This window comes from Mytilus edulis, chromosome 6 (genome assembly GCF_963676685.1).
Source record: "Mytilus edulis chromosome 6, xbMytEdul2.2, whole genome shotgun sequence".
Taxonomy (NCBI): domain Eukaryota; kingdom Metazoa; phylum Mollusca; class Bivalvia; order Mytilida; family Mytilidae; genus Mytilus; species Mytilus edulis.
In genome coordinates, this window is record NC_092349.1 from 88067913 (window position 1) to 88140001 (window position 72089).

Genomic DNA, 72089 nt, shown 5'->3' on the forward strand with positions numbered 1-72089 from the left:
AAAAGGCTTGTACACAGGTAAAAAAAGAGGTGAAAATATGATAGGTGAACGTAAAGTGATAGTAATTGTCTTATATGCATTGAAATGTTATGTGAAACGTTGTCTATAGTACTGGACTGGATTACATTGTATGCATGTCATGTATTTCTTTATTTAAATCAAAGATTTATTCTGAAAAGTGCAAATTTATTAAAACCTAATAGGGGAAATCAATGTTGGTATTTTTGTCCTCTTCGAATTCGTACTTTATTTGGCTTTTTTAACATTTTTTTATTCGAGCGTCAATGATGAGTCTTGCGTTGTCGAAACGCGCGTCTGGTGGAAATATGAAATTTCAATCCTGGTATCAATGATGAGTTCAGTTACACCTTTACAACCATGGCCAAACCTGTGATCATGCAGTATTGCTAAATAAAAACAGTAGTAATTTAAAAAAAATGGTTCGATAATATATATTGTCTCCCTTTTGAGAATAAATTTCTAAGGTTGTAAGTTTGTGAGTTTTCTATGAAGCGTTTTTTGTCATTTCTATGTTTATTGCAATGGCACATTTCATCACAAAAGTTACAAAAAATGACCCAAGACGTCGTCACCTATACATGCTATACATTCATTTGTTGTAATAGAAATAGTGATTTAAAGAAAAATGCTGAAAATGATATTATTGTTTTGATAAAAAAGACATTAATTCAAAATAAAATTAAAACTGTTTTATTGATTAATAGTTGCTACAAAATTTTCATATCATAATCATAATCACAATTTGCTACTTATATAAAGTATAAAATACAAAGTATGATTAAGTACCTATTTCTCTTATCATTAAAGATTTGAGATAGACGTACATACATGAAGACCACTTTGCACGTGTTAATGACTTTAATTATTTTTTGTCTTTTTCATATCCAGAAACAGTTTTCATTTACTGGTTATGCAGTTGATATGCATATCTAGCAAGCAAATCGGAATAAAGGTATTCCGTCAACTGATACAACCTGAGTAGTCGGGTAGAATTTATTTAATTTTCAATGATTGTTTGTTTGCATTAATCTTGGCCTATAAACATGTCTTTTCTTTTTTCATTCGCGTATTTCTTGTATTGAATGGTGATATGACGAGTGTTGATTTTTATTTATATACTTTCTACCAGTTGAGGAATACTCGCTCGTATAAGGAGTATATTTGTATGGCAGTTATATTTGATGAATGTATATATCCAGCTGCGTTCATGCATGACATAAACGTATTTCAGGCAAATGTTCGTGGGATAATAGATGGTGTTGGCCAGGGACGTGTGAGGAGGATCTTGCATCAGGTTGCACTTGTAGAAATGGATTCCGAACAGATAAGGATTTAACTTCAGCAAGATGTCAACGTAAGATGACTTTTATATGAGAAATCTTATTTTGTGTTAAAGAATAAAATATAAAGTTTTGAATTGTTAGGTTACAATTATTATTTATGAGAATTATCAAATCAACAAAAAAAATAAAAAAAAGTACATGAATGTGAAAAAATAGTCTGAGTATTTAGTACCTGTTAATTTTGTTAGCAAATAATTTTCGAATATTTCAATACGCATACAATATGGACAAGACCAGAGGAACATCCATATTCATGAGGTTGAAATGAACGACAACGCAAAGTACGATTTATCTCTCCTTCCAAATTTGCAATTCTTAAAATGTATGTATCATCATGTGTATGTAATTTTGTCATTATGAAATTCCAAAGTTGAAATACTTGATTTTTAACATAGCAACTCAACAGTTAACCCGTTTTTGTTTAATAATTGCAACTCAAACTATGCAACTATGCCATTCAAATTTTAAATCAGAATTTTGTATGAAATAGTTGAAGAAGTCGCGTTCAACTGCCGAATTACACTGTTACAAATTATGAGAGTCTATGTTGAAATTTCAAATCGTTAATTCTAGAATTGCAATTGAAATATTTGGCTCAAAGTAATTTAAAAAATAATCGAACTTCAATATTCTTAAAGAGTTGTAATACTAGGCATCTGTCTATTTGAGCTTTTGTTTTTTGCCAATTGATGCGGGACTTTTCGTTTTGAATTTTTCTCGGAGTTCAGTATTTTTGTGATTTTACTTATTTCCTATGAAATTAAATTTTTAACGTTTTCTCGTAGCTAAAAGATTACCATCAATAGAAAGCTGTCTCACCACAGCAATAACATCTGACAATACGAAAGTAGTATCAAATATGGGTACGTCAAAATGCTCTGAACAAAACAATTTATATGGCAGAAACCAAGTCCAGCAATTCATCGTAGACTTGGACATGGAATTCAAAATCGGGGATAATGATTTACAGAGTCCGGCATTTATTAAAACTTATCTCTTTGGAATAACGGATGTGGAAATAGGGTTAGAAAAGGTCACAGTTACAGGTAATGCTTAACTTTAAAAGATAAATGTAACAAGAAGCCAGAAGAAATATGAAAATTATCGATAGAATGATCTTTGTTTTCGATTAGTATCCATTTTCTTAGATTGTTTCATGTTGGCATAAGGGTTTGAAGTATCAATTTCTTGCAAGTAAAGGGTTTGAAAAGTTTATGTGTTTTAGATAATCTTTAATAACTGTTATTTCGCATTCGAATAAAAATATATTTTTAGTATTAATTTTTTAGGAAAGAATCATTCATTTGGTACAACACACATTAAAAATGGCACTGCATCAATCCCAAAACCGGATTATCAGTCAAAAAATATAGAAATACCAGTGCTAATTAATTTGACGCAAGGAGAAAGGTAAAGAGCAAATAGTTAAATTAATTATTTCAAACCAAAGTTATTTCAAATAAACTAAGGTGCAAACAACAAACAGCAACTAAAAACAAACCCCGATATTCTCTCTCTCTCATGTTGATAATAAAATATCTTCAGCTCGAGGTAAAAAAATTGAAAAAAGATTGTCTTACCGATAACTGACCTAACAACATGCAATGGCGTTATACTTACTGTATGGGTATTGTTTTAGGTCTATTAGGGTATTAACAGTTGAACATTTATTCATGACTATTTTATGTATTGATTTATATCTAGATTTTAAGTCGTTTGTTTTCCTATTATTCATGTTTTTACATAAATTCTGTCAATGCTGTTTTTGTATATAATACTTTCAGGACTTATTTTGTAGCTTATGTCTGACATATCGCGCTAAAGGTGGAGGATATCTTGTATCAAAGAAAGAGAATGAATTAAAACACGTACCATATGAAAAAACTGAAAAATCTAGGCAGCTTTGTTACATTTACGATAGGGAACCACCAGTGTTTCGTCCTGGCAATGATATACATCGAACTGAACCACTGAAACTTTCAGAAAGGTTAACTAATTCAAGTTTCATAAAAGTGTCTTTCGGTGGTTGGTCTGATCCATATCCTTCTCTTGGAACGTCTTCGCTTGCTTCTGGGATAGAATCTTATGAATTAAGTGTTTACGAGGTAATAGAAGCAACAACTGGAACATTAATGAGAGATACACATGCTGTTGCGTTTTACAACTATTCAAAAGACATAACAGAAGTTGAAATACAATTACCAGAGAAAAATCCAATGTTGTATGCCATTGTTTTAGAAGTGAAAGATAAGGCGGATAATGTGAGGCAGGCTAGGAGATTTGTTTTGCACGACAACTCGTCATACGTAGTGAAGAATGATGATATTCCTTTCAGTGTAGTTTCAGCATCAAACAAAACAAACAATACATGGCAGGTACATTATAGTAGTATCTGTTATTCATGGAAAAATAGATTTTTTAACAACAAATACAAAATAAATAACCCTTTTCGTAAAATTAAGACGGATAACATAATAGAAGGCATTTACGATCAATTATCTGGTGTTTTACCTGTAAAAGGCATGGACAATATCAACGGATTGAATGAATTTTTCTATACATTATTACGCAACGAACATTTTTTTGTAGTTTCTGGAAAGGTTATGAATTTTACGTCACAGTCTATTTGTCTCAATCCTAGTATGAACGATGGTGACACATTCATGCTCCGTCTCCAAGCCAGAGACATCATGAACCATACACTCAATGATAGCATACAAGTTCATATCGACCGATCTGTACCGGAAATAGCTGATATATGGTTAATTCGAAACGGAAAGAAACAATTGTTTGTTCATCATAGTTCAGACTTATCTGCCATTTATTTAGAGTTTAAGGCATTCGATTTACACAGTGGAGTACGGGAAATTAAATGGGCTTTTGGTCTCCAAGAAAATAAAACCGTCTTGATAGAAAAAGCATTAGCTGTGGAAGAAGCAAACAACTCAGTAAGTTATTGTTTTGATCATGAAGCTTTAAAAATTATTAAAATAGTATACATAAGAAATTTATTACATTATATATTTGTTATTTCATATTTAAAGTTAAATTGATTCATAGTTTCATAGTTTATCAAAGAAGACTGCGTATCAGGAGCATATTATACACAATATTATTAACAACATAGTTCATAATACAAACAGTCTACATTTTTAAATTATACGTCTTCAGAAATAAGTCTGTGTTTATTACAGTTCTAAATTAGACAAGCATCTTTTCTACCTTTTGAATAAAAGTTGAGAAACTAGACAGCACATTGCTATAACAGTATTTAAGCATGCCAAATACTTTTTTTTCATTTGGATATTTTAAATAATAAGAGGTATGAACTTCTTCCTTAAATCCGTAACTTCAAAATTGGTACATTAACATATAGTGTATACATCCCCACGAACAGCTTTACAAAGAGGACAAATTCTCTCATTTCGTGGTACATTTCTCCATCTTGCTGTCTCGATGGGAAACTTTGTATTACATACCCTTAATTTACATATATTTACTCTATGACCTAACCTTAATTTTAACAGATATCCCCCCCTTTTGATGAGTTGTTTTTATCAGAGAACCATTTTTTGATAAACTGGTCCTGGTGACGCTGCCTGACATTAATTTTTATATAATTAAAATCAACTTGCTTCGGAATATTATATAGTTCACAAAAGCCACAGTCGTTAAACACAGATTTTACATAGTTAAACAACTTGAAATTATAACCTTCATGCTCATGCATGTACCAAAGTAACTTATACAGTTTACCCGATAGTTTTTTTTATCATCTGTTGCTAGCTTGTGCAAAAGACACATTTTTCAACTTGATCTGCAGCTCAAATAGAAATCTTCCAAGTTCCCCATACACCATAGAGTTTGGCATAGATGATCGCACTCCCAAACTGCGCTTACAAAACTGATGTAATTTTTCAGTATTATTTTTATTTTCAAACCCCCATATTTCCCATATGAATCTTTAGTTTCAATAATTTCATTACATAGTTAAAAAGTAACATTCTTATTAAACTTTCTCTTTGAAAAAATTACAATCTTTGTTTTTGATACATTAACAGTGAGTTTCCACTCAAAACAATATAGCTAAAAAACATCCAGATCCCTTTATAACTCTTCTGCCGACGCCGCAAAAATAAATTGTGTCATCGGTATACAGAAGAATGAATAACTTGATATACAAATCAAGATTCTCTGTAAATTTTTCATTAATAACTTTAAGACCATCAACATAGTTTTCATCCAGATACTCCTCCAAGTCATTCATGTATAAGGCAAAGAGAAAAGGTGACAGTTTTTTCTCCCTATCTTACACCTACCTCACACGGGAAAAAAAATGTTTTTTTAGTCCTCCATTTTTAACACAAGACTTAATATACATGCTCATAAGCCTGTTATCTTTCATTAATCAGTGTTAAAAGAAATAAACATCCAAACTTGATTTTTTTACTGCTTCTTTAACGATCGCCCTGAATTTCTTCCCTGATGATATCAATAATAGACGTGAACCCCCCTAAAAAAAAACAGACACAAATTATTAAATTGATGAATTTCTATAAATCATATTGTGTCCATATTTAAACTGCTACAATTCTTGAAAGGTTGTAAACACATGAAACAGTGATTATCAAAAATGTGCAATAAACACCAAAGCAGATACTAGTACGGTCTCTCTTTTTTATAATGAATATACTGAATAACATCCTTTAGATCATTTAAAGAGCTGAGTCGCTCATACACCACTGATCAGAATGATTTAATATTGTTGTTCGGCTTCAAAATTCGTGCTGTTAACAAACACTGCAAAAACTTCAAAGATGGCGTATGTTTGAAAGCTTGTCATTATTAAGTTGATAAAAACTACTCCATGAACACAACTGATATAATAAAAGTTCGACATCGATGGCGGAATATCTGCATGATATGTACGGGGTCCTTACGATTCTCTACAACAGTTTACGTGAAATCTAAAATTTATAGCATAGAAAGGCCGCGGATAAAATTTAGAACAGTTATGTTTCATACGATTTTTTTTTTTGTGTAAATTGTAGATAAAATTAATAATTCTGTTGATATATTTACGTTTTCAAATATACCTTTTTAATGAAAAATATTCCATCGTATGAGAAAAGCCCATAACACAGTGGTGTACAGTTGTACCGGACTATAAAACATGATTGAATATTGAGATAACAAAAATTAATTAATGAATTTTCCAAAAATATAATATCACAACAGAAAAAAAAATTAAATTCACGTAATATTTACTTCTTGATTGGATGTTACAGTAAAGTTATGAAAATATTTTTTACAATAGAATTTGTGCACCAATACAACGACTTGTTACTGTCCGATGATTGGCGAGTGTACATCAACAACGTATGTGGCAGAACTTAAAAAGTTGAAAACACTTAATAAACATAACGGAAACCATAACAGGAGATATTTCTTCACCGTGACAGCAACAAACAACGCCTTTCTTGTCGCTTACGACCATATAGACATATTAGTTGATGAGTCTCCTCCGGAAGTAGGCGTGGTTTTGGAAGGTCCTGTAGGCAGTCCTGATATAGACTATACAAGTATAAATAAATTCACTGTACACTGGCACGGATTTATTGACCACGAGAGTGGTATCAAGTTGTATAGAGTAGGCATAGGTAGAAACTGTATCAACAATTTGAATAACAGAGAAGCCGGTAAAATGAACGGTTCTTTTGTACTGGAAACCACACATGAATCTATCAAATTAGCGTTTCCAGATGGTCAAGGCAAATATCACGTGACTGTTATAGCGTTTAATCACGCAATGAGTCCTTCAAAGATTGCTTGTTCAGACGGAATAACATTCGATGAAAGTGTTCCTGAAATAGTAAACGTTAGCATTAAACATGCAAAAACTGTAAAAACAATCGGTTGTTATGACGGTGTTCCATGGCTTGTAAAACAAAATTTGTCAAGAAATAAGTTATTTGGTGATGAATGCAGTAAATTATGCACAAACAAGAGTAATGACGACATGTTAAGTTTACTTCCTATAATACAGGAAAATACAGGCGAAGGTACAGCAGTATCATCTTTTATGTGCCGCACTATTAGTTGTTATAAACAAAACTTAATCTATACCCCGACGGATCTTTTTCAAATGACATGGGATATCAGTGAAGATTATAGCCAGATATCTAATGCCTTTGTAGGATTTGGGACAGATGCATCTGTAATTGACAGTCCTAACTTAATGGCTTATACTAAAACACATCACATCACAAGTTATGTCCAACATCATCCAGGTTTTATCGGAGAAAAAACTATATTCATATTTATCAAAGTGCAAAACAGAGCTGGACTAGAGCAGAAGATTTGGTTTGGACCAATATTAGCTGATGAAACACCACCCGTCTGTCAGGCAATTCCAACGCCAGTTGTTGATAATGGATTTGTTATTGCTCAATGGGATAAGAAAACATTTTACGACACAGAACAGACAGAAGAAATTGGATCAGTAATGTTTCGTGTTGGTAAGTCAAGAGTATATCTAAGTTAATAAAAACAAACATATAAATATAATAAAAAAAAGAAGAGAGACCTTAATGGAACAGAATTGAACAAACAAACAAAATAACATCAGTAACATTTCGTATAGGCAAGTTGGGAACGAACTACGTCATAAAATAAACAAGCTAAATAAGATCACTAAAGCGTCTAGTACATGTAGTAGTTATGTTGGAAAAGTGAAAATGGTTAAGGGAACAGGACAAAAACCTACACAATCTATTGTCTCATGTTTCGGGAGGTATGGCACACAAAAACATCTTTCGCTACTCTAGATTCTGTTTTATCTGTCTAAAGACAAGATCATGTAATTGAGGGAGTGTCTATTGTTACAGTATATAACATTAGTTTTTTGCATCGTTTATTATTTGGTACATAATGCAGGTAGTTATCTTTCTCGTTTTGAATTATTTTACAATTTTCATGTCGAAAACGTTAATGGCTTGCAATGTGGTAGGACTTTTGATAATCGATAACGTTGTTTTTTTTACATTTTGTTTACAACGAAATGGTAAGGACCATCTTAGGGTCAAAACTATGTAGAAAATTTAAAGCGTATAGTCCATGTAGTGTTTTGTAAACCATTGTGGTCGATGATTTTAATTGTTGCAATGAAAATGTCAATATAAAAAAGAAGATGTGGTATGATAGCCAATGAGACAAATATCCACAAGAAACCGAATGACACAGAAATTGCCAATACCCCATAGTCAGCTATAAAAGGCCCCGAAATGACAATATAAAACAATTCAAACGAGAAATCTTACGGCCTAATTTATGTACCAAAATTGAACGAAAACATACATTTAACACATTAAACAAAAGACAACTACTGAATTACAGACTCCTGACGTTAGACCGGCACATACATAACGGCACATACATACCGGATATGGCTGGGTAAAACATGTTATCGGGATCCCTACCCCCCCCCCCCCCCCCTCAGTTTGTCTTTAACTTTTAGTTTAAGTATCGTTTTAGTATCTTCCGTCTCTCTCGTTTAAAATATTATCCATTAAAACGCATACTCTACGAGTGCAGTTAGGGCTTCAATCAAAATCTTCCCGGAAACTCAGAAACACATTTTGATTATTTGTACGAATTCTTTGTTAATAACAGTTAAATTGCTGAATCGAAATAATTCAGCAGAAATTTATATTCAGCATACAGTTTTACTAGGGCATTTGTGTTTTGCTTAAATATTTTTAATGAATTATTCAAAAAGAAATATACTTCAAATTGATGTTTTGTTAAGTACGCCAATTAAGAAACCAGAAAGTAGTTATTTTAGTTTTCTGTGGAAAGGAAGTGCAAGGCTATTTAGACGCAACAACATTTATTAAAACGAATGACAGTCAATATTTGATCGTTTTATCCGTTAAAAGATATAATGAGCCTGGAGGCTCATTTATGATATATCATGACAGTTCAATTACCATGATTACCAAAATGTAACATGGATTAAACATAGCGCGCGCTTCAACCATTAAATGTGATACATATGATGACCTAGGACATATTGTAGTGACACTTTCTACGTTTAAAGAGAACACAGCACGTAAATAAGTGTTTGTTTTGTTGTAACTTTGTTTATTCTTATCGTTACTTTTTTTACAAGTTTACATTTGAAAGAGTTAAACTTATTTATGTTATTAATATCATTGCAGCCGTCGACAATAAGTATGTAACATCATATCTAGAGTGGGACATCAAAGCACACGGTGGTCAGTGTGGTCTGCATCACCAGTGCATCAAATACCCTGTAAACAAGTTACAAATGTATGATTCAGAGAAAAACTTTTACTTCTATATTCAAATGCACGTGTATAACTATGCTGGACATTTTTGCAGTATCAATACACCTTCTTTCAAATTACCACAAATTCCACCTAGACACGGATTAGTTTTAGATGTTGACCCTGAAGGGTTTTATCAAGATTTGGATGTTATATATGACGCTAAAGTTTACTGTTTTGTAATGAAAGGTTTTACAAATGAGGAGATTGAATTGAAGTAGGTGTCGGTACTGTTAAAAAATCTGATGATGCATTAGTTTTTCACGTGTTTAACACAACCTACGAAGAAAGAGTGTGCGAATCTATAGGCCAACTTAAAACAGAGAAAAAGTATTATGTGACTGTCAAGGCATCTTATACAAATCAGGAAGTTTACAGATTATCATCAGATGGGTTTGTGATTTTAAACAGTACCACTGTAACGGCATCTATGATGATTTATCATGGTATTCCATGTGGAGTACAAAACTTATTAAACAAATGGATTATCGCATCATCGCATAATGTACTTCAACTTTTTAAACCTATTCAATATGGCGTCACTCATTCGTTGCTAACGGATTATACAAACGCATCAGTTAGAATATTAAACACTAATGTACTTGTCATATCACGAAGACAAATTTTGAATCAGATGATTGTAACATTTATTCCTTTAGTTTCCGTCTTTAATATTTCCATCGATGTAGACAGCAATAATTCGAATAAATCTTCAAACATTACATTTTTTCTTCATCAGTGTGATCCAGACATGGAATTGCAATCTTCGACTACATTCCTACCTGTTTACTGGTCAATTGGCGAGGAATATAAGCAGTATGTATCACATTATGAAGTAGCACTATGCCAAATGACAAATGATACTACTTGTGAAGGCAGACTTTTGTATGAATCGATTGGAACGGATCGATATAAATATTTTCATGGAAATTTTAAAGAATCAGTTTATAAGGTATTTGTTAAGACGTGTTTTGGATTGAAATGTCTTAAGCCTTCCATTTCTAGTGACATTGTAGTTGAAATAGTAGCACCCAAGAACATAAAAGTTCAGGCTTCGCTTCATTTGGCGAATAATTGCATCAACACAACTGTAAGATGGCAGAAATCACCTTGCACCGTATTGTATAAGGAAACCATTCCAGCTGGTTACAGATGGTCATTATTCAAAGAGAGAGGCAATACAATGCTTACAGACTGGCAGGTTTATATAGGAAAAGAAACTGATGAAAACAAAGAAATTTTTACGGTAAATTATATAGTGATCACTTACTAAATTTTGATTGGTTTTGAAAGTATTCTAATTAAAAGAATATCAGTTTTCGAATCCGTACAATCTGTACTCTTCTGCTTATTTATAATCAGAATTGTAAAACAGGTTTACTTTACACTATCACTGCATCTTAGAACCATACATAACGCAAACACCTGAAGACTATATATCTAGCGTTACATGCAGGATGGTTTTAAGTTCGTCAGTCACAATAAAAAATCTTTTTGTTTTGTTATCTAGCTTTTGAATTATAATTGTATTTATACATCTTTTGACGGCTTAATAAACCTTACTTAAAATGACGCGTTTGGTCTCGTTAAAGATAAGCCATGTTTACTTTTCTATCCCAAATGCATGTATTTAGTTTCGATGTTATATTTGTTATTCTCATCGGATTTTGTCTAATGCTTAGTTCGTTTCTGTGTGTGTTACATTGTAATGTTGTGTCGTTGTTCTCTTATATTTAATGCGTTTCCCTCAGTTTTAGTTTGTAAGCCGGATTTGTTTTTTTTTTCTATCGATTTATGAGTTTTGAACAGCGGTATACTACTGTTGCATTTATTTGTTTATGCCTCTTGTGTTTTAAGTCGGGGTAATATTGCTCAATCAATTTTACGTTTTATATGTAGCTTTTTGTAGGCTGGTGTTTTTACCAGTGTTTCATTCGACATACTGTTGGTTTTTAAAGGGACACTAGCTACGAGATATAAAGAAAATTAAGATCATGAATCGTTAATGAAAATGAAATAGTGAAATAATAATTGGCTTAGTTTTTTCAACCACTATTGTTCAATTTTGTCAGAATAAGCTAAGGAACATCAATAATGCAAGTGAATAATTGGATCTCATTGAATCATTATTCATGTAACCTTCATTTCAACACCCTAGCTAGTAATTGAATACGCAGGAATTATGCGTGTGTTCACTTATTAAAAGAAAACGAATTTTATCATTGAAAGTGGAAAAGGGTAAATCATTTGATTGACTAATTTGATCCACAAAAATCATTGTTATAAAGGTAGAAGCGATTGATTGATTGATTGTTGGTTGCTTATCGTCCAGTGGCAAATATTTCATGCAATTTCAGGACGAGAACATGTTAACAATAAATACAATAGGTAGTTCGTGTAAAAATAGAAGCCATTTGGGATGATAGTCGGAGAAATTTGGACTGCCAGTGGAAAATGAGGGTATATTTGATAGGGACAGAAATTTTGCCTTGCAACAGGCCACCTACGCACCCCTCAAAGAGTTGTTGCAAGGGTTCTTAACGTGCACAAAAGCGTGGCACTCTCTTTACACGAGGCATCGGATTTAACGTCCCCGTTCTGACCGGACGTGACTCCGAACTTGAGACATCCCGCACAGCCAAACGAACGCCCAACTTCGGCAAGCGTTTTACTGCCGGTCGGAAGAAGACCAAGTGACCCTATTTCGTTTCCCTAGTCACACTTGGGGATAGGTACAAACGATGATTAACATGTATTCATATTTGTATCTTATCATATGAAATTAAACAGACCTAGAAAAATCCAATTGCACGCGTTCACTATCTATTTACATCTTTAGATATGTTAATATCGCATATATGACCGTCAGAAGTCTTCAAAGGTCAACTAGATAGTTAATTAGATGGCATCTAGACTAAAATACATACGAAATATTGATACATGTTATCGAGCCATTGCCTTGTAAATTGTCTATTTTAGACTTTTGATCATTTAGATATACATTTCAGCACGTTATGAATCAAATCTGCGAATTTCAGTCAAATAAGTTAACAGGTATTTGACAACTAATGGCCCTTTAACTTCGTCCACGGTATTTTCTAATTTTGTCAGTTGCGCATGTTAAACAAAGCTGTTTTAGAAATTTTACAACACTTTCCTTTTGCCATTGTTACAGTCCTATTATCTTATTTCCGATTTTTTCTTAATCGCAGATTGAACCTATCACCTGTTTTCTTCTTTATATATGTAACTCTTGTAGTAAGCAATTAGTACTTTATTGATTGAAGAAATTTTCTTTTGCCGATATTATTGACTGTCTACGGTAGAGTAAACAAACGTAAGTTTTAGATGAAGTAATGGTTTTGTTTCTGCCTTTTTTTATATGAAAATATTTTCATGATGATGTTATACATTACAGGATTCTGACTGTCTTGGGATTCCAGTTTATCTTCATCATGAACTATACGTTTGTATAGAAGCATTCTGTCCATCAGGCGATTTCAAACGTGACTGCAGCAGAGCCACTGTGATAGACGATCCGAACATCTATGACAAAAATATTATTTACGATCTGAATCTGAATAATCCAGTCATTAAGCGCATAGCAGAATTAAAACACAGTTCTAACATTGGAAAATATTTGACAGTTCTTCACGACAATGAGATGGATTTTGCCGAACAGAATGTAAAAATCTCCGGATTTTTACTAGGAGTATTTGAAGTTCCAGTTAAATGGTTTCTTATGAAACATCAAGTAATTCCGTCTGTAGATTGCTCTCTTGACTTGTCATGCTTGTTTTCAACGGATACAACGAACGGTTTCGTTAATTTTGATAATCCATATTTAAAGGAAAACGGATTATTGTATATATGCGCCGTAACAGATTCGTTTCATGGTTGTAGTGATGGATTCCTCGTTGATGATGAAATACTGAAGGGTGGGAAAGTTTCTATACCGTCAAGAAATGGTTATGTAATTGAAGGTTCATCAATTAGTATTCATTGGTCAGGGTTTAGAGGGAATTCAAAAGTAATAGACATGGGATATCCAAATGCAGTTGCATCTTACCAATACGCAGTAGGTAAGAGCAATTATATATGATTATTAAATGTAAATGTTTCTTAACGAAGGACGTAATTTAGTACTTTTTGAACCTAGAAAACAGTTTCTGCCTCGAAAACCAAAGTATATAAGTTGTAAGAATAAAACGAAATGTGTAAAATTGAACTAGATAATTACATAAAAAAATTAAATTATAATGATAGGTATGGTTATATAGAGATATCTAAGATTAATGCTTACTTACAGGTACCAGTATCGGAGGAACTGATGTTGTACACTTTACAACAGCTGGTCTGGCAGACTTTGTTGTAGTTACAGACTTGCGCTTACAACCTGGGCAAATATATTATGCTACTATTCGAGGTAACAATTACACCATAAATGTCTTTAGATTACGAATTATTAGCTTAATTTACACAGCTGATTGAGGTACAACATCAGTGTCTAATAGGCAACAAACAAATATTACAATTCACTGTAATAAATTATCAGACATAAACCGATTGGTCAGTGCATAAACAGGGTGTATTTGATATAATTGAAGTGAAAGTCGATTTGACCATAAGAAGACGTGGTATGAATGACCATGATACAATTGGCCAACAGATTATAAATTTCGTTCATGCGAAGAACTAAAAGTCACGGTACGGCATTCATCAATGGACAACAACCAGAATGCAAAACAAATACCGTTAAAATAAAATCAAAATTACCATTTTAAACAAAACAAACACCAACCAAACGGATTGTTATTAATACAACATGAACCAAATATGATAGAAAGAAATGAATAACTTCAACTTATGTAAGTGTTCCTCACTGGGGTACGATGTTACTAAATGTAATGTATAACAATTCTAAGGCTTTTTGAAATGAGTCTCAATGTTTGATTTTCAATTTATAATTACAATGCTTCAGAAAAATGATAAGATATGATTTGACTTTATGAAATATATCTTTAATACGTTAAGTATTCAACTTTAAAGCAAACATGATACAGTTTGTTCAGCATACAAACAGCTATCTTTGGGGTGTTAACTTTAAAACGCAAAAATTCACCTGATTCATATCTTAGTAAAAATTTATTTTCAGCTTGTGATCATTTGAATCGGTCGGTTGAAAGACATTCAGAAGGCGTTATTTACGACACCACTCCACCTGTATCTGGAACAACACAAGTTGAAAGAGGAATTAGATATTTTGTCAAAACTCATCGAATTTCGGTACAGTGGTTTGGGTTTGAGGATAAAGAAAGTGGAATAGTACAATTCGAAATAGGAATAGGCTCTACAAACAACTCTGCTGATATTGTGCCTTTCCATGAGACTAACATGTTTGCAGAAATTAACGAAGACAGTCGATTGATTGATGGACATCAGTATTATGCTATCGTCAAGGTAAATCACCTATAAAAGTCAAAAGTATACGTTAAATTATTATTATATATTACTAATTTTGTAGTAATTTTTAATAATAATAAGAATGATTATACTACTACTACTACTACTACTACTACTACTACTACTACTACTACTACTACTATTACTACTACTAATAATAATAATAATGATCTATACTATTAAACAAGAAGACCTCATTTTGTGTGTCGCTTCTCTTCCTTCCACGATAAATTAATCATCATGCCTCTGTGTTCTATATGTAAAATGCATAGTCGCATTTGTCATCCATTCTTATGATTATTCAGATTGTGTTATTTTTGGAGAAAAACGAAAAAAAAGGAGTCCGAATATTGATTCCGTCATCAGACTGACTTTTAGTCATTGATAAACTTCCGGTTTGAAAGACGCACAAGTACAACCAATCGTATGATAGATAACAAAGATGAAAAAATAAATAAGCCAATCAGAGCGTTCTCCAAATCGTGGTGTTTAGATCTCCAGAACCACAACTATAATACCTCCTTAGACAGGACAATTATTTTTCGCGTTTATCTACATGTAAACTACGATTATAATACTTTAATATATAGAGACTCTCTGTATTCTGTCTGCAGTTTTCTTTGAATTATATTACTATTTAAGGGGTCGTACCAGTTGAATATATATTAAAATAAGTAAAACATGTGGAAACAAGAATGTGTCCATAGTACACGGATGCAACATCGGCACTATATTTACTAAGTTTCGAGTTGATTGGACTTCACATCATCAAAAACCTCCTCGACCAAAAACTTTAACCTGAAGCGGGATAGACGGACGGACGAACCGACGAACGAACGGATGCACAGACTAGAAAACATAATGCCCATAAATGGGTCATAAAAATTTATTGTTGGAAATGAAAGTAGGGCAGAGATTAGAGGGAGGCAGGACCTTTTTCGGGACGTCGAGGTCGTGTGTTTTTAAGCCCGGGATTTGGGGATTGTTCCTTACGGGATCCTGGAATATATTTTTCGATTTCGGGATATGAATTTCTTTAAATTCTGCATCTCGGGATTTCATGTTTTAAGCCCGGGATTTCGGGATCAGGACCCTTTCGACCACCCTCAAATTGGCCTTAGTCGGTCTTAGTCATTTATACAAGATTCATATCCTACCATTGGCTATTAATAAGGCTCTCAAAAGAAAAAAAACACATATGGATTGTTCTAGAGGCATATTTTATTAGACTAATAATGGTCTATATATAAGCAGTTATATTTATTTCATGTTTGAAGCGGTGCAAATTTTTAATTTAATTTGACTTTTACCAAAAGATGCATTGTTGCAAAGGAGAAGAATAATTGTGGTCTAAGGCACGAAACACGAAAATAATTGAATTTAACAGAAAGGAAACAAATATCGGACTTTGGAAAAATGGGAGAGGGCTTTTGATACCTTTTATGAAATTCTCCATATATAATATCTTTTACAAAAAATCACCCTACAGCAGTTCACAAGCTGTATATGCCCGCGATTCGCGGGTGTGTTCTAGTAATAATAAAAACAGGAAGAAGTTTAATTTCATGAAATCTTGATTTGTGTTAATGGTTATACATATTTATTATACTATTGCACTGTAAATTAGAATAGTGTATTCTTTTGACAGATATTTTTTAAAGATGTTTATTTCATTCAATATTTATTTTAAACAACATTTTTTATAACCTACAATATACTTACGAAAATATTCATTCGAAGATGCATGAATTATATTATGTTTTACTTGATACATGTATGTAAAAAATAACAGAATCTGATTTAAGATATAATAATAACATTATTGGTAAAGTTTTACAGCACCGAGAGCATGGAGAGCACATTTCGACAAATGATATTTCCTTAGTGATGCTGGTAGCAAAAATATCTGAAAGTCAAACCCAAATACACACTTCGAATAGCTGATAAAAAGTCGATTCAGTTTCTGATTTATTCAGTGTTTTATTTTAGAATGACTTTTAACTCATAAAACTCCATAATACTTGCACATTGTACGATATATTTGTCGATTTTGCTATGATGCAAATGATGTGATGCTTATTTTACACCTTTCCCTTTTTACTACAGGTAATACAATCTATCATTTCAAAAATCTATAAATAAGTGTATCCCCATGCATTTATTCATTTATTTAGTTATTCTCAGAGTTCATATCAAAAACTGTTACCATTTATGACAGTAAGAGTATTTCGATAACATTGTACAGTTTAAAACATTTTTTGACAAAAAATAGATAGAAACTTTTCTATGTTTACATCAACGCAATCTTTAAATCATTTTCGCTGAGTGTATTTTTGAACAATAAATAAAATGTGCATACGCAAATTCCTACTTTTTTTTTTACCTTTATTTGTTTTTCGAGTGAGTGGCACCGATGAGCTTTTTGTAGAAGAAACGCGCTTCTGGTGTAAAAAAAATGGTTTCTATAAAAACAAATTATTTAATTACTTTGATTTATTTTAGGCAATAAACGGAGCTAGTCTTTCCTCATTTTCTGTATCGACGCCGTTTGTTATTGATAGTACAGCTCCAGTAATTGGCCACGTCATGGATATTTCTCTTCCAGACAATCAAGGCGAAACAGATGCAGTGAGTACACATATCATTAAAATGCTTGATTTCCTGAATGAGAACATATTTGTTACGTTCGGAGGACGTGTTTTTCAACAGACTGTCGACATTCCAATGGGAAACAATTGTGTCCCTCTTCTTGTCGACTTGTTTCTTCTTTTAATAAGGCGGACTTCATACAGAAATTTCTTAGGAAGAAAGATAAGACGTTAGCAATATCCTTCAACTTCACTCTCCGCTATATAGATGATGTTCTCTAACCAAATAATTTAAAATTTGGTGACTTTGTTGAACGCATCTATCCCATCATAGTAACTAGAAAATAAAGGATACAACAGATACCGTTAAGTCGGACTCATAACATACATCTGTAAATGAGGGTCGGTTGAAAAAAAAACTTTACGACATAAGAGATGATTTAAGCATTCCAATAGTGAACTTTCCATCTCTAAGTAGCAACATTTCAGCAGCACCTGCATACGGGGTCTATATATCCCAATTGATACATTATTCCCGTGCTTGTATTTCCTATCATGATTTTCTTGATAGAGGGTTGCTCCTCGCAAGGAAGCTACTAATCCAACGGTTCCAAATGGTAAAGTTAAAATCATCCCACCGTAAATTTAACGGACGCTATCACGAGTTGTTCGATCGTTATGGAATAACCGTTTCACATATGTTCCTTACGTCGTAACTACAATCCCCCTCCCTTTCATAAATGTGACATACCGAATTAGAATATTTACCGGATTTGTTATTACATGAGCAACACGACGGTTGCCACATGTTGAGCAGCATCTGCTTACCCTTCCGGAGCACATGAGATCACCCGTAGTTTTTGGTGGGGTTCATGTTGCTTAATTATTCTTTAGTTTTCTATGTTGTGTCATGTGTACTATTGTTTTCTGTTCATCTTTTTCATTTTTAGCCATGGCGTTGTCAGTTTATTTTCGATTTATGAGTTTGACTGTCCCTCTGGTATCTTTCGTCCCTCTTTTAAAACAAGTCTTTCGGAAACAGCCTTAATAGAATACTCTCGATATCAACATTGTAGAAGTCATATGCAAAACATAAATGAAAACATCTGTTCCACGTGGACATCATACGATAATCCAAATTAGTGTAAAGACTCTCTCTCATGAGAAGTTTCCTCCTTATCTGGTATATTACATTTACCATTCCGGGTTAAAGCTTAAACAATAGATAAATTTGAGAATTGAAATGGGGTATATATCAAAGAGACAAAATTCCGACAAAAGAGCAGACAACAGCCGAAATACACTATTGGGTCTCTAACGCATCCAGTATCCGACATCCGGAGGTGGTCATCAGCTGGTCCCTTATTAAATTGTAAAGAAATGAGTTTGTGTGGTTTACATTAGAGGAATAGAAATGTTACCGAGATATAAAAAAATCAATCAAAAATGAGTGTTCACATACAAAGTCTTCTCAATAATAATTGTAGATCCTTTGGAGAATTTGACTCTTTTAGATGAAACCTAAGAATTGTGTTTAGTAACACACAATGATCAACGTTTTTGATTTTTAAGAGTGTAAGTGGGCTATTTGATTTGTAATCTATTGTAATTTAAAAATAATTAAATATATAAATTGTAGAAGGATATAGACTACCAGAGGAATACGACAAGTATATCTTGTAAATGGAGAGGATTTCATGATCCACATTCACAGATTGATAGATACTATGTTGGACTTGGTTTGACAGCTGGAAAAGACGATATAGAAACACTGACACACGTTGGGTTGAGAACCAGTAAGAACTAATTTTTTTCTAATTAACACATAAAAAGAATAAAATATTTGCTTTGAGGTTTTAACATGTATTTGATTTAACTATAGTTTATAAAAATCATGTTATTTTTAGAATACACAGAAATAACATTTTAAAGGTATAATAGTCTACAACAGAAAGACAAGGCAATTTTTATCTAACCTTTATAATGAAATATATTGAATACAAAATAAATTTGCCCCCTGTGTTCAATATTACGATATTTCTCACTTTCCAATTTAGTCAAAATTTTTTAATCATACGAATTTGCTTTGCTAGCCTTATGAATGTTTTTCGTTGGATTATCTACCAGTTTTTTTCTATTCATTGTATTTTGTGATTAATTTGAGTTCGAACTTGTGTATAGTAACTTTTTTTAATAGTATATATGAAATTTATTCTAGCAAAGACCTGGACATCAACCTTTGTTCAAGGAGTTAGGTATTACTGTATACTAAAAGCATGTAACGGAGCAGGACTTTGTAGTCATGGTGCATCAAATGGTGTATTGCTTGACAACTCTGCTCCTATTCCTGGCTTAGTAGTTGTTGGAGAACCTGGAATTTATTCAAGATACCAGTCTGATAAGTACGTACTGTAAAGATACAAATGATATATTAGATAATTGTCCATCGTATGTAGATATACATCCACGAAACAACCACAATAAACACCCAATGTTCAAAACACCATCGTAAATAAAGGCAACATGAGTATATCGGTGTTCGAAATTCATAAATCGATTGAGAAAAAAACAAATCCTGATTACAAACTAAAACTATGGGAAATGCATCAAATATAAGAGGAGAACTATGACACAACAGAAACACAACATTAAAAGAAACACACACAGAAACGAACTATAATATAACAATGGCCATTTTCTGACTTGGTACAGGTCATTGTAAGAAAAAATGATGGGCCGAACCTGGTTTTGTGGCATGCCAAACCTACTGCTTTTATGGTATGCTTAATATACCATTAAAATGACAACATTACATGAAAGGACTAAAATACAAATAAATGGAAGAACATATAGGACAGAGAAACACACGGATAATAGCTAACAAAAGGTACCAGGTATAAAATTTAATATGCCTGACGCGCGTGTCGTCAAACCAGGACTAACCAGTGGCGCTCAGATACAAAAAAGTTTGAAAGCCTATACGATATGTAAAATTATCTGTTGCAAAAATCTAAAAAATGTAAGGAATTAAGGAATAACGGTACTGTAGCTAACGCGTGGCCACCGTCCATTCTCGATTTAACGGTCGCAAATACAGTTTCACCGTCGACGCGTATCTAAATTGACGGTGGCAACAATTCAACTACAGTACAATTATTCCGATTCCAATGCAATACAAAAGGAAATGATACGTAAAAACTGAAAAAATGTTTAAATTTGACAAACAAATTCCGCGAAAAATGATTTATGCGCAAAGACGTCATGGCTTAACCTGACATCATACAGATGAAAACTTACAAACAAGAGGTTAATACGTTACCTTTACGATTCAAATTCGGATAAAATGACATTAAAACGGCGAATTCAAGGTAGGCGTTATTTTATTTTCGATAATATTGTAGTATATTCGAACATTTGTTGATCCATTAATTCAAAATGGCGGGTCCCTCCTTAGTTACGCCTGGTCAACTGTAGATTTGACGGTTACTTTTAGCCAATAAAAAAAATGTTACATAAAAATTGCATTAGAAATATACATTTTTATCACGTATTCCTATTCATCAGTTAAGGTTTATATCGTATGTGAAGTTCTGAATTGCCTGACTTTGTGAATTTTAGCAATACATTTTACATGTATTAAAGTCGTGTAATTAATTAAATACATTTATTGTAATAAAATCACTGAAACATATAAACGTCAATCAGTTGGTATTTGTAGAAAGATTTTACGTGCAAAGTCCTCTGTCTACCATCTACCATACCTATTAAGTTTGTGTGTTTTGTTCACACATCGTTGTCAATATAATTGAATTTGATGCGACCGTCACAAATGTGAGAGTTTTAGCTAGCTATTACACCAGGATTTTTTACACTATTTTCTACATAAGAAAATGCCTAAACCAAGTCAGGAATATAACAATTGTTATCCATTCGTTTAAAATGTTTGAGCGTTTGATTTTGCCATTTGTTTAAGAACTTTCCATTTTTAATTTTTCTCGGAGTTCAGTATTTTTGTGATTTTACTTTTGGTGTACAAAGTTTACAAAAACACCCAGATCAAGTGGCTCAAATGGTATCAAAGTATCAAATAAAGAAATTCCAATTAAACCGCATACACATATGATAGATATTGTTATGTATATTAACACTGTTCATATCATTCCAGCTCATCACTACATGCCACATGGATTGGATTTGAAGATCCACATTCCGGTATCGACCATTTTGAAGTATGCATTGGTACACAACCATTGCTTTGTGACATTATGAAACACTGGAATGTATCTTTATCATCATCTTTTGTTAAAACTCAACTGGGACTCAAAGATGACGTGCCTATGTTTGTCACTGTAACCGCCTGTAATAAAGTGGAACTATGTGTAGAAAGATCTTCACAGAGTTTTATGATAGATGACACTCCACCAGTTTTAATAATCCAACCGTATGTAGAAAGTGTAAAAAATAATTCGTCAAATATACGACTAATAATATCAGATCCATCTTTCTTCAAAATTAGTTGGAGATTTTACGATGACCGGAGTCCAATAATAAGAACTACTATCTCGATCCAAAGCAAATTAGACTCCCATATTCCAATGTCGGACACTGTTATATCAAATGAAAATGTATTTACCGTTAAATTGGAAAATGACGATCGACTTCGTCTCGGAGACATTTATATAGTAAAGGTGACAGCTTGCAACGCTGCCTTACTTTGTAACACTGCGAATAGTGAAGAGGTCTTGCTGGATTATTCTCCTCCTCAAATCGGGGGATTTATGCCGCCATTAAATTGGGAAGTGATTCCAGGGATCACAAACTATATAAGATTTAATTTGACATGGTATGGTTTCAGTGATGTAGAATCTGGAATAAGATCATATTATATATCAATTGGCTATGATCATAGTGGGGCTGATATTATTGACGCTTATAAGTTTAACCCTGATCAACAAGATCCGGGAGGTATTCATAATACAACCATAAACATAGATAATACCAACAAATTACGCGAGATGCTAGTTTTCACTATCTGGGCAGAAAACAATGCTGGACTGTTAAGTCCTCAGAGTAAAATTACAACTGATGTAGTAAGTTTTAACCGGAATCATACCAAGGGAAACCTCGTTAAACAGAAACATTCTTGTGTGGCAGAATACTGCAATAACGACTGCACGTGTGCTGTAGTTGGGGGAAAATGTAAAACCGATTCACAATCGATGTGTAATAGCAAACCCGATAACAATGATGAAAGTTCCGATAGAGTAAGAATAATTGTGTCGAACACCGATATAGGTATAGTTGGATCGTCGTCATGCTTAATGTCTAAATGGACAGACAACTTAAACGAAACAATATGGCGTTTTGAATACACATTCGGTGTACAGAACGGTGAGCCAGGTACTGGTATTTTTGATTTAGCAAATGAAAACCCTTGGCGTGATGTCGGAAAGGAGACGGAAGCCATTCACTGTTTATCCCCAGACAAAAAACTCGAACATAAAACGAACTACGTTGCATACGTTAAAGTATGGTACTCGTTTACATCGAATACAATATTTCGATCAGAACCAGTTCAAATCGATCACACGTCACCTGATATTCACAAGAGATATTTTGTTATCGATTCTACCAATAACTGTGAGGAGGATGCAGATTATATTCTTTCCACAGATTCTGTATTATCCTGCTGGGATGGTGTATTTCATGATGAAGAAAGTGGAATAATGAACTTCATGGTATCACTCGGAACGTCGCCGTATGGTATGTTAAACTCATTTACAATTAAAAGAAAATTATTGCTATCACTATGTATTAAGAAATGATATTAACTGTGTTCTTATATCCTTTGTAACAAGCAGTACTGAATAAAAACAGAAATTTAATAACAAAAGTATTTATTTTTCAGCTGATGACATAGTACGTATGCACGATGTTGGTAACAAGACAAGAGCAGACTGGACAGGTCTTTCTTTAGAACCAGGCACGAGATATTTCACAACTGTTAGAGCCATCAATAAAATTGGTCTACAAACTGACCTAAGCTCCGACGGCTTTGCGATCGACGACATCGCGCCCATTGCTGGGATAGTTTACAACACTGGACATCACAGTGACGCCATTTACCAGTCTAATAATCAACCAGTTCAGTTTTCCTGGCATGGATTTGAGGACGAACATTCGTTTGTTGATTCATATTACATAGGATTTATTGTTAATGGCAAAGGTCCATTGGCAAATGAATCATCTAGTTTTCAAAAGTTAGATATTCACGACCACAAAGTTTACAATGGAAATCTGAACCATGGAGACACGATTTCAGCCATGGTCAAGGCTATTGACAAGGCTGGCCATGAAAGTCCCATTGTGACGTCACTGCAATTGTTAATAGACAATACACCGCCTCAATCGTTTGACTGTAAACGTTTTGGTACGATATATGAAAAACAGATCACTGGAAAAAATAGGTGGTTAGACCATATAACATGCCACAAAAACAATGTTTATAAGATAAAAGTCTCTATTACCGAAGTCACGTTTGACTTTAAAGCTGTGTTGGCAGTTGACGATGTCTCAATGGTTCTACCTTTTGCTCGTAATTCAGATGGTTCGTTGATAACAGAATACAACTTCTTTGCATTTGAAAAGGCACATACATATTTTTCATTGGATGTATATGGGGGTTTGAAAACAACAGAAATGGCAATACGTGTCTTAAAATGCTCCTCAATAATTACAAAAACTAAGGATATTGAAACCATCACTACACAACAAATCTCATCTGACAGCATTTCCATTTGTGTACGAGCGATTGATCTAGACAGTGGCATAAAGCAAGTCGACATTGGAATTGGAAGCGTCTACGGTGGGTTCGAACTACAAGCGATAAAGTCAGCAATATCATCATCTCATCGTATGCATGACACAGTAGAGGCCAATCTAACACATGGTGAACGTGTTTATATTGAAGCTGTCGTTATAAATCATGCAGGGTTACAAACTGAATGCACGTCGCATCCATTTATTATTGATCACACTCCTCCCATAATTCAGAATATGGAATCATCTCTTGAGTACCGAGATGATGTACGGAATGACACAACCACCAGAGTACATTCAAGATGGCAAGTTATGGACGACGAAAGTGATGTTAAGTTTTGTGAATATTGTATTGGTACGTATCTGATACCCTTGATCTTTACAGAAAATTCAGATTAAACTGTTCAATTTTCTTTAACACAATAAACTAATAAAATGATAATAAATGATTCATTTTATTACTTATGAATAAGCTACTAGTTTTAAAATATTCTATATACCAAGAAGAATTAATATAATCTTGTTTCGAAAGATAATTTCATCACTTTTTTGTAAATAATACAAACTTATGATTCATAAGTTAGTGAGCAGTGTATCTTTTAGGTAAAACATCAATAACAAAAATTATCGATAGATGATGCAAATATTATTGACGACGAAATTAATATTAAGTTTTGTGAATATTGTATTGGTACGTAACTATATAACAATTTTAAAATAATAAAAATATAAAAAATAATGATATGTGGCATGATTGATAACTCAACACAAGAATATTTTGAATAGGTATATTTTTTCATTGCAGTAGTACAAGACAAACCGTAAACGAAAGAATATATTTACATACTTATATTTACGGATGTCAAGTTGGTTCAATATTCAAAATTCAACATTCAACATTCAATTTATTTTTTTTCTTTTTTTTTCTTGAATCCATTTTCAACATTCAACATTCGATTTCAACATTCAACATTCGATTTCAATATTCAACATTCGATTTCAATATTCAACATTCAACATTCAAATTTTTTCTTTTTTTTTTTCTTGTATCCATTTTCATCATTCAACATTCGATTTCAACATTCAACATCCGATTTCAATATTCAACATTCAAATTTTTTTTTTTTTTTTTTTTTTTTTCATCATTCGATTTCAACATTTCGATTTCAACATGTATTCAACATTCGATTTCAATATTCAACATTCGTTTTCAACATTCGATTTTCAACTTTCAACATTGGTTTTCAACATTCAACATTCGTTTTCAACATTCGATTTTCAACATTCAACATTCAAATTTTTTCTTTTTTTTTTTCTTGTATCCATTTTCATCATTCAACATTCGATTTCAGATTGAAATAAACAATTAATTTTCCCATAGGCGACAATGGTAGCCTTTTTCGAGATACAGACTTTAGAAAGTTGATTTTTTTTTAACGAAACCTTGCTAGAATCAAAGAAAAGTTATTAGGACAGTATTTGTTGGTCCAAAAAATATAGGTTCGCGTTGCTTTTCTTAGCGTATTTTGTACTTATCTCCCATGCCTATCAATTTTGTCCTTAAAAATACGTGTCTTGTCCTAGCGTTGAAAAGTCATCTCAGTGCCTTTAGGGCTACGGAATAATTTTTATTTTGCCTTTTATATAAAGCAAAGTGCACGAAGTCTCTAATAATAAAAAATAACGGGCGCACATATCGACCAATCAGGATTCGCCATACTCTTAATTCTGAATACCATGTTATGCTCATAAAATGGCTGCGCCCATAAAATCTAATGGTGTATTGTAACCTATACGGTATTTAATACTTTCTTGTATCGTTCAATTCATAGTGCGTTAGATGCACAAATATATATGCCACAAATAAATCATCTTCAAACCGTTCTGGCTTTACTCTCTGATTTTTCACAATTTTTTATCGGAGGTGACCCCAGTAAAAAAATGTGAAGGAAAAAAATCTGTTTTTTTGAGTAAATGCGGTTCTGTTAAAAAGGGACTGAAGATAATGCCCACTTTCTCCAATGATTCTTTATATATCATCAAGTACTGATTATATTGATACCAAAACCAATCCAATATATAACTACTACGGTGAATTTTGAACAACAGTTTTAAATGAAACCATTTTCGTATAAAAGTACATTTTTGAAACAGACTATAGCATTTCAAAATATGGAATATGTGTAAATATTTGTGTTTTGACATCGATAACTGTTTGTTAACTACAAAATGGCATGCTTATTTCATTCTTTTAGTTTGTTATTCGTGTGAACATTTCAATGTTCGAAGGAGACCATTTCCGTACATTTTCGCTGAATTTGGTAATTTCGATAACAGCACTTGGGTCGAGATTGTTATGTTTAAAAATCGATTTATATTCACAAACTCTAGACGTGTACTTGCTCTCTTCGAACAAATCAGCAGAACTTCAGAAAATGACATATTTGTTCCACAGTAAGTCAGAAGTCGAGCCCACCCTTGTTTCTAAGGTAAAACGCAATACCAATATGAAACAGACTATAGCTTAAAAACTAGATAATCAATATTTCATTTGTCACCAAAAAATACGGTTTCACATCAAATGTCAAGTAAAATGACTGTTTTTGACACTTTTTGAGCACTATGATAAAGAAATGTCGATGCTGTATAGATTGAAATAAACAATTAATTTTCCCATAGGCGACAATGGTAGCCTTTTTCGAGATACAGACTTTAGAAAGTTGATTTTTTTTAACGAAACCTTGCTAGAATCAAAGAAAAGTTATTAGGACAGTATTTGTTGGTCCAAAAAATATAGGTTCGCGTTGCTTTTCTTAGCGTATTTTGTACTTATCTCCCATGCCTATCAATTTTGTCCTTAAAAATACGTGTCTTGTCCTAGCGTTGAAAAGTCATCTCAGTGCCTTTAGGGCTACGGAATAATTTTTATTTTGCCTTTTATATAAAGCAAAGTGCACGAAGTCTCTAATAATAAAAAATAACGGGCGCACATATCGACCAATCAGGATTCGCCATACTCTTAATTCTGAATACCATGTTATGCTCATAAAATGGCTGCGCCCATAAAATCTAATGGTGTATTGTAACCTTCAACATTCAACATCCGATTTCAATATTCAACATTCAACATTCAAATTTTTTTTTTTTTTTTTTTCATCATTCGATTTCAACATTTCGATTTCAACATGTATTCAACATTCGATTTCAATATTCAACAGTCGTTTTCAACATTCGATTTTCAACTTTCAACATTGGTTTTCAACATTCAACATTCGTTTTCAACATTCGATTTTCAACTTTCAACATTCGTTTTCAACTTTCAACATTCGTTTTTAACATTCAACATTCGATTTCAACATTCAACATTCGTTTTCAACATTCGATTTCAACATTTAACATTCGTTTTCAACATTCAACATTCGTTTTCAACATTCAACATTCAACATTGAATTTTTTTTTTAATTTTTCAACTTTCAACATTCGTTTTCAACATTCAACATTCGATTTCAACATTCAACATTCGTTTTCAACATTCGTTTTCAACATTCGATTTCAACATTCAACATTCGTTCTCAACATTCAACATTCGTTTTCAACATTCAACATTCGTTTTCAACATTCGATTTTCAACTTTCAACATTCGTTTTCAACATTCAACATTCGTTTTCAACATTCAACATTCGTTTTCAACATTCGATTTTCAACATTCAACATTCGTTTTCAACATTCGATTTTCAAATTTCAACATTAGTTTTCAACATTCAACATTCAAATTTCAACATTAGTTTTCAACATTCAACATTCAAATTTTTTTTTTTTTTTTTCAACATTCGATTTCAACATTCAACATTCGATTTCAACATTCAACATTCGATTTCAATATTCAACATTCGTTTTCAACATTCGATTTTCAACTTTCAACATTCGTTTTCAACTTTCAACATTCGTTTTCAACATTCAACATTCGATTTCAACATTCAACATTCATTTTCAACATTCGATTTTCAACATTCAACATTCGTTTTCAACATTCGATTTTTAATTTTCAACATGAGTTTTCAACATTCAACATTCAAATTTTTTTTGTTTTTTTTTCAACATTCGATTTCAACATTCAACATTCGATTTCAACATTCAACATTCGATTTCAATATTCAAGATTCGTTTTCAACATTCGATTTTCAACTTTCAACATTCGTTTTCAACTTTCAACATTCGTTTTCAACATTCAACATTCGATTTCAACATTCAACATTCGTTTTCAACATTCAACATTCGATTTCAACATTCAACATTCGTTTTCAACATTCGATTTTCAGCATTCAACATTCGTTTTCAACATTCAACATTCGTTTTCAACATTCAACATTCGTTTTCAACATTCGATTTTCAACTTTCAACATTCGTTTTCAACTTTCAACATTCGTTTTCAACATTTCGATTTCAACATTCAACATTCGTTTTCAACATTCAACATTCGTTTTCAACATTAAACATTCGTTTTCAACATTCAACATTCGTTTTTAACATTCAACATTCGTTTCCAACATTCTATTTTCAACATTCAACATTCGTTTTCAACATTCGATTTTCAACTTTCAACATTCGTTTTTAACATTCAAAATTCGTTTTCAACATTCAACATTCGTTTTCAATATTCGATTTTCAACTTCCATAATTCGTTTTCATCATTCAACATTCGTTTTCGACATTCCATTTTCAACTTTCAACATTCGTTTTCAACATTCAACTTTTGTTTTCAACATAAAACATTCGTTATCAACTTTCAACATTCGTTTTCAACATTCAACATTCGTTTTCAACATTCGATTTTCAACTTTCAACATTCGTTTTCAACATTCAACATTCGTTTTCAACATTCGATTTTCAACTTTCAACATTCGTTTTCAACATTCAACATTCGAGTTCAACATTCAACATTCGTTTTCAACATTCGATTTTCAACATTCAACATTCGTTTTCAACATTCAACATTCGTTTTCAATATTCAAAACTCGTTTTCAACATTCAACATTCGTTTTCAACATTCGATTTTCAACTTTCATCATTCGTTTTCAAATTTCAACATTCGTTTTCAACATTCAACATTCAATTTCAACATTCAACATTCGTTTTCAACAGTCGTTTTCAACATTCAACATTCGTTTTCAACATTCGATTTTCAACTTTCAACATTCTTTTTCAACATTCAACAATCGTTTTCAACATTCAACATTCAACATTCGTTTTAAACATTCGATTTTCAACTTTCAACATTCGTTTTCAACATTCAACATTCGTTTTCAACATTCGATTTTCAACTTTCAACATTCGTTTTCAACATTCAACATTCGTTTTCAACATTCGTTTTCAACATTCAACATTCGTTTGCAACATTCAATATTCGTTTTCAACATTCGATTTCAATATTCAACATTCGTTTTCAACATTCAACAATTGTTTCCAACATTCAACATTCGTTTTCATCATTCAACATTCGTTTTCAACATTCGATTTTCACAACTTTCAATATTCGCTTTGAACTTTCAAAAATTGTTTTCAATATTAAACATTGGTTTTCATCATTGGATTTTGGACGTTTATCACTTGTGTACAATATTCAACGCTCGATTTTAACATTCAACATTTGTTTTGAACTACGGTGATAAAGTAATCAAAGACTTTCAAATTAACTTTTTTATATCTTTGATAAAGAATAAATTGTTACATTTAGATATTAAACAGATCACAAATTTAAATTGTACAATATAATATTATATAAAGATGGTACAAAATAATAGATTGATTACAACATGACACTTACAAGGGAGGTAATTACTTTTATTACATTGGTTGCAATATATTACATTGATTTCCCAGTTAAATAAAAACCGATAATTTCACATGTGAAATAAACGTGGTTATTTCACTCTCTGACGTCATACAACAATAGGCGTTGTCAAGACGTCGATAACGTCGGATCAAAACAAATTGTCAATGCGTAGGAAAAAGATATAGTTCCTTACATTTCTACATTAATTTCATAAAAAAAAAAGCCATTTGCCAATGTAATAAAAAGAATAACTAATCGCCGTATTTGAATATCAAAAATAAGACAACTTGTGACCGAACGCCGCTATGGATTAAACTCGTGCTGCGCACTCGTTTAATCCATGCGTCGTTCGGTCACGCGTTGTCTTATTTTTGATATTCAAATACGGCGATTAGTTATACTATAATTAAAACTGACAAGAAAACTAGCCCGTTAAACTTAAAGTATAAGTGCACAGGTCAGAGGTTGTCAGATCAATATTACTTTAATCGGGATAATGTCGACGGATGCAAAAGTCTTTTTCAATCTAAACAATAAGGGTGCGTGATCTTTACTTTTAAGTTTGGAGAGGATCTAAGATGATAAGACATAACAGTGACTATCCTCTATTACAATTAAAGCATACCTATATGTTTGGCGAGGGTAGAACTATAGTGCCTAACAAGATTTTGTGAGGTAGACGAAATTGACTTTAAAACGATCGTATTGACTTTTGATGTGCAGAAATAGGCAGATCGGACATATTTTGACTTTAGTTACTTACTTCTTAAGGGGATTAATTGTAATCAACATATTCCAATGAGACTGAAAAATGCTTTTTTTTATTATGATAAATAATAATTTTACCTGCCGTAGTCGTGCGTAAAATATATTTCGGTATTTCTCTTACGAAAATGACTTGTTTAATGGAACAAAACGTATTATTTGTAAACTTTCTCTTTACTCTTCACAATAGGCTTTTAAAAAATAACCTTTCCAACTGTATATTCCGAAAATTTTGTGAAAATCGAATAAGTGGCAATTCTTACCTTTCATACCTTAACTTTCATTGATAAAACATAATATTGACTCGTCCAGTGTCCAGTTTGAAGTCATTTTAGTTACCGGTCACATTCATGCACGTTCTAATTAATCAATAGTCATGTATGAAAAGCATAAACAAGTTTGAAGGTAAACTAATAACAACTTAATCCAATCAAATTGCCTACGATTCAATAACAATGACCAGTCCACATCATAAAAATGTATAGGGGTAAACTGGGTAGGGAGAAAATGTCAGATATATTAAGTTCATTATTTTGCAATAACGAGTAAAAATTTGTTAACCAATAGATTTGTTATAATTTCATAATCATGTCGTTATGTATTGGTATAGTTTTTGGATCTTTCATTAGCGTATTTAAGGCTGTAGAAAGTTTGGCCTTCAAAAGTCAACATAATCATTGACTTTATAAAGAAAATTCGCCTTTTTAAAACATTGAATGTTTCACAAATAATACGCGACAACAAAGGAAAATCATTTCTTAAAACATTGCAAAAAAAATAATTCTGATTGATGCAGTGGTATTGTCATAAATTGCACTGGAGTGAACAGTGGTACATCAAACGTCGAATTCCCTCACACAATGTTATCACACACTATAAAACAAACCAGAATAATTGGAAAAAATGACGAAAAATCTTGCATTCGGAAAGTTTCTTGCGGATCGGACCCTCTCTAAATCTAAAGCGCAAGTTTTGTTTAATTTATTTTTTTATATTCTGGTCTCGGAGCAAAATATATAGATACAGTGTAAGACTTTAAGTATTTACATATAGGATCAGGAACAATATCAAAAGACATATGTACAAGTGTATGGCTATGGTTAGTTTAAACATATTTATTTATAGTGGATTGAAATTTTCTCCCCGGAAAGGGGATCGAACCAGGAACCTTTTGAATTTGTAGTCCGATGCACTAACCTATTTGGCTATTGTATAATGGGTATAAATGGTCCGGTTCCGAGTTGAAATCCCTCCAGCTATTTTCAAGATAAAGAGCAGGAATAAAAGCCCTGCTAGTTGATAATTTGTATTTTTTCTATGTATTGATTGCGATTTTGTCCCGTGTACATTTAGTCCGCATCTCTTTGTTTTCTATTTAGGACCTGGACACCGCTAAATGCAAGTTTACCCCTCAAATGATGTTAAAATCGGCGCAAATGAAATAAATGCAGATCGGCGCAAATGCAAAACGACGTAAAGGTCATGTGCTTTTTCTTTTTAATTATTTGATGCCGGAGGATTGGGATGTCTAGCTTTAATGTAACCCACGTCAGCTTTTTAACTTGTATTTACAGCAACGAAAGCCAGTTTTGTGTTCTGTAATATGCCGTAACAGTTTAATTTTCCATGAAAAAAGGACATGTTTTTCAATGTCCGGTAGCAAGCATCGTAACTTTTCAAAAACAATTTCGAACAATATCTGGACATCGGTGGGCATGTACAATTGCCACACCATACATGATCATTCTTTGGTCTTCGTAGATCTATTCCAACTTACTAAGTCTACGCCAAGCAAAACATGATCTGTTAAAACATTGAATATTGAAGCCATAGTCTAACCTTTCCACGTCAGTTTTAATCTAACGTCGTACTTACAGTACATGATATATAAGGCATGGAGATGTTATTTTAACAGATCAGCTAAATTATCTATAGTAAAGGATCCTACAAATTAATGTAAGATACAGTCACAGAAATAATTATATTTATAATTACATATGTATAATGTATAACAAAACATTTCAAGTCATATTTTTAATTTATGCTCTAAAAATAATATATTTTAAGTACACAGTGAAGAAATGAATTGATAACAAGCGATTATGAATGTTATTTTACACTCGATGATTTCTGCGTATTTATAGATTATAGATCTGCTACAAGTCCAACACGAAAGTTACGTAATGGAAAGCTCTCTCGCAACAATACACCGGAATGACTTCACGGTCAGCCGCTGTAAAAAGGACAAAAAGGCACAGATCCGAGAGTAATCGCAGTTACTGACAGCTAGTTCAAAGCCAATAAAAACTAATACAAAAATCATGTATCTAAGACAAAAATGTCAATCAGTGCAAATCCAACATCCAATGGATTTAGTGTAAAGACGTTATAAACAATAAGAGAAAAACACGACCTTATACAATGCTAAAGCATAGGTAACAACAGATTGTAGTACCTTGATGTGTAAAACAATAATATTTAATATGGTTTTAAGTTACTGATAACAAAATTACTATTTATACCAATGAGAACAATATTCAAAAATATTTTTACAGTGTTTGATTGGTATTGAAAGGACTGCTAAGTTTGCTGCCCTGATCGTTTTTAATTAACATGCATACAATTTCTTTTACATTATTATTGTATTTTGCAGAAGTAATGACAATAGATCTTTAAAGTCATAAGAGACCTCAAATTAAAAAAAAATATGCATATGTTTTTTATAACTAAATGGATAGTTTTCATTATACAACTTATGTAAATATACTTTTTTCTGAGGAAAATTCTTTAATTTGTCCACATTTAGAAGAAGTTTACTTATTTTTAATTGCTTGCTTCCAGGAAGCAATTCGCCGACAGATTTTCCGTATGCATAGTGACCCGAGTGTAACCCTCCCCTTAAAAATCCGGTGACCGCAATACGCATGTCATTGAAATAAACAAATATCTGATTATACATGTTAAACACGTGCTCAATACCCATGCTTTTTGTGATTTGTTTACTATAAGGTGACAATCGGTAAAACTCGGCTTCAAAACACGGCATTTAATGAGCAGCCATATTTTTTAAATCATAACAAACAGAGAGAAAAAAAATTGACGATTATATGATATATTTGCGAAAATAATGATAAAATCGTGCAAAGAGGACTAAGTTTATGATATATACATGCATTGGTTCAAGAATTGGATAAACATTATTTTTCACCACTTACTCGTTTCATATGACTTTAAGTGAAGGATGTTGTTCGTGACCTTAGGGAAATTTATTTGGATATGCCGATTATGGTCTCATTGAGATTAACCAGACCTTCATTCAATTTCAGCACATTTTTTACGTTCCATTTATGGACTTTATGCTGTTTGCTCTGTGCGTCCGTTCGTTCTTCCGTTCATCCGTCTGTTCCGCTTCCGGTTAAAGTTTTTTGGTAAAGGTAGATTTTGATGAAGTTGCAGTCTAATCAATTTGAAACACAGTACACATATTCCATATTACAAATTGTGACTTGGATGGAGAGTTGTCTCATTGGCACTTATACCACATCTTCTTATATCTATATAATCTTTTGATCGGTTTAATTGGGGTCTTGAGCTGGCATGTCAGTTACTGCTAGTAGTTTAATTTATGAATCAGTTGCTAGCTGGCTAGCTATAGTTGTACAGTTGTATAGTTGTATAGTAGGAGGGCTGAGATCTCACAAAGCATGTTTAACCCCGCCGCATTTTTGCGCCTGTCCCAAGTTAGGAGACTCTGGCCTTTGTTAGTTATTTTATGTTTTTTTTTATTTTAGTTTAGTGTAACGTCCATATTCACTTAAGTAGTACATATATTTATTTAGAGACCGACTGAAGCCCGTCTCTGGTTGCGGGATTTTCTCGTTGTGTTGAAGACCCATTGGTGGCCTTCTGTTGTTTTCTGTTTTCTGCTCTTTGGTTTGGCTGTTGTCTCTTTGCCACATTCTTTATTTCCATTCTCAATTGTATTTATTGACTAATTGATTAGTTAATTGATTGATTGGTTAATTGATTGGTTGGTTGGTTGGTTGATTGATTGATTGAGTGTGGGGTTTGCTCATTGTACTACAAACCAAAGTCATGATCATTTGATAATCCTTTGTTTGTATTGCAGTCTAAATTTCACCAATGAAAAACTACATTCACTTTTGCCTTAGTATTAAATTACTTTGTAAACTCTATAATGACCGTCTGATAACTATAAGACACGCAAGAATGTGAAATATGAAAACTTATTTGGCCTTTGTCTCAACCGTTTTTATTGTATGTAACTTCTTTTGTCAGTTACATTTCGATTTTGACATTATTTTTACAAACTACCATTATAGATATCCGGTAAATGTTCTGCATAAAACCCTTTGGGAAAGCACATTGACGTAATTTTCCAAACATTTACTGGAGCCCAATAATTTGGCAAGGTGTTGCAACATGTAATGTAAAGACGTTACAGCCGATTCAGTGAGTGTGTAGGCAAAGGTGGTATCCTTGGTTACATTGCTTGCTAGCTGTATGGTGAAGTCATTATTAGGTTAGATAAACTACCCTCCTTTAAGAGCAGACTGGTCCGACATATAACCAATCAAACTGTCTGTAGGACTAGGCTACTTCCACAGAAGGGTAGTATACCTTACCTAAAAATGACTTCACGATTTAACAAGAAAGGTAACCAATGATATTACCTTTGTCTATACACTCAATTCAATCGGCTGTAATGCAAATGCGAAGTTTGTGAGACTAGGCTCAAGCAGCCCGTCGTTAGCATCCAGCTGTCAAATATATATACTCAAACGTACTTCAAATGTTTTTATTAATAAATAACCACTATATCACCAGTTTTCAATATATAGTTAAGCAGTCAAAGACAATATTTCATGATTTTTTTTAAATTTCATTTATGGTTCGTTAGTTATATAAAGGCAATAGAAATCGCTTCCAATATATTATACAGCGTGCAGCACGCTTTACATTTTAAAAAGTCAACAATTTTGTGTGTTTATAGAATCGTAAATAGTTATGATTATTTTTAATTGATGGCAAATTGCTCTATTGTGTGAAATATATAGCTTCCATATTCTCGGCATCCTGTGAAATAGTTCATGAACAGTAATAATTGTTCTGCATTAGAAGAAAAGAAAGTTGCACTCGTGCTTTTAACTCTTTTTTTGCCACACAAAACTGATTTTACAAAACATTCTATATCGGAACTAGTGCATTTCGCTTAATTATGATTAGACCAAAGGTTTATTTTTTGTATTCAAAGTATGGTGGACAAGGAAATTATTTATTAGCTTTAAAAAATTAATCCTAGCTATACCCTAACTTGTAATTTGGATCAAGTAGGCCCTATATCTATAGATTACGTTTTCGCCTAGTGCAGATAAAAGTATTTCCGCAGAATTGTTTTTATTAACTATGCGGTAAGGGTTATGTTGGGTATCCGACCTCAACTTGAGACCTACTTTAGAAGAAAAAAACTAAGCAGAACAACACCCTGGATTTTTTCTACTGTAAACCTCTGCTGTCAAACTTCCCTTTGCACCTAGTGCGGACAATTTTTATTATATTTTCGGTAAGGGTTGGGTTGGGTGTCCGACCCCGACTTTGGACCTATCTTTTAAAAATAAAATAAGCCGAACAGCAACCTTGATTTTTTTTCCAGTAGACATCAGCTAGCCTACCCAGCTCCCCTTTACACATTGTGCGGACAAAAGTATTGCCGTTGAAATGTGTTTTATAATCTTTTCGGTAATGGAAGGGTAGGGTGGTTAGCTTAAGTCCACTTGAAAAAAGAAGTGGACTCCAATGTGGTTTTATGCAGAACAATTACCCGCAAATCTATGGTAGTTTGCAAAAAATAATAGTATTCTTTTTATAATGTGATATGTAATATGTTGGCAAATAATGAAAGCTCGTATCTTAATTAATAGACATCGAAAGAAAGAAAAACCGTATGATAACCAATAAAAATCTCCCAGAGACTAACTAACATTGATTAATAACTAGTATGATAGTCTGGATTCAGGGTTCTTAATTTCTGTATTCTTTGATATTTGAGGCCATTTTTCTCTATTCTTTATACTTTTTGCCAATTATTCTCTTCTCTTTATATTTTAACACCATTAGTCTAGCTTTCTTGGTCCATTGTCTCTATCATTTATATTTTTTGTCAACTATTCTCAATTACATAATTCCCCATCAACGCCCTCTAGTTCAGGTCACCATATATATAGCCGTCACAAATACGCAAAACTAAAACCCTATAGGCTCCGAATGCCATAATAATTGAATGCTTGTCCAGGTTTGAATTGTGAAATTGCGGAAATTTGTTTTTTAATCAATCTATCAAGCAAAACACATTATCGTCCTCGATGTTCACGGTACTGAAAATACTGGCAGATGGACGTTGGTCATCAATTCTAATAATCTTAGATCGACCTTTCTAAACTTAAAAGTAAAGTTTACGCACCCGTGTCCAGATTGTTTAAGACTTTTACATCCGTCGACATTATCTTTGATTAAAATAGTATTGATCTGACAACCGCTGTGCAAGTATACTTTAACGACCAGGCTAGTTTTTTTGTCAGTTTTAAAAAGTAATTACCTCCCTTATAAGTGTCATGTGGTAACCAACCTATTTATTTGTACCATTTTTATGTATCGTAATATTATATTGTACAATTTAAATTTGTGATTCGTTTAATATTTAAATATGATAATTCATTCTTTATCAAAGGTATAACAAGGTAATTTGAAAGTCTTTGATTACTTTATCACCGTATTTCAATTCAGAAGTCATGCGGTCTATTTTGTCTACTTTATGTTGAAATAACACCGGAGTGGTTATATCGCCCCCCTACATTGGCACTATTTACAATGACTGTGAAACAAGAAAGGAAAACATTTTACATTATATATCTAAAAATAGTAAAATCGAAAACGAAAAACGGAAACACTTTTATTTTCATTTTAGTTTTAGTGAAATGAAAAACAAAAAATGAAAACACTTTCGTTTTCCGTTTTGGTTTTAGAAAAATTAAAACCGAAAAACGAAAACACTTTTGTTTTTCATGTTGGTTTTCGAAAAATCAAAAACGAACAATGAAAACATTCTCGTTTTTGTTTTGTTTTTTGTTTTTAATAATTCAAAATTAAAAACGAATGGACTCAAATGTACACGGATATCGAATGTTGAATGTTGAAAGTTGAAAATCGAATGTTGAATGTTGAAAAAGAATGTTGAATATTGAAAACGAATGTTGAATGTTGAAAACGAATGTTGAATGTTGAAAACGAATGTTGAAAGTTGAAAATCGAATGTTGAAAACGAATGTTGGATGTTGAAAACAAATGTTGAAAGTTGAAAATCGAATGTTGAAAACGAATGTTGAATGTTGAAAACGGATGTTTATTGTTAAAAACGAATGTTGAAAGTTGAAATTTGAATGTTAAAAACGAATGTTGAAAGTTGAAGATTTAATGTTGAAAACGAATGTTGAATTTTGAAAACCAATGTTGAATGTTGAAAACCAATGATGAATGTTGAAAACGAATGTTGAATGTTGAAAACGAATGTTGAAAGTTGAAAATCGAATGTTGAAAACGAATGTTGAATGTTGACAACGAATATTGAAAGTTGAAAATCGAATGTTGAAAACGAATGTTGAATGTTGAAAAGGAATGTTAAATGTTGAAATCGAATGTTGAATGTTGAAAACGAATGTTGAAAGTTGAAAACGTATGTTGAAAGTTGAAAATCGAATGTCAAAAACGAATGTTGAATGTTGAAAGTTGAAAATCGAATGTTGAAAACGAATGTTGAATGTTGAAAACGAATGTTGAATGTTGAAAGTTGAAAATCGAATGTTGAAAACGAATGTTGAATGTTGCAAACGAATGTTGAAAACGAATGTTGAAAACGAATGTTGAATGTTGAAAACGAATGTTGAAAGTTGAAAATCGAATGTTAAAAACGAATGTTGAATGTTGAAAACGAATGTTGAATGTTGAAAATCTAATATTGAAAACGAATGTTGAATGTTGAAAACGAATGTTGAATGTTGAAAACCGAATGTTGAAAACGAATGTTGAATGTTGAAAACGAATGTTGAATGTTAAAAACGAATGATGAAAGTTGAAAACGAATGTTGAAAGTTGAAAATCGAATGTTCAAAACGAATGTTGAATGTTGAATGTTGAAAACGAATGTTGAAAATCGAATGTTGAAAACGAATGTTGAATATTGAAAACGAATGTTGAAAGTTGAAAACGAATGTTGAAAGTTGAAAATCGAATGTTAAAAACGAATGTTAAATGTTGAAAACGAATGTTGAATGTTGAAAGTTGAAAATCGAATGTTGAAAACGAATGTTGAAAACGAATGTCGAATATTTAAATCGAATGTTGAATGTTGAAAACGAATGTTGAAAGTTGAAAATCGAATGTTGAAAACGAATGTTGACTGTTGAAAACGAATGTTGAATGCTGAAAACGAATTTTGAATTTTGAAAACGAATGTTGAATGTTGAAAATCGAATGTTGAAAACGAATGTTGAATGTTGTAATCGAATGTTGAATGTTGAAAACGAATGTTGAAAGTTGAAAACGAATGTTGAAAATTGAAAATCGAATGTTGAAAACGAATGTTGAATGTTGAAAACGAATGTTGAATGTTGAAAACGAAAACGAATGTTGAATGTTGAAAACGAATGTTGAATGTTGAATGTTGAAATCGAATGTTGAATGTTGAAAACGAATGTTGAAAGTTGAAAACGAATGTTGAAAGTTGAAAATGGAATGTTGAAAACGAATGTTGAATGTTGAAAACGAATGTTGAAAGTTGAAAATCGAATGTTGAAAACGAATGTTGAATATTGAAGGTTAAAATCGAATGTTGAAAAAAAAAAAAAAAAAAATTAAAATTTGAATGTTGAATGTTGAATATTTAAGTCGAATGTTGAATGTTGGATCGAATGTTGAATGTTGAAAATGGATACAAGAAAAAAAAATTAAAAAAAATTGAATGTTGAATGTTGAATATTGAAATCGAATGTTGAATATTGAAATCGAATGTTGAATGTTGAAATCCAATGTTGAATGTTAAAAATGGATTCAAGAAAAAAAAAAAAAAAAAAAATGAATGTTGAATGTTGAATGTTGAATATTGAACCAACTTGACATCCGTCTTATATTTAATCTGTTATTTTATCTTCATGTCAAAAACGATTTATATAATTTTTATCAAATTATATTTTCATCCCTTTTGACTTGTATTAAGTGAATAGTATTTTTTTATTTCAGGATTTTCAGAATCATCATGTGACATCATTGGTTGGACAGCTACATCGTCGTTATCTGTATCTCAGTCAACAAAATTCAAGGTCCAACATGGAAACAGAATATTCCTGAAACTTCGATGTATAAATGGGGTTCAATTATCTGGTTATGCATATAGTGGATCTTTAGTTGTTTCGTACATTCCACCAGAAATCATTGGTTCAAAAATAGAATTTATAACGGACACTGGAATAAGTAATGTCACCGGAGACCTGAGGGCATTAACATTCCGCTGGGATTATTTCAATGATCTTTCCGGGATCCAGTCGTATTTCCCTCGGGTGTCTAAAAATAAAACACTGGTTTCGGACATTCAAATTCCTAATAAAAATTACATTCGAATAAAAAATATCCACATGGAAAACAAGGAATCATACAGTGTTGATATCAAAGGAAAAAATGTTGGAAATATCAGTAGTACCGCCAATCATGCACTGGTTAAATGTGAACACACTAAACCATTGTTATCAGGTAAGGCATACAAACAAGAAAATTCTTTATTTGTCCACATTTTAAAGAAATTTACTTACTTTTAATTGTTGGCTTCCTTACAACAATATGCTTACATGTTTTCCGTATGCAGTTACCTCAGCGTGACCTTTCTAGTAAAAATCCGGCGATCATATACGCATGTGCGAAGGAAAACCCAAATTGGCATAGAGAGTCAATCAACATGAACGTCGAAATACTAGTACACGATATCTTATTACACATGTTATACACATGCTTATCTAAATATCCATGATTCTTTGTTGATTGTTTACAAAAGTTACAACCGGTAAACTTCGGCTTCAAAACACGACCATTAGTTAGCTACCATATATACTCAAAACAACACTGACCGAGTGAGTTATTTTTTGATAATTATACGAAATGGATGCGTAAAAATGGAGAAAATCGTGCACAGAAGAATACTTTTTTATGACATATGCATGCATCGGTTTGAAAATTAGATTAACATAATTTTACCAGTCACTCGGTACATATGACTTTAGGTCATACATTCAATTGTAATTTAGATAATACTAAAATGCAAATCCTAATGACAAAATAAATCGTATACAGTGTTGACGAATACATTTATGTCCTGATCGGTTAAATACTCTATCATGTTTCCATATTTGTTGGAACAGACTGTTCCCGTTCTGTTACAGACACACGTGTTGTGTGAATAGTAATCGTTGAAGTTGTGTTTTATTTTATGGTGCTCTTTGTCAAAACATAGTAAACTTTGTCCTCTAAAATATTTTTTAAATCAACCTTTATCTTGTGGATCTACTCTGTTAAAATTTATCTTTTTACATAATGCAGTTTTTTATTTAAGGAAAAGGATTTGACCATGGCACAAACTATATAGACTGGAAGGACGTGTTTAAACCTACATACATTAGTTCGTACCAGTTAGCAGTAGGCTCTTCAAAAGGAATGACAGATATTTTAATGCCAACTACAACGACAGAAACAAGAGTCGCCATTAATATACCGCGAGAGTATCATGAAATAAGAGGTATCGTGACTGCCACATCGATCACCGGACTGTCAACCACGTATCGACAAACAATTGTACTATAATGCTCAATAGAAATGAAATTATATAAAAAGAACTTATTTTCCTCTTCCACAAAGTTTGATTATCGTTAATGGACTATTTGTCACTTAATTGTAGAATATAGTTCCGTTCATATTTTTTATACAATAAATAGATATTGCTGCATATTGAAAACCAGTTTGTTTGCTTTATAACAGGCAAAATCAATCATGTTTAAGTCCTAAGGAACGATTTCATGAAACTTAAAATATAATCCAAGAATTAAACCAATGCATGCATATATACTAAACCAGGTCCTGGTTTAAGACGAATCTTTAACGTATTATCGACAACTATTATTTCATTCAATAATTGTTGATCCCAAATGTTTAAATTTTCGCATTTGTTTCTCATGTTTACCGGCTAGTGAGACGAATAACCAACCAACATGAAGCACGTGACAAATAAATGATATTTTTTTTTTTGTTCAGGCTTTTCCATTTGTTGACTAAATATTTCCTAAACATACTCTATTAATTAAAAGCAAAGTAAAGATTACTAGACTCAGTATGTTATATAGTACATATACACATTCGTGGATCTACAATTTGTCGATTCCTGTATCTTTGCAATGCACAAGGTCATGTTTTTCTCTTACTGTTTATGGCGTCTTTTCACACAATCCATTGGGTGTTGGATGTGGACGAATTGATTATTTAGTCTTAGATGCATGATTTGTTTTATAAGTTGTTAGTGGCGTTGAACTATAGCTAGCTGTCACTTAACTGCGAATACTCTCAGATATGTACATAGTGTCTTTTTGTTGTTGGGATGTACAAGTACCCGGCCACGTCCACTTGTATTTTTGTTCATCTGATGAGTTAAGCCTTTTTCAACTGATTTTTAGCTCACCTGGCCCACAGGGCCAAGTGAGCTTTTCCCATCACTTGGCGTCCTTCGTCCGTCGTCGTCGTCGTGCGTCGTCGTTAACTTTTACAAAAATCTTCTCCTCTGAAACTACCGGGCCAAATTAAACCAAACTTGGCCACAATCACCATTGGGGTATCTAGTTTAAAAAATGTGTGGCGTGACCCCGCCAACCAACCAAAATGACCACCATGGCTAAAAATAGAACATAGGGGTAAAATGCAGTTTTTGGCTTATAACTCAAAAACCAAAGCATTTAGAGCAAATCTGACGGGACTTAAATTGTTAATCAGGTCAAGATCTATCTGCCCTGAAATTTTCAGATGTTGTTAGGTTGCTGCCCCTGAATTGGTAATTTTAAGGAAATTTTGCTGTTTTTGGTTATTATCTTGAACATTGTTATAGATAGAGATAAACTGTAAACAGCAATAATGTTCAGCAAAGTAAGATTTACAAATAAGTCAACATGACCAAAATGGTCAATTGACCCATTTAGGAGTTTTTGTCCTTTATAGTCAATTTTTAACCATTTTTCGTAAATCTTAGTAATCTATTACAAAAATCTTCTCCTCTGAAACTACTTGGCCAAATTAATCCAAACTTGGCCCCAATCATCTTTGGGGTATCTAGTTTAAAAAAATGTGTGGCGTGACCCCGCAAACCAACCAAGATGGCCGCCATGGCTAAAAATAGAACATAGGGGTGAAATGTAGATTTTGGCTTATATCTCTGAAACCAAAGCATTTAGAGCAAATCTGACGGGGTAAAATTGTTCATCAAGTGAAAATCTATCTGCCCTGAAATTTTCAGACAAATCGGACAACCTGTTGTTGGGTTGCTGCCCCCGAATTAGTAATTTTAAGGAAATTTTGCAGATTTTGGTTATTATCTTAATTATTATTATAGATAGAGATAAACTGTAAAGAGCAATAATGTTAAGCAAAATAAGATCTACAAATAAGTCAACATGACAAAAATTTGCAATTGACCACTGAAGAAGTTATTGTCCTTTATAATCAATTGTTAACAATTTTCATAATTTTTTTTTAATTTTTGTAAATTTTTAGGAAATATTTTCCACTGTAATTACTGGGCCAAGTTCATTATAGATAGAGATAATTGTAGCAACAAGAATGTTCAGTAAAGAAAGATCTACAAACACATCACCATCACGAAAACACCATTTTGTCATGAATTTATCTGTGTCCATTGTTAATATGCACATAGACCAAGGTGAGCGACACATGCTCTTGAGAGCCTCTAGTTTTAGTTCGTTCTAATGTAGTACTGTTATACCACTGTACCAGGTTAGGGGAGGGTTGGGATCCCGCTAACATATTTAACCCTGCCACATTCTGTATGAATGTGCGTCTCAAGTCAGGAGCCTGTAATTCAGTGGTTGTCGTTTCTTTATGTGTTAAATATTTGTTTTTTGTTCATTTTTAGCTCTTTTCCCATCACTTTGCGTCCGGCGTCCGTCGTCCGTCGTCGTCGTCCGTCGTCGTTAACTTTTACAAAAATCTTCTCCTCTGAAACTAATGGGCCAAATTAAACCAAACTTGGCCACAATCATCATTGGAGTATATAGTTTAAAAAATGTGTCCGGTAACCCGGCCAACTAACCAAGATGGCCGCCACGTCTAAAAATAGAACATAGGGGTAAAATGCAGTTTTTGACTTATAACTCAAAAACCAAAGCATTTAGAGCAAATCTGACGGACTTAAATTGTTAATCAGGTCAAGATCTATCTGCCCTGAAATTTTCAGATGAATCGGACAACCCGTTGTTGGGTTGCTGCCCCTGAATTAGTAATTTTAAGGCAATTTTTCTGTTTTTGGTTATTATCTTGAACATTATTATAGATAGAGATAAACTGTAAACAGCAATAATGTTCAGCAAAGTAAGATTTACAAATAAGTCAAATGACCGAAATGGTCAGTTGACCCCTTTAGGAGTTTTTGCCCTTTATAGTCAATTTTTAACCATGTTTCGTAAATCTTAGTAATCTTTTACAAAAATCTTCTCCTCTGAAACTGCTGGACCAAATTTAACCAAACTTGGCCACAATCATTACTAGAGTATCCAGCTTAAAAAATGTGTCCGGTGACTCGGCCTACCAACATAGATGGTCGCCACGGCTAAAAATATAACATAAGGGTAAAATGCAGTTTCTGAGTTATAACTCAAAAATCAAAGCATTTAGAGCAAATCTGACATGGTGTAAAATTGTTAATCAGGTCAAGATCTATCTGCCCTGAAATTAACAGACCAATCGGACAACCCTTTGTTGGGTTGCTGCCCCTGAATTGGTAATTTTAGGGACATTTTGCTGTTTTTGGTTATTATCTTGAATATTATTATAGATAGAGATAAACTGTAACAGCAATAATGTACAGCAAAGTAAAACCTAAAAAGAAGTCAACATGACCAAAATTGGCAATTGACCCCTAAGGAGTTATTGTCCTTTATATAGTCATTTTTTTTTTTAACAATTTTCACAAAATTTGTAAAATTTTACTAACATTTTCCACTGTAACTACTGGGCAAAGTTCATTATAGATAGAGATAATTGTAAGCAGCAAGAATGTTCAGTAAATAAAGTAAGATCTACAAACACATCACCATCACCAAACCACAATTTTGTCTTGAATCCATCTGTGTCCCTTGTTTAATATTCACATAGACCAAGGGGAGCGACACAGGCTCTTTAGAGCCTCTAGTTTTGTACATAAATAAGGCCGTTAGTTTTCTCGTTTGAATTGTTTTACTTTGTCATTTCGGGTCCTTTTATAGCTGACTTCATATGCGGTATGGGCTTTTCTCATTGTTGAAGGCCGTACGGTGACCAATGCTTGTTAATTTCTGTGTCATTTTGGTCTTTTATGGAGAGTTGTCTCATTGGCAATCATACCACATCTTCTTTTATATTTAAATGTTATATTGTGTTCAATTTTTTGTTTTAAAATCAGCTTTCTATTTTAGTTCTACTTTTATTTTGTTATTCCAGAATTTTGTGTCGTGTGTATGTTAATCGCTACGTTAGTATTCCTAAATTCAAAATTCTAAGGTTGTTTGAAGTGCAACATCCAAGAGATTTGTAAAATATTGTTTTTGATTCACATATAGTATCTGTATTAACTATTTACAATAGTGTGAACTAATTTGATAACGTATATAAAACAAAAAATACGATGATAAACATGTTGTGTGCAATATTTCACCTTTTTAAAACGTTAGATACAAAGCAACAATAGAAACATTATTTTCAAAAAGGTTCATATTTTGATGTTTGTTTTATCAAGGTTTAGAATGTTTGCTTAAGTACTTTTAAACAAAGTATTTGTCAATAGAAGTTCAAGTGTTATTGATATAATTGATATAACATAATGTTAAACAATTTTAAACTACGTCAAACACGAATCTTCATCGCATCTCAGATGCTCTGGATACACAAGTCTTAGATACATGATTATGGTTTAGTTGATTAGCATTCAGTGACTGTTTGTACTAGCATGTCTATACTTCGTGTCTTTTATGTTTTGTGCTGTGTATTGATCTGATGATTTTAATTTTTAAAGTTTGTTTTTTTTATCTTGTGCTGTTTCACCACTGTCACAGGTTAAGGAAGGGTTGTACATCAGGCCGTTCTCGTTTTAATTGTTTTAACACTTGTCATTTTGGGAACTTTTATAGTATGATATGGGATATGGTTTATGCGCATTGTTGGGGGCCGTATAATGAACTATAGTTTATATCCCCCTACATCCTTTATGTATAAAAGAAAGGATTCTTTTCAAGTCAAAGCTATGATGGAAAAGGAGTATTACGCATGAATTTGTGAAATAAAATCACTATATGATCACAACAAACCTAGCAAAAAAGCCTGGTTCATTTGACAACTTTGCCTAGAAGAGTCGGAACGGTAACCTTAAACACAACACCGGAATTGTCACTACTTGCCTTTTCGTGAAAGATTTCATAACGACGATACAATTCTAATGGTAGTGCGAAACTATAAAAGCACGTGCACAGACATAAACAAGTGAACAACTACTTTTGCAAATAAATATTTTAAGCTAATAACAATAGTGTAAAATAATAGAGAAAGTAATATCGGTAAGTGGTGTGTGGTCCACATCGCTTATGTGGAATTTTTCCATAGTCAATGCTGAACAGCTACAAACAAATAATATAATAAACCAAGAAAAGCTCTGGTAAACGAAATACAAATATACTTTCTCAGTCCGGAACATTCAAATAGATTTAAAATGTACATCTCAAAACATTTAGTTTATCTGTTGGGACCATCTCTTGGCGTCTTGTCTCTGTTCTATGTTCTCTTAAAAATTCTTTTCCCGGTTACATCACCACGTGATATCGTCTGAAATGACATTTTTAAAAACAGAATCAGAAGAGGAAAATAGTTATTTGGTTTATTCATATTTTTCCGACTCGGGTTGAACTGATTTTTGGTATATTGTATTGACACCTGTTTATTGTTGAAGGCTGTAAAATGCTTATATTAGTTCATTGAATTGCTGTATCATTTAATTATAACCCTAATTTTTACACAGAATGCATTTACCTGAAATAACAGTACTGACATGAATTCTTCCTGGTTAATTTTTAAGAAAAAAGTGTCTGATAAGGTACAATATTATCAAATGCCATAAAACTAAGTGCTATGCAAAGATACAGGTATTAGAAATTACCTTTTAATGTGTGAACGCGATAAAAGCCCCTACAGGTTCAAATTTCAAATGATAGCTAAAGCACTGAATAAGATATCTACAAAAAATAAAAAAAATAAACTAATACAAACTGCATCATGGCGACTGAACATATTGTAAGGTTTAACTTTCACCGTTTCCTGTTTTAACATCCTGCGGAGGTATATCAATTTGGTTTAGAGTTAAAATAAATGTAAGAGAAACGTTACATTTATCAACAGTTTATAAATACAGATCTTTCATGACAACATTCTCTACCTTCTGTATACAATTATAATTGGAGTGTCTTGATGATACAAAATGTACAAAACAACTATAATCACCATGACTAGATCTCCTCCCTGTATCACCCTGCTAACCGTAATTGCAGACTTAGTGGTATCATTGGGAGTTGTAAGTGTTGTCCATACGCCATCTGTATATGTTGTCATGCACTGTTTAAAGAAAAGAAAAATGCATTCATGACACTGACTCCACAATACATAGTGAGTGCATACATGTGGAAGGATTGGCGTTACTTAACTTTTACAAGGTTAAGCTCATTATTGCTATCGAAAATTTCATGTACCATGTCAAAACAATCGTTTTGTTAAACGAATCTTAAAAACTAAATGAGTTTGATTTGTTTATTGTTTGTACAGTTTCATGTAGTGGTTGACATCCTTGTTTTTTGGTATTCTAATAAATAGTTGTCTCATGGGTGTTCCTACTACAATGTATATCTGTTTATTTAATTTATCTCGAAATTTAGGTCATTGTTTACTCTTTTTACGGATGTAGACTACACATAATTAGACAATAGTATGTATTGAATATTTAGGCAAAAGTATTTTACCGATGTTCAATATTTACCTTTCCATCTCTACCATCCTCAGTTTTTTTGTCAACCTCAGCATCTAACAGGAAATCTTCCTCTTTTTTCTTTGGTCCGGCTTCTATTATCAAATTTATTTTTCTTCCATCAATGGTAATAGTGTGCACTGGTGAAAATTGAGCAGCAATTTTTCTCAATGGAAAACCTATTTCTAAAACCAAATAGAATTTTCTTGAAACGATATGAGTGTATAAATAGCACATAGCTGGGTCGATAAAGCTGATTGTTTCCCAGAGAAAACATTGTCACCTGAGCAAAGGCGTGGTTGTCAATGCTTTTCGAGGATAACCAATCTGCTCTATTACCCTCTCAGCTATTTGCTATTCAATTTATCTTAATGAATGTTCGATCATAATTGTCTTTTAATGTCAAATTTTAAATTGAAAGTACTGAAATATGTAAGTCACACAACAATATACCAGTTAAATATATATATAAACAGAAGTGAAGTAATACAATTTTTCTTCACTTTGACAGTCTATGTAAAGTATAATAAAGTAAAATAGTATATTCATTTTGGTAATAAAAGAATTGGCACTTTTTTCCATTTCCGTGAGCAGTATCCGAATTATTACCCCGGTTGGAGTCGAGATCAGTGTTTTTTCCAATAGGACTAATCATATGAGATTGTAATAAAATCCAAATGTGTATTCCTTTATGATCAGCGCCATTCTCTTCTCAACCAAACATACGACCCCTGTAGTAGCATTCCAAACGAACACCCCTCAACCTTATTTAGATGGACTCTTTATTTTGCAAATTGGTTTTCGTCCTGCATTTGTTTAAAATATTTGTCATTTACGTTTAGCACACAAATAAAGTATAATAACAAATGTTTGTACAACCAAATTAAATGTTTATTTTCTGTTCATTATTACAATGTACTCTTAAAATTGCAGCTGTCAATCATAAAACAAACAATAGATCAACATACGTACGTACCCAATGCTTTCAGAATTTCATCTAAATTTTCACTTTTATACACTTTCCATTTTCCATCAAATTTTTCTTTCATTTCATCTGTTGACATTTTGAAAGTTTAAACTTTATATAATTCTAACGTCTGCTTACAGATATTTATATATTATAAACTCAGAGGTCGATATGTAGACCTTTACATTTAATTATTTAGGCAGCAATCATTTGCTTTTCTGGGGGGGGGGGGGGGGGGGGGGGGGGGCTATGGATTTGTTTGGAAAAAAAGTTTGTTTCCAGTTTTTGGAGAAAAAAATAATCTGTTTTTGATTGCGAGAAAAAAAATTGTTTGTTTCCCCCCTCAGCTGCCACTATGTAATGCTAAAATTGAAAGAAAAAATTGTTTTCGACTTGTTGCGGAAAAAATGTTTGTCCAGAAAATAAATCCATAGGCCCCCTCCCCCCCCCGAAAATCAAATGGTTGCTGCCTTAAATGAATGAAAACCCTTTTTATTGATTGATACAATTAAGCTGTAAGAACAATAACAATGTGGTTTATAAAAGTTCTTGCTTTTGAACTCAACCTGGTTTCCACCTGATGAAAAATCGCTTTAATGCATTAAAATAGTAAGAAAATCAATCATTAAAACTATGTTATGTCAAGTCTATCTTCGCGTTTTAAATTGCTGTCATGACGACGTAATTGGCAATTATTTGATATACAAGTAGTACTGTAATAGGCATACCAGCACAGAATTAGCAAGGATTAGCAAAAATGTAAGGAATGTGGTCACGTGGAATGTGGTCACATGGAATGTGCTCACGAGGAATGTTGCTAGCTTCGAATGCAATGGTAATAGAAGGTAGAAATACAAAAGTATGATAACTGATTTTCTTTTTATTATATTTGCAACAACTCTCAAGCTGAGCATATGGCTTGTTCAAATGCAAAGTTTATAGACATGATTCCAACTATAGACTCTAATGAAGATATGAATTCAACAAGAGATCATAGCGTCGCAGGCATCACATTTAGAACTTCGAGATTGAGGTCTAGTTTAAGTTCTCTGTACGCAAATTATGACTTTCACTTAGACATGGTGAAAGTGATGGGGGTAATTGTCCTCCTTTCAGTGACGAGTGCAACACTAGCCGTTACTAACAATCTGCATGTTTGTAAATCATACAAGTCGCACAATGCTACAGATTGTATTAGATTAACACACCACCCAGTAGATTCTCTAAGACAATACAATTCATCCATATGTGACTTTTTTCAACAATTTGACCTCCCACAGGACTATAAAGCTACTGTGTGTCGATATCAGAGAGAAGTGAGGATTGATTTTAGACAATTTATTAGTGAACACCCAACAATCAAAGGACTTTATTTCAATACAAGACAGTGGCAATATCTAAAGAGACTAATACCACACATTGACAAGTCTATCACTAAAGCACTGATTTAAAACAATCCATCATATTTGTGATTTTATTTTTATCAATAAAGCTGTGTTAAATAAGCATTGTATGTCAAGTTGTTTGCTTATTATATATCCATTTATACAAATGGATTGCTTGTGATTTTATTGGTTAAGTGAATAATCACTAGGTTTTAAATGGTCAGTACAGCAAACTCTCATGATTTTATCAGTTAAGTGAATAATTACTAGGTTTTAACTGGTCAGTCCAACAAACTCTCATGATTTTATCAGTTCAGTGAATAATCACTGGGTTTTAAATGGTCAATCCAGCAAACCTCATCTGATTGTAAATGACCGTCAAAGGTTACAATTCATCCTTTCAATATAACAAAACCAATGTGTGAAAAGTTTTCTCGTGATGTTTTAACAGAAACAAACTTTTAAACAATTTATTTCCAGATCTTTAAGACAAAAAAAAAAAGACTCTTTTCAAATAACAATTTTAATATCATAATATCAAATCAGCTAACTGTTATATATATACATACAAACAATTTTTGCAACATTACCAGTAGAAAATATTCATTGTAAAAATGTGTAAAAGTTATCGAATACAACCAAAGTATTTAAGTGGTGAGTTGAAATCATATTCCAAAATAATGTTCACTGAGACATTTTGAATTACTGAGATTTTAGAAATATTGTATTAACCATGAATAACATATGGTGGAAACAACTCACTGATAATAAGAACAAACTTTTTTTTATTCAAAATGCTATAAAAAGTGCTAAAACTTGCATATACATATCAATGGAGAAAATTGACATTACATTTCTCATAAAAATATGAAACAACAACAGCATTAATCAAAAACAATGTCATACAAAAGTAACAAATCAGCTAACTGCTGAATATATATATCACCAACACAACCATTAGAAAAGATTTATTGTAAAAATAAAACTCATCCAAACAATACTGATTTTAAAAAACATTGACTAGAAACTGCAACCAAGATTGGAATGAGGATTTAAGTAAAAATTTGTAAAACAAAGGACAAACAAAAAAAAACCCAAACAAAATGTGTGTTGTTTAAAGGTATATAACTTCATTTTAAACGACAGGAATAAACTCACAAAATGCACCAGTATAAGGGGGGAAACAGATGTTGTTATCGAAATTATAATCCTAAGTTAAAAAATAAATAAAATTAATGCATATATCAATCAAGAAAATTGACATTACATTTCTCATAAAAAAAAAAAAAAAAAAAAAAAAAAAAAAAAAAAAAAAAGCCCACCAACAACAGCCTCGACTAAAAACAATTTTGCATAAAAGTAACAAATCAGCTGACTGCTGAATATACATATATCACCAACACAACCACTAATAAGATTTATTGTAGAAATATATAAAAAAAACATCTATACCATTCTGATTTTTTTTTTTTAACATTGACTAGAAACTACAACCAAGATTGGAATGTTGATTTAAGTTAAATTTTAAAATGAGTAAAACATATACAACTTATCTGAATACTGATTTTGTTATTAACATTGACTAGAAAATACATAAAAATTGAAATGATGATTTAACATGTTTAATTGAAAATTGATAAGAAAAAAAAAACAATGAGATATGAGAAACAATGATGGAGGTTAAATTAAAAAAAAAAAAAACAAAAAAAAAAAACTTATTTTAATCAAGAACATTTACATCATGAAAAATATAAAGCTTATTGTAAAAGTAAATGGAATTGCGGATTGAATTTTCAATAAATCTAATGAGTCCCAACCGAGAGCAAAAGACATAGGGATGTAGATTCATTTTGATTAAACAATTAAGATTGAATGGAAAATATGTCAAGTAAATGAGGTAGATAACAATAAAAAATAATAACACATTGTTGAATACATGTTCAAAGACTCCCACTAGGAAATGTTCTTATCACATAGACATTGTTATAACAATAATATGAAATCTCTAAAATATCTAAGTTATAACTATACATAAACATATATAAAAAAAATGTCAAATGAGAAAGGATTATATGATTTGTAAATTTTGTAAATAAAAACAACTTTAATATATCAAAATGGAGTACATGTTTACCTGGAAAATTTAAAAATGTGTCACATTGGTTAATGAAAAGCACCATGATTTTTGTAAATAAAATAAAAAGGACAATGAAAAGCACCATGATCTTTGTAAATAAAATAAAAGGACAATGAAAAGCACCATGATTTTTGAAAATAAAAAAGAAAGACTCTTGTTAACTTGATAGATTTAAAAAATCACATTATTTGACTATGAAAAGTCTATTATTTAAATGTTTACAAGCATCAACAAAATATATACATGAAATAGATCAGTAAATGTGTTCAATTTTCATTAAGGCAATCAAAATTAATACAAGTATTTTTTGGAAGAAAAAAAAAAAGTCATCTGTGTATCACTACCAAATATATAGACATAATATGGAATTTAATACCATTTCAAAAAAAAGTTCTAGAATAAATCAATTTTTACCAGTTCTTAAAATTATTCGATGAATGTTCGCTGAGCATGATTTTAGTATAAATACCCTACCCCCTCCCATATACAGATCACACTTTTCCTTATTTAAACAGAAAAAAACTACTTCTATACAATGGATCTCTTCACGATAGTCTCAAATGAATTAGAGAAGGTGCCCAATCTAAGATGGGTCGATTGTAGACAGATCCCCTGCCTTTTCTGCACCGCGGATTCAGATAGTAGGAGACAGATGGCATTACTATCCAACCATACAGATAACACCAATTATAGTAAAATGGTGTTTGGAATCTACCACTACATTTTACATGGGACCATAACCAGATCAGAGGACCTCCTGTACTATGGAGACAATATGGTGTTGATGGGGGTGAAAGTTTTGGCAGAAAGGACGCAAAATATTTGCATCCTTCAAATGTGTACCAAAATTTTGAAAAAGAGGTAAGTTATTATTTTTACATATTATGATAATAATCTGGCTTATTCTTCAATCTATTCGAACGCCTCAATGGTGCTTGAGGAAGTGCTGCAGGTGGTCCATTTATGACAGGTGGGAGTGCTGCGGGTGGTCCATTTATTACGGGTGGGAGTGCTGCAGGTGGTCCATTTATAACGGGTGGGAGTGCTACGGGTGGTCCATTTATAACGGGTGGGAGTGCTGCAGGTGGTCCATTTATGACGGGTGGGAGTGCTGCGGGTGGTCCATTTATAACAGGTGGGAGTGCTACAGGTGGTCCATTTATTACGGGTGGGAGTGGTCCCAGTGCTCCAATGATAACAGGTAGGAGTGGTGCAGGTGGTCCATTTATAACAGGAGTGGGGTTTTGCATATCATCATACATCTGTCGAAGTCCTCGATAGAATTGAAAAATAAGCCCCACTCCTGCTATAATCAGTACAAATATTGCATGCATCCAATCTACAATAATTAATTAACTTATATTAGAGAGGTAATAATTTAATAACCTTAGGTGATGTTTCTAATTGTGATTGCTTTAATGAAAATAGAACACATTTAATTAGATCACTATGGTGTAGTTAGTTCAAATTCTTCAATCCCCCTACTCCCCCTCATTCTCTCCGAAAAGTCACGCTGCCTTACATTTCTCCTCAAATACTGCCTCCTGCGCCTCTTCATCAATAATTTAACAACTTCCCAAGTTATAAATGCCACTGTTCCTAAATAATAAAATAAGTATTTCAAAAATCTGCCTTAAAAATACCCTGCAATCAATCATTTACGGTATACATGTACACTTGTCAGAGTATTAAGAACAGTGAAAGAACATTTTTAATCATCATCTTAGTGATATGTCCATAATTAATTTGTAATTATTTGTATTAACTGGTGAGCACATTTCTTTTTAAACATGTTGATCAAACTTGCATGCATTACCATGATTACAATGACATGAATGATACATTTTGTGATAATAGAAGAAATAACAGCAAATTAACAACTTACCAATGCAAGAAACCACAAACCCAACCACCCATCCAATACTGCTTGATTCTGCTTCCTAGAATAAAACAAATATATTATTATTTTTTTTTTAATTTACAGAACTGAAATGACAGACAACTTCTTGGATCAGCCTCCATGGAACCATGAAGTGGGGGTAGAGGAGGACGATATGTCAGAGACACAAAGTGTACAATCGGTAGATGAGGTACAATCGTCATGTACCTCAATCAGGGACGAGATGTTAGAGACCATAAGTTTACAATCAGTAGATGAGGTACAATCGTCATGTACCTCAATCAAGGAGGAACAATTTTAATCATGTATTACAATGTATTATGTAAATTTGTTTTTGTTATATAAATTAAATATATTTCGGGTCAACTGCTTTTTTTTTAATTTCTTTAAGAACATGAAGAACACTAATTAAGGTTTGTTTAAAAGCAAAATAATTGAATGATGTAAGATTACAAATGAGACAATTCTTTGTCATTCAATGTAGAGTGTATGTCAATGTTAAGCTATCTATATGCCAAAGTATGATATCCAACAAAACTCATTAATTGTAAAGCAAAGCATTGAAGGTTTCAAAATATTGTATTACTTTTACCCATATGTATACATACCATAGTGGTGGACTCCATTGGTGGTGTGGTGGGGCACATGTTCATATCCGCTCCTCCTGTTGTCTTTCTTACATTTGAGGTTGCAGGCCTGGATGTCCTCTTAACATTTGGGGTCGTTGTAGTTACGGATGATCTTGAAGAACTTGAAGAAGTGGGTGAAATAGTTGGTTGTTTGGGGTTACACTAATGTCCTGACAATGTCCTGACAATGTCCTGACAAAGTCCTGACAGAAATGTAAATGCCTAATACTTTTTTGTTATTGGAAGGATTTATTTGAAATTTGGAATCAAGCAAGATGAGAACTTATATTTAATAAATAAAATTAACAAAATTAAAAAAAAATAATTTAAGACTTAGAAAACTTGACCTGACCAACTTGACCTCGAAAATACTATTGTCCTGACAATGTCCTGACAGAAATGTGAATGCCTAATACTTTTTTGTTATTGGAAGGATTTACTTGAAATTTGGAATCAAGCAAGATGAGAATTTATATTTAATAAATAAAATAAAAAAAATAAAAATAAAATAATTTAAGACTTAAAAAACTTGACCTGACCAACTTGACCTCGAAAATACTATTGTCCTGACCGATATGAAACGGCTAAAAATTAATTTATTATTGACAGGATAGACTTCAAATTCGATACCAAGGAAGATTAAAACATTTATTACAAAAATATAAGAAAAAAAAAAGAAAAAAATATTTTAAGAGTTAGAAAACTTGACCTGACCAACTACACATTTGCCGCGACTCATGTCCGAATCGATATAAAAATGATTCTATCTATTTTGTTATTGTAATGAATGAATTCAAATTGAGTAGTAAAGAAGTTTGCAACATTTAACAAAGAAATTAAAAGAAATAAAAAGAAAAAAAATGTTGAAAAGACCAAAAAACTTGACCTGACCATTATAGCCTATTCACCGAAAAAAGGCATGTATCTTTAAAATATAGAATGACTATGTTAATTACTTAAATAAATGTCTTTAAGTTTGAAAACTATCATTATCTTATTAAATTTTTAAATGACTAAAAGAAAAAAAGTGAACAATTATTGCAAGGGTAAATAATATTGACCTGACCACTGTAGGACTTGATAAGTTTTCTAACTTGTTAACCTCTTACCTTAAATTAGTGCAATTAAAATATCCGATCACAATAATATTAAAAACGACATTGAACACGAGAGATACAGTTGAAATGAAGGAAAGAAAAGTGTTAGGCCCAGTCCCAGTTGCTGAATGTGAATATTGTTTATTCATGTTAACGTTCTCTTATTGCTCTATTAGTTAATCTGATTAGGGGCTTGTGATGATTAGATTAATGACCTATTTGTTAATCCAATTAATTAAATTATGAACTTGTGCTATCATTAAGACTGATTATAACACCGAAGTTATACCAGCGCAAAATTCGGAAATAGTGGAAAATATAGATATGCCAGAAACACCAGGAAAACAATCGTCCACAACGGAAACACCTAAATCGAAAAAAAAAAAATTGAAATGTAAGGAACAGGATATTGTATTGTTATAAAAATTTGTATTGTAATTGAAATTTGTATTTGTCATTGAAAATTGTATTGTTATTGAAATGTGTTGTATTGTGTATTGTTTATTGTGTTGTAATGTGTATTGTATTGTAATTCAAATTTATATTGTGTATTCTGTATTTAAGTTTGTGTTGTATAGTGTTTTGTGTTGTATAGTGTATTGTGTTGTATAGTGTATTGTGTTGTATAGTGTATTGTGTTGTATAGTGTATTGTGTTGTATAGTGTATTGTGTTGTATAGTGTATTGTGTTGTATATTGTGTTGTATTGTATATTGTGTTGTATTATGTATTGTAATATAATTATTCTTTGTATTGTAATATAATTATTCTTTGTATTGTAATATAATTATTCTTTGTATTGTACTTGTTAACGGTATTGTGTATTTTATTGAAATTATTATTGTGTATTGTTTATTTTATGGCATGGGTAGGTATTTGTGACTTAATTGTTCTGTTGGAACTTAATTTGATTGAATCATTTTTCTGTAAGAGAAAATTGTGTGTTAATTTATTGTATTTCTTTGTGATTCCAATATAATATTAATGTATATGCTTGTATCACATCCTTTTCAAACAAAACGAAGCACATTTCCTGCTTTTATATGACATGTATAATCACTCAATAACTAGATAAAACAAAATTTATTGATTGTAAAGAAAACATTCCAAATTATGATTATAGTAATTAATGTAGGTGTGTTTTAATTTTATTGATTCTTGTCACCTTTCTTTGCCTTTATTTTAATACATTATTTTAACTTAGTTATTGCTCCAAGAAGAAAAAGAAAACTTTCTATTAACTTAGTTATTAAAATCAGTAGGTAGCTAGCTAATCACTATACATTTTTATAGTTTTTAATTGACAGAGGTTAATAATTCAATAATTAGTTTCATTGTGTCAAATTTGAAGTCAATCCGACCGAATTTGAGAAATAAATTACCAGTTTTATATCGGTCAGGACATTTGTCACGGTTGGACGTGGTTGGTCAGGTTGTTTGTCAGTTTTCATTGTTGAAGATTCCTCAGAATTCTGTGAAAACAAAATACTATGATGTGATATGAAGCATGAATAAAACATGATCATATATTTAGAAAAGTCTCGATCTTGTCAATAAAGGAGGCTTTTTTTATATTGGTAACACAATGCTATATTAAATATTTCAAAACTATATAGATATCAATAAGAGGTGATACGAGTGCCAATGAGACAACTTCTTATAACTCTGTATCTAAATCCCCTTTGTTGAAAAAAACAAACTTGTGTATGCTGAACGTGTGTGCTGGAATATATGTGACTATTATTCAAGTCATAGCAAGTAAACAATTATAGCTTAAAAATGGTCTTCATCAGAGAGTCTTGGAGATGGTTTCAATATATAAATGTACATTTTGTAGTACATGTTGTCGGGTTAGAATCTATCATTGATCATAGCATGAAAGGATCTATTGATCTGTCTTTGAAAAGAAAAAGTTTCAAGAACTTTAAACTTTTACATCATGGTAATTTTGTAACCCAAAAAGTGGAGTCATTGAAGATTGGTAAAGATTTGATTTTTGTTTAGAATAAGACCCCCACTGCAACGCATGAGTGCAAATTTTGTAAAAATCTTACACATTTCAGTGTGTTGATCCAAATTTCTGTTTCCTTCGAGGTACATCTCACTGATGGACAGCTGATGTCTCCTCCCAAAATTTCTACAACGCCAACATCTCCATCAATGAAGAGAAAAGATTTCTCTGTTAGCCTGTCAAATTTTATCTTGATGATGTTGTCCTTTACACCCTCATAGTTGTAAAGTCCATCTCCTTGAAACTTGCAGCTGTATTCCTCCAACACAAAATCAATACTATATTTCTTCTCACAATCCCGTACATCAAAACGACTCTCAACACCACCAAGCATGAACATAAACAAAAAGCAAATTCGGATCACAACAAAAGCAGCCATATTTCTTACATAAGTTACAGTCGCAGGTGAAATGCATTGTGGGATTGTTTTACGTAAGTCCATTCAATCGGCAATCCTACGGAATCGACCGAATGGTGACGAATGGTTGTACGGGAAATTTAGAGATGAGAACCATGTTTGGTAGAAACATGGCTCTTGTTTTGACAAAAGTTAACGGTTTCTATTATGTTAACTTGTACAACAATAATCCGCGCAACCCAGGCAGGTGTTCCCTAGGGTGGGATGAATTCATTGAGATGACGTCGATGCGAAATATGTTGGAGCAGCTACATTCACAATTTGAGGTAAGTTTTGTATTTTGTTAAGGTGTAATGTGGTACTGCTCGAAGGTCCTTCTTTTTTCATCTCTTCAACTTTTTAGTTATTTTTTTTCTAACAACTGATGTGATGTTTTTTTTTTTTTAATTTTAAAGGACCCACAACAACAACCAAAAGAACAGATGTTCACCCCGCCAACACCACCACCACCCTTCATTGCCACGCCAATAGTAACACCAGGGAGAAAAAGACAGCACGACGCGGTTGGGGACGAACCAAAACCGAAGAGGCAGATTGTTGCAACAGAGGGAAATTTTAACCCTCTTGATTTTTTCCAACAATTGCAGCAGTTTGAGGGAAAATAGTTGTTTTTATATGTAGAATATAGGCGACAAAAGACGTATAGACAATATACTTTTTATTTATAAATGTTTTAACAATAGATCGAACAACATTTGTTTACATTTGGTATTCTAAAATGTCCATATGAATAACTGTTAATTGAGTTTTTCCAAAACCTTTTATCATCAAAGTTACATAAACCAACTTTTCGAACATTATTAATGTATAAAGTATGATTTTCACTTCGTATTAAATCCATATCATTTATTGTCATCTTGTTATCAACTAAGCATTGTTTATAATTAATATGTCGTATTTGTTTATCAATAGCACATTTAGCAACCCCCTTTGCAGTCCGCTTTTCCTTTTCTAATAACTCTCCACCATTCTTAATGTCATATATTAGACTATACATCTTTGGACGCAAACCTATAAATTCTTTGATTGGAACTCCTAAAATTACCAAAACATTCATATTAATAACATAGTAACAAACAATACACTGTTCTTAGAATTTTTATATGAAATCAAAGGAGTTGCAAATGTTTAAGGAAATGTTTAATATGAATTTATTGTATAATAGCAATAGTCTAGAAATAAAAATTTGATACTTAAAAGAAATATTTACCAGCCATTTCATCTTTCATTTTTCCGGGCACTCTTTTGTATATAGTGGAATGCAATTGGTCACTTGGTTGATAATTTGATGTATCAAAGTAGTTCAAGAAACTGTTCATATCATCATATACGTCATCTGTATATATTTCATAGCACAGACTATCCGTATCAGTGAAAAGAAGATTTAGGTTCCCACCATATTTCTCTTGCATAACGTTGTAATGAAAATCATACATGATGATTTTTGAAAGTTCTAAAATGACACTTCCTACATAAACAGGTTTGTTTAGTAAGAGATTAATGTGTTTGTTCTCAACACCCACCAAATCTTCATTGAAGATTTGAAATCTCTCAAAGGAAGGTCGGGAAACACACTTTTTAAGGCTGGATTCGTTGTTTACAAGTTTTATGTTTACTCTATTTCGCAAGTTCTCCATTGTTTTTCCAAAGACGGAATTACACATTAATTTGAAGAAATTTTTTTCAAAGTCATTCCTTGCCTCCTGCCTTCTGCTTGTGTTGAACTGAATATAAGTAGCCAACCAAGGAGACTGGTGAAATTCCAATATTCTATGGACTTTAGTAATTTTCATTCCCAAGTTTGTATACAGTTGTAAATTACGATAATGTGTGATATAATTTTTCTTATTTTCTAGTGTTGGTATCAATTTGGTGGTGTTTGGTCGTTTTCTGTGTTCTCCATATAGATCTCGGTACAGAAATTTGCTATAGCTTGAAAGTTCATTATCCTGTACATTTTTATGTGAGGGTGCTAGTGGATAGGAGTTATGCAAGTCGTGTAAGTCATGGGGATATTCCAGGTCTACCTCCAACATGTACCCTTTATCTGCATCTGGCGAAATGTTTTGCAAATTGAAACTTTTAGTTTCATCTTCATCTAGCCAACACATTAACCCTGTTGGTAGAGGTTGTGACATTGCCCAACCATAGAGGTTATTAGCATCATAATACATTATATATGAATTTTGTTTCGCATCATCATATCCATCTATATATTTGTTGTTGGCTCTTGCATATTTTTTTGATATCATGCTTATCCCCCCTCTACAGCCAAGCTCGAAAAAATTGTACATATCAGGACTTGTCAACAATTCTAAATTTACACCCGTCATTTTCAATGCTGCTTCCCATGCAAGCCCTGGTGCTGTAAAAAAATGACTTGCATCTAATCCATAATAATCAGTAGTCATATTTCTAAATCGCTCAAATACATCAGTAAGTAACACTACATCAGTCAAAAGGTACAAATCATGATAGCTTCCAAGATTTGACATGCTGAATGTATCCCACACCTTCAGTGCATGGCGATAATCTTGCTCGGAAATGTCTTCTCTCTTTAAACGATTATAGAAAGCTTCTTTAGGCGGTAGGGAAGTTTCTTGAAATTTGTCATGGTTTGTCACATAATCATAGCAGTAAACATTTTTTCGCAAAAGTAATTTTGCAACCTCTTCAGATGGAAACGCTTTTCGAAAGTGATGGAAATGAGTTAACCCATCAATTGCTAAGTTCTCTACCAAGCGTTCTAAACTTTCAGACATAAATTGATAGGAATCTAAGAATCTCAAATTTCCAACTGAGAAGGAAATGTATTTCTCCATGTTGTTGGGAATGCATTTGATTCTCTTGTCTTTAAACTTTCCTGCTGCTTCAATCAATAAATGTGAATCAAATCCTCGAAAGTTGTGAAAAAAGATGGGAATAAATGAAGTATTTTTCAAACTCAGATTGCAAGAATTACACGAAGCCCCTCTAAAATTACTATAGTTTGGGGAGTTCATATTAACACCAAACTCACTCACTCCAATATGCGAGTGATCCCTCACTTTACCCGATGTTTTCGAGAACAATGTACCACATACATAACAATTTGTTGCATTTTTGAATTTATTTTCAGTGTTGGTACTCATGATTAAGGGTTCAGCATCTGCTAATATATTTCCTATGTAATCTTCCTCTTGAAACATGCTCTCAAAAAATTGTTCGACGACGTTTTCCCCTCTATAGATGACTGGTGCTTTGGAATAATTCGCGTTTGTACAAACAACCTGATATGCATAACTGCATGCTTCAAATTTTGTGTGATGAGTTGTTGAAGCAGAATTTGGACTGGGTGAGCATGTATCTAGTTTACATGCCAATGCCTCAAAATCGGCATATATGACAAACGGAACTTTCATTGTTTTGTGGTAATCCTTAAATTTCAAAATATCATCTTCACCCTCCTTGGGGTATTGTACTTTTTGAAAGTCGAATCGTTCACAATAAGGTCGATGAGCATCTAGCAGGTCTTGACGTATAAATCCGTGGAGACATCGATGAAAGTAATGCAGTTTTGTGTGGGATTTATTATGTGTATGTCCTAGGAAACGACTCAGATTTTTAATCCAACAGTAATGAGAGTTTTCATCATTGGACAAATACAGCAAGTCAATTTCATTAGAGCCATTTGACATTTTAGTCATGTATAATGGGAAAATTACCCCATCTTCCCATCCAAACACGTTAATGGATAAGTTATTTTGTTTTTCAAATTTCTCCACTTTGGAAAGAGAAACAGGGAAGTCGATTCCAGTCAAATTCAGGGAATCCTCATACTTCATGTAATGAGAAACACGGTCGGGATTCCTTTCTGCAGGATGTAGTGCAGCTAATACACTCCACAAGAAACATTACCTATCTTCATTTTTGATGTTTATTATTGAAAGAGAGGAGTACAACTTTGAAGGTAATTTCATGTAACTGGATCCCGAAATCGGTGAGTATTTTACAGTATTAACCTCCAGACCTAGAACTTTGTTAACAATCCAATTAGATCCTTTGTGTATAAATTCTTCCAAGGATCCATTCATTTTTTGAAACGCTTCGTTCAGGTTGTGATCATTATCATCATTTTCCAGGGAGGTGTAAGTTTTACTACGAAAATGCGGTGTTGCTTTTTCTTTAGTTCCATCCTCAATATTTCGCACCATATCCACCCTCACATTCAAATACCATTTAATGTCATGAACTTTTTTTCGTCTCATATTTAATTCTTGTTCAACTTCCAATTTCATGTTCGAAAAAAAATGCAAAAGATCATATTTCTCTGCTTCTTCTGGGATTATATCAATCTTGTTCACCAGATCATTTAAAGCACCTTTTCGAATGCGTTTCAATTGTTTTCTCTTTTTAACTACTTTGGAGGGATCATCATCGGAAGTTTTTAATGGTTCCTTTGCTAAGTCATTTGTTATCGTTGAGACATTTCCCCCCTGTTGCAACGTTTGATTGTTTTCTTCATTATTCAACGGATGCATTTTTATCACATGTTGAAACAATAAATCATAAGTGTAACATATTATTCCACAGTGTTTACATTTCAATTTGGAGGATGTTTTTGTTGTAACACCTCCCTCACACCCTTTTTGGTGTTTCTTTCTATAACTTTTGCGCGAAAATGACTTTTCACATTTGTCACATTTAAATGATATACAATGTGCTTTCATATGTTGGATTTTGTTGTGAATTTGTTGAAATATTTTTCCACAAATGTCACATTCATGTTTCAATTTCAGTTTTTTACTGTGAGTTTGTTCAACATTTTCAACTTCTCTAACCAGTTCATCCTCATCACAGTCACTGAATTCTTCATGATTCAATTTTCTTTTCAAATTTCTAATTTCAGATTCCAATGGTTCACTGCCAGGTGGATACTTTTGTGTGAGACATTCAAAAAAATGATGTGCTTGCACCGATGTATCCATCATAAAATGAGTAGCTGTTTGAGGTTTTAAACTTTTATAGTTGACTTCGTGGAATTTTCTTATAACTTGTGTGATTGGTGAGTTTATTTGATGCAATCTTAAAAGGAATGTTCATTTTTAAATGGTTTTAAAGAAGTCACTTCAGCTAGTAGTCTTTGTTCTTGTTTGCATTTAAACAATGAAATAACAATTAATATGATAAAGAACAATAACACAAAAAAAATTTATTGTTGTTTTTAATCAGATAATATCAATGTTCAAGCTATATATTAACAATTCAAATCTTAAATGAAATCCATTTCAATTTGTTACTGTCTTTTGTTTTTAAATGTTTTTTTTGTAATCGGAACTCCTTTTTCACTTCATTCTTTTTCGATTTCAAAAAAGTCTTCGGTTTCATTCGCACATATGATTCATCGCTTTTTTTATTCACAGTGTACTCTTCATTTTTGTGCAATGGAATCTTATTTTGTATATCATCTTTTCCATCCTCTTCTCTTTTAGAATGTGTGTAATTTAACGTCTCATCCTTTGTTTTTACATTGTTAATCAATTGTTGATATTTTAGTTTTGGAACTAACATTAACTCGCGAGCCATAATGTATGCAAGCCTCCAAGAAAATAGGTAATTCTTTTTTTAATTTCTGTAATTGACGTCGTCTTTGATTTAATGTTAGGTCAGAACGTAGTACTTCTCGAATGAGTCGTTTTCGCTGCATCAATGCAGTTTTATTCTTTTTTGAAATGGGACAAACACCCTTTATCACATTATATAAGATTTCTAAAATAACTTGGAGCTGATTTGTCGTTAGAGTTTTCAATATGTATGTTATTTGCTCTGTAGAACAAATCAAAAGAAATTGTATGAATGATTGACGTTCCAATTTATTCATTTTCAGGTTGGTAGATAATTGTGTCCTGATCGGGAAGAATGTCTGTGCGCAACTGATAAGATTTGTCGGAGTGAGGATTAATATCAACAACTAAATATCCATAGGATTTGGAAATTGATTTCTGGTAAGCATCCATAAAAAACTTTGTTCTACCGGGAAATATTTGTCTACCAAGAGTTTGTATTTGTAGCATATCTCTTCTGTTTTGAAATAGAATGAAATAATGACAGTTTAAAGATGCCGTTCTCATTGATTTTCCTTTTTGAAAAATATTTTGAATTAGAAATATAATCGTTATGTTTGCATGGTGACTACCAACTCACATGAGTTGCACCAATTCCTCTGATTCTACTCCTTGCATCATGAGGTCATCAAAAACAATTATTTTATGTCCCTCAACAGCACCCCATTCGTTTAATATATCCATCGTAGGTAGACCCTTGTAAAACTGAATGTCTGCTATTTCATTTTCCATTTCATTGTATATTTTTTGCCACAGAGAATAACAAAAGAATATTTTAGAGATAGGACTCTTAAACATTCCATTAGCGTGTTTTAAAATGTTCTTTGTGAAAACAGTTTTTCCTGATCCGCTGGGGGCGGCTATGAAAATAGATGTTGGAGATTCAAATTTCAATAAACTTTCTTTTTCCCACCATGTATCCATGTCGTGATCACTTTGTAGAATGAAAACAAATGGATATTCTGACATATTTATGACAAAAACAACAACAACTAAAAAGCATGGAGTATATCATAGTTTATTTATACATTTACATATTTGATTACAAACAGAAGTGTTGTGCATGCAACAGTGAAACCTTTGTTCAATAAAATTATATACAAATTGATCATTCCTTTGAAAATCATCGCTAACAATGTCAAAGACTTCTTTTGGCGAAAAATTTCTACAGCGACACATTAAGTAGAATAAACAATATTGTCCACAAACTTTCGTTTCTGAACTCTGCAGTCTCTTGTGATTGAATAACGTTCTCTCAAACAAGTTCACGTACTGTGTAATGTATGGCGATAGTGTGTCTGGTGAGTTTCCATAGGAATCAAATATTTCTAAAATACTGTTCTCATCAACATAGCATGCAACCCAATGTCTTCCGGGAAGCTGATGTGGGTCAGTATTTGTGATGAATCCAAAGGGTGGTGTTTGAAGTTTTTGTTGTATTTCATCTGCTGCACACACTTTCATTATTTTGTTTTTCATTTCCCTATCGCAATTAATGGCACACTGCAACTGGTTGGTGTTCATCGTTCCAAGATTACATCTCTTGCTGCATTTATTTCAAAGTATCCTGGATATTCAGCATATACGATACAGCTTATAGCGTCCCGAAGTGCTGAACTGAACTGAACTTCTAAACGAACGTTTCCTTGTTTAAGTAAGTGTAAATATGACCCATCATCCCCAAAATTTGGCTCGATCTCAAAACAATACAGTGCATACCCTCCAGCGAAATCGTTTCTGTTTAACTGGTTACCTGAATCACATGCCCATTTATCCGTTACTTCAAACATGCTATTGAAGGCTGGAACAATGGTACGACCACTACTAGTATCAAAATTCAGTCTCATTAAATTCCCAGATACTGGTATGTTATCAACAAATACTCCGATTTGATTTAAATTAAAATGCTGAAAATTAAATGGATTTTTCGTATAATCACCAGCAGCGGCTAGAGCATTGACAAATCCAACCACTACTCTGTTTGGTCTAATGTTTTGAAATAGTTGGTCTTGGGCAAAATTTACTGTCCCTGCTGCTACAGTGATTTGCTTCACTTCTGTTTTGATGAATGGGTACTTTGCATTCACAGATTTAAGTATTTCAGCATGACCATAAATTACTGCAGGGTTGATTTGTATTTTGCAAGCTTTCAAAACGATGTCTTCGATGATCACTTTAAAATCTGGGGCTACCTCGTTCGTCATGAGGCAAAATTCTGGTCTTGTTCTGGTTAGTCTTACATTAATCGCAACTTGATTCAAAATATAACGATTCATGTGAAACAGATCATGGCAAAGAGGTCCTTCCATGTCGCCTGTTTTTGATTGAGCAAAATAACGGGCGCGGGTATTGAGGGAACTATTAGATCCTCCATTAACATCGTTGTCATCCAAGTGTCCTGCTACGTCTTTTATCCAGAATTGAGATGTCAGTTGGGAGGTTTTTGATTCGCTACCATACGTCAATAATGTCTGAATCATAGCTTTATAGGGATAATGGTTAGTTGTAGATGAAACTAGCTTGCCTTGCATTGCAACTTCCACTTGTGAAAACATTGATTGCAGAAACAAATTTATTGGTCCTACATATTCGTTTTCAGTTAAATTGCTGCCATCGCCTTTTACAAGTTTAGCCTTAACATAAAGCTTTGATCGTTTAAGGTCTACATATTCCATACCATGTTTTCCTGTAATCTCCATATCTATAATATTTCCCGTCAATTGGGAGTTTGAACGAACTTCCTGAAAATACATGCGTTCTACTGCTGACTGGTATGGTGGTAAGCTGAATAAACTTAACCCACTAGGTTGCGCTTCGTGAAAGTCTGCTACATTAAGTGCTGCCATAATTATTTTCGAAGATGTCCTTAAATGTTTTAGTAGTTAATTTTTTCCCCTTTGATTTCTTAATCTTTCGTATCTTCTTTGTTGATTTTTTTATCTTTCTTATCTTCTTAAAAGATTTTTTAATTCTTCTATGAGTGAATGTCTTCTTTAGTGTTTTAGATCTTGATTTTCTCTTTTGCAAAGCTCGTGAGGTCTTTACCGTTCGACGTTTTTTAGTTAAACTGAGAGGTTGCGGTGAAGCTTTTCGTTTAATAGCCTTCTTCAAAACCTGGAGTTCGGTTTTTGCTTGTTCAACTGTCTGTTGTGCAGGTGATACCAATTGAACTGTCAATGGATTTGACGAGTTTTTATTTTCTAAATGATCAACATTCTCTATTGGAATCATAAAAGTTCCCTGGCCACCAATGAGTGAACCGCCAACTTGCTTCCTTTTGCCACTCCCACTTTGATTAATGTACGGGTTATGGTTACCTTTACACTTCTGGCGTATTAAAATTTTGAACTTGTTGCCTTTTGTTGGCTGTTGTTCGTGTGATTCTTTGTCAATTGTGTTCTCCAATTTATTTATATTGTAGTCCTGTGTTGTCATTTTGATGTTATATTTCACATGGCCATAAAAGTGCGAGGTTTGGCATGCCACAAAACCAGGTTCAACCCACCATTTTTTCCTTTAAAAATGCCCTGTACCAAGTCAGGAATATGGTCATTGTTATATTATAGTTCGTTTCTGTGTGTATTACATTATAACGTTGTGTCGTTTGTTTTCTCTTATTTTTGAGTGTAAATTCACATTGCGATAAGACGTGTCACGGTACTTGTCTATCCCAAATTCATGTATTTGGTTTTGATGTTATATATATATGTTATATATTTGTTATTCTCGTGGGATTTTGTCTATATGTGTTACATTTTAGTGTTATGTCGTTGTTCTCCTCTTATATTTAATGCGTTTCCCTCGGTTTTAGTTATCCCGATTTTGTTTTTTGTCCATGGATTTATGAGTTTTGAACAGCGGTATACTACTGTTGCCTTTATTTAGCCATGTTTTCATAATACTTGACCCATTTTTGTGGGTTGGGAACATACATTCTATCCATGTTAGAAAAACGGGAACGATTTAAAATGAAGTGTCAACGTTGAGGGTTGGTTTAAGAATGAAGCTTGTGAGTCGTATCTATTTGTTATATAAATGTCAATATCAAATAACTCTTTTGTATTTACAGGAATGTAATGGGGAGACTCAAGAATTGAAGTCCAATCACCTGGTCTAATGCACATGAGTCTTCGAAGTAATGGTTTTTTTTCACCTTCTACAATGGAATCCTGGCAAATACTTGAATGTATGTATATAGTATCCTCTATAGACTTTGAACATTGAATTTCAGCTTCTAAAAGAGCAACTTTCCATGTTCCATCTAAAACAATAGGAGCATTTAAATGTGATTTGAATTTATATGGTGAATTGTCTGGATAATATGGAGATGACCCATCACTACTGAGAACAACATAGATACTCATCTTAACTGCTACGCCTCCGCTGCGTCAGTGATATCTTTCTCTGGAATCCACTGATTATATTTATCAGGCCATCCATCAAATTTTACTAACCACTGAACTTCACCTTTTAGTTTGCGTTTTTTAATTTTCTTTTCTATGAACCATAAAGCATCTTCATCTTTGTTTACTCTCTGGAGCTCGCTCTTATAAAAATGGCCGCGAACTGGTTGATCCATAAAATCTTTAATCACATAAACACAAATTGATTGCATTCTCATCCTCTGACTAATTTTAAAAATTTCTCTAGTAAAATGTTCATCATATGATCGATCAAATATCATATTTTTATGCGAAAGTCTTACGAGATCATTGCGCTTATAATGGTATGGTGTAACTGTTTTCTTGTTTTTCATTTTTCTTGGTTTTAAATACATGTATGCCCATATATCGGCTTCGTTGGTCAATTTAACATCCTTGGGTGCTATATTATTTAAACTTCTATGCGGCGTTGCATTGTAACTTTTTATGATGTCTGGTAGCACATCAATGTAGCGATGTGTTCTTTGTTTTGTAAAATAGCGAAACATCATGTTCTTGATAGTTTGAATAACTCGTTCAGCTATGTTGGCCTTCGTTGATGAGTTTTGTGTGGTGAAAAAATAAATATCTTCAGTCTTCAAATATTTGCGTGTAATATTTGAAGTAAATTCTGTTCCATTGTCAGTTCTTAGTTTTTTACATTTTCTTCCTTGATTAAATATGCTTTGAAAACCTCTTATAACTTCTTTTGCTGTTTTATTTTTCAGAGGTTCCACCCAAAGATATTTGGAGAAGATATCTATAACAAAAAGAAGATGTTTCACATCTCCATTCTCTTTAGATAGTGAGGATAAATCAGCCAAATCAGCATCCAACTGATCATCAATTCCGGATACCACAACTTTTGCCTTTTTAAAAGTTTTCCGTGCAGGCTTTTGCAAACTGTAATTATCTTGATTCTGCAACCATGATCTGATGGAGTGTTTACCAACATTCTTAACACCTCTGGCTTTTAAAACCTGATACAGCTTGTCAGGACCAAGATATGCACCTGCTGCGGATAAATCATAATAAATCTTTTTCAAAATGGAGTCTACTCTCTTATAATCCTGCCTTTTCACCATATTGATAATGTGGATGATTGTGATAATTGATTGATGGTGAACTGTGAAATGACAAAAAATAAAAACGAATGAACTACTTATACATGTTGATACAATTTTTATTGAATATATGTACAGTTGTGCATAATGGATTTTTAATAAACAGATCAACACTCATCTAGTATGTATATAATAGGTTTTATCAAAAGATGTATTAAATGATTAAAAGATAATAACGTTTTTCTTTTTCTTGTCATATCAATTCTAGAGCTGGCTATTGATCGGATTACAGTCTTGTATTGGTTTAACTTTTGCTGGTTGGCAATGCTGACTGTTATTCTTCCTTGTAAAATGTTTTTAGCAATAGCACACAAAGTTTGGATATGTTCATCCTCCATAAATCGAACTAACGTCTTTCTTTCATTTGGGTCCACTAGGTAAATAGTTTTCAGAAAAACGGAGTTATGCATAATTTGTCTAAACATTATCAGGTTTTACAGAGCTGAATTGTAAAACAGAGATTTATATGTTGTGTTCCTCTGCAAAGAACCTTTGAAAGAGTGCACAGAAGTCCTGTACATCCTTGTAAAGTCTATCTGGTTTTGGTAAATTTTTCCTACACCATTCAACATCGTCGAGTAGTTTAAGAAATGTATTCCTCGCATGTTCACTTATGTCTACAGTGTAACTGCTTGTCCAATCGGATTGTTCAATTTTTTTCATTTCTTGTTGCCACTTTGTGCGAACTGCTTTGTGGTCGATGTCAGATAAGGCCTCTTCAAAATGCATCTCCAAATGTTCCAACTCGTTCCACATTAAACATGTATGTTGTATCTGACTGGGATGGTCTACAGCACAACCATAACAATATTTTATTGATAGTTCGACAATGTCTTCTCTCAGTTTAGAAGCAAACTTGACGTTATAAATACTAAGCATGAAGCAAATGCTGTTTTCACCTACATCCATTCTGAAGTTAAATGTGTCTATAGTGGAAAAAGAAGTGATCATACTCTTTTATATTGAAGAATTCAACATTCCAAAGAAATTCATACCAAAACTATTTGAGGTATGTTGTTCCTATGATTGATATTTGATAAAATTCCATAGAAAAAAAAATATAAGCAATGTCTACGTCGAAAAATAATTGAAGAATGGTACTTTATTAGTCACCATTTTTGCAAATAAACAATTTGGTTCCCATTTTTGGTGTTCTGTTTCTACACAATCGGATGCTTCCCACTGTTTTATGGTTATGTTGCAATAGAAACAAGTCACTCGATCTCCAATCCCGGTATAAAAGAATCCGTTTTGAATCAAGTGTTGTGGTTTCTGCACAATCTGTCTTGGCCAATTCTCAAATGTTTGTTCCCTATCGATGTAATACATTTTCGTTGGGTGTACAGGATTAAATGAAAACATTTTTGAGCATAACGAGTCTGTTTCTATATCCATTTTTGTAAAAAGGATTGTCTAACTAGTATAAAGTTTATGTCGTTTGCTTTGGCGAAATTTTCTATGATTTGGAAATATGTTGTCCAATCTCCTCCTCCCAATCCACAACCGATGTGATCAGGTAGTCCAACAGTTTTAACGTTTAGTTCTTTAAGTTGTTCTAAGCACTGTTTGAACCAAATGATTCGGTTTCCCCGAGTATCTTTATAGGGTGGAATATTTCTAAAATTCCTATCTGCAGCACCGAAATCCCACTGACTTAAAAAACAAGCAACATCTGGGTGCAATTGATGTGGGGATCGAAAACGTTTTACAGTACCAGGTTCTCCTCTGTCTTCTAGAACGGCTAAATTTTTATGACCTTCAGCGCGTCGTTTGGAATATATATCTGCCCAGGGATATTTTATTGCAATTGTCTTTGATAACCCATGTGGCTTTACACATAGAC

The 72089-nt window shown here is 32.6% G+C and overlaps 4 protein-coding genes, 1 long non-coding RNA gene and 1 pseudogene across 5 annotated transcripts; 1 reads left to right on the plus strand and 5 right to left on the minus strand.

The window, feature by feature from the left end:
- The first annotated feature begins 2301 nt into the window (after positions 1-2301).
- On the plus strand, positions 2302-42234 carry LOC139526730 (uncharacterized; annotated as a pseudogene).
- A 4804-nt stretch (positions 42235-47038) lies between these two features.
- On the minus strand, positions 47039-49644 carry LOC139528807 (fatty acid-binding protein, adipocyte-like). The gene is made up of 4 exons (XM_071325012.1): positions 49531-49644; positions 48567-48739; positions 48038-48148; positions 47039-47365 (listed from the first exon to the last, which is right to left on the minus strand). The coding sequence occupies exons 1-4, from the start codon at positions 49616-49618 to the stop codon at positions 47315-47317; spliced, it is 423 nt and encodes a 140-aa protein (XP_071181113.1). The 5' UTR covers positions 49619-49644; the 3' UTR covers positions 47039-47314.
- A 4274-nt stretch (positions 49645-53918) lies between these two features.
- LOC139526731 (U1 small nuclear ribonucleoprotein C-like) lies at positions 53919-54305 on the minus strand. The gene has a single exon (XM_071321894.1). The coding sequence runs from the start codon at positions 54303-54305 to the stop codon at positions 53919-53921; it is 387 nt and encodes a 128-aa protein (XP_071177995.1).
- Positions 54306-54541: 236 nt separating this feature from the next.
- On the minus strand, positions 54542-55667 carry LOC139528800 (uncharacterized). Its single transcript, XR_011665683.1, has 3 exons — positions 55552-55667; positions 54929-54983; positions 54542-54642 (listed from the first exon to the last, which is right to left on the minus strand). It is a non-coding gene; the product is annotated as an uncharacterized lncRNA (long non-coding RNA).
- A 4624-nt stretch (positions 55668-60291) lies between these two features.
- LOC139526732 (uncharacterized) lies at positions 60292-62922 on the minus strand. The gene has a single exon (XM_071321895.1). It carries the CDS (start codon positions 62920-62922, stop codon positions 60292-60294), a length of 2631 nt encoding a protein of 876 aa, XP_071177996.1.
- Positions 62923-66221: 3299 nt separating this feature from the next.
- LOC139526733 (uncharacterized protein F54H12.2-like) lies at positions 66222-67547 on the minus strand. The gene has a single exon (XM_071321896.1). It carries the CDS (start codon positions 67545-67547, stop codon positions 66222-66224), a length of 1326 nt encoding a protein of 441 aa, XP_071177997.1.
- Positions 67548-72089: the final 4542 nt, after the last annotated feature.

What these genes read in the sequence shown, in the direction of transcription:
- LOC139526732 (XM_071321895.1), bottom strand. Translation starts at nt 62,922, where the DNA reads ATGAAGTATGAGGATTCCCTGAATTTGACTGGAATCGACTTCCCTGTT.
- LOC139526733 (XM_071321896.1), bottom strand. Translation starts at nt 67,547, where the DNA reads ATGGCAGCACTTAATGTAGCAGACTTTCACGAAGCGCAACCTAGTGGG.
- LOC139528807 (XM_071325012.1), bottom strand. Translation starts at nt 49,618, where the DNA reads ATGTCAACAGATGAAATGAAAGAAAAATTTGATGGAAAATGGAAAGTG. An exon ending in TGAAATTCTGAAAGCATTGG is followed by an intron (nt 48,740 to 49,530) that starts GTACGTACGTAT and finishes ATTTGGTTTTAG; the next exon opens with AAATAGGTTTTCCATTGAGA. An exon ending in AGGATGGTAGAGATGGAAAG is followed by an intron (nt 48,149 to 48,566) that starts GTAAATATTGAA and finishes TTCTTTAAACAG; the next exon opens with TGCATGACAACATATACAGA.
- LOC139526731 (XM_071321894.1), bottom strand. Translation starts at nt 54,305, where the DNA reads ATGTATGATGATATGCAAAACCCCACTCCTGTTATAAATGGACCACCT.